The sequence below is a fragment of the Ptychodera flava genome, chromosome 3, assembly GCF_041260155.1.
Source record: "Ptychodera flava strain L36383 chromosome 3, AS_Pfla_20210202, whole genome shotgun sequence".
NCBI lineage: Eukaryota > Metazoa > Hemichordata > Enteropneusta > Ptychoderidae > Ptychodera > Ptychodera flava.
Genome location: NC_091930.1, coordinates 13,032,154 through 13,104,242, shown reverse-complemented (window position 1 = coordinate 13,104,242; position 72,089 = coordinate 13,032,154). Strand labels below are relative to the sequence as shown.

Below are 72,089 nucleotides of genomic sequence, written 5' to 3'. Positions count from 1 at the left end.
ATACGTATATTCAAGGTCAAAGGTCATCGAGGTCACGTGATATTTTGTCAAAAAAATTGTATTGCTAAGTTATCCCTATATACCAAAAATAAGACCTCTAGCTCTATTGGCTGGCTCAGAATTAGATATGCACATAATTAATGAGGTACAGGATGTGGTGTCATAAGGTCTCCCATCATACCAAATATGAAGGCTGTAGCACTTGTGGTTACTGAGTTATTGACATATACGTATATTCAAGGTCAAAGGTCATCGAGGTCATGTGACATTTTGTCAAAAAAATTGTATTGCTAAGTTATCCCTATATACCAAAAATCAGACCTCTAGCTCTTTTTGCTGGCTCAGAATTAGATATGCGCATAATTAATGAGGTACAGGATGTGGTGTCATAAGGTCTCCCATCCTACCAAATAGGAAGGGTGTAGCACTTGTGGTTACTGAGTTATGGACATATACGTATATTCAAGGTCAAAGGTCATCGAGGTCACGTGATATTTTGTCAAAAAAATTGTATTGCTAAGTTATCCCTATATACCAAAAATAGAACCTCTAGCTCTATTGGCTGGCTCAGAATTAGATATGCACATAATTAATGAGGTACAGGATGTGGTGTCATAAGGTCTCCCATCCTACCAAATATGAAGGGTGTAGCACTTGTGGTTATTGAGTTATGGACATATACTCATATTCAAGGTCAAATGTCATCGAGGTCACGTGATATTTTGTCAAAAAAATTGTATTGCTAAGTTATCCCTATATACCAAAAATCAGACCTCTAGCTCTATTGGCTGGCTCAGAATTAGATATGCACATAATTAATGAGGTACAGGATGTGGTGTCATAAGGTCTCCCATCATACCAAATATGAAGGGTGTAGCACTTGTGGTTACTGAGTTATGGACATATACGTATATTCAAGGTCAAAGGTCATCGAGGTCACGTGATATTTTGTCAAAAAAATTTTATTGCTAAGTTATGCCTATATACCAAAAATCAGACCTCTAGCTCTATTGGCTTGCCCAGAATTAGATATGCGCATAATTAATGAGGTACCGGATATGGCACCATAAGGTCTCCCATCCTACCAAATATGAAGGATGTAGCACTTGTGGTTCGTAAGTTATGGATGTATATGTATATTTGAGGTCAAAGGTCATCGAAGTCATGTGACATTTTGTTAAAAAAATTGTTTTTCGTAGTTATCCCTATATACCAAAAATCTGACCTCTCGCTCTATTAGATTGCCCAGAATTAGATATGACTCTTACATAGGCCGGAATAAGCCATTTGTATAGCTTAGCTGCAGAGGTATAGGGGAGGTCAAAGGTCATTGAAAAATCAGAAAAATAATACTTTAAAAATTTTCTTCTCAAAAGCTGCCAGTTCAATTTCCTTGAAATTTATTGTATAGCATCTAGTAGTATGGCCTATAAAGTTTGCGAAAAGATTTTGGTGTTAGTTCTGGAGAAGAAGTTTTTGAATGATTAAATTGCGATTTTTCGAAAATCCAATGTGGTGGCCAAATCATGTGACCGATCCAAATGTCTTTCGCAAACTTAAAAGAGATCACCCTAAGGATGATATGAGTAAAATTTCAGTTAAATCGGTGTGTTTGTTCTGGAAAAGAAGATTTTCAATGATTAAATTGCGATTTTCGTAAAATCCAAGATGGCGGCCAAATCATGTGACCAATCCCAATGATTTTCGCAAACTTAAAAGAGATCACTCTAAGGATGACATGAGTAAAATTTCAGTTAAATCGGTGTGTTTGTTCTGGAGAAGAAGATTTTTAATGATTAAATTGCGATTTTCGTAAAATCCAAGATGGCTGCCAAATCACGTGACCGATCCAAACGTCTTTCGCAAACTTGAAAGAGATCACTCTAAGGACGACATGAGCAAAATTTCAGTTAAATCGGCGTTTTGGTTCTGGAGAAGAAGATTTTTAATGATTAAATTGCGATTTTCGTAAAATCCAAGATGGCGGCCAAATCACGTGACCGATCCAAACGTCTTTCGCAAACTTGAAAGAGATCACTCTAAGGATGACATGAGTAAAATTTCAGTTAAATCGGTGTGTTTGTTCTGGAGAAGAAGATTTTTAATGATTAAATTGCGATTTTCGTAAAATCCAAGATGGCGGCCAAATCACGTGACCGATCCAAACGTCTTTCGCAAACTTAAAAGAGATCACTCTAAGGATGACATGAGTAAAATTTCAGCTAAATCTGTATGTTGGTTCTGGAGAAGAAGATTTTTAAAATTAAATCGGTATTTTTCGAAAATTCAAGATGGCCGCCAGGTCGCGCGACTATTGAAAATTTCTATACCCAGGTGCACGAGATCTCATAGGTACCTATTAGCCCTGCAAGTTTTAGAAGTTTGCGGTAAGCGGTGTTTGAGTTCTAGGTCGACAAAAAAAGAGCGGAAGAAGAAGAAGAAGAAGAAGTAGAAGAAGAAGAAGAAGATTAAAGCTGCAAGCAGCGTTGGCGGGGCCCAAGCGGATAACATGGTTGAAAGATCTTGCACTAATGATATTATGTGCAAAATTCGATCTTGGAAAAGTATGATTTTGACATCATCTCATAGTTACTGTACGTGTCAATGGGAATTCCATATTCTACGTAAAATCCAATATGGCGGCGAAATATGAAGGATGTAGCACTTGTGGTTACTGAGTTATGGACATATACTCATATTTAAGGGCAAAGGTCATCGAGGTCACGTGACATTTTGTCAAAAAAATTGTAAAGCTTAGTTATCCCTATATACCAAAAATCAGACCTCTAGCTCTATTGGCTAGCTCAGAATTAGATATGCGCATAATTAATGAGGTACAGGATGTGGTGTCATAAGGTCTCCCATCATACCAAATATGAAGGGTGTAGCACTTGTGGTTACTGAGTTATGGACATATACGTATTTTCAAGGTCAAAGGTCATCGAGGTCATGTGACATTTTGTCAAAAAAATTGTATTGCTAAGTTATGCCTATATACCAAAAATCAGACCTTTAGCTCTATTGGCTGGCTCAGAATTAGATATGCGCATAATTAATGAGGTACAGGATGTGGTGTCATAAGGTCTCCCATCATACCAAATATGAAGGGTGTAGCACTTGTGGTTACTGAGTTATGGACATATACGTATTTTCAAGGTCAAAGGTCATCGAGGTCATGTGACATTTTGTCAAAAAATTGTATTGCTAAGTTATCTATATACCAAAAATCAGACCTTAGCTCTATTGGCTGGCTCAGAATTAGATATGCGCATAATTAATGAGGTACAGGATGTGGTGTCATAAGGTCTCCCATCATACCAAATATGAAGGGTGTAGCACTTGTGGTTACTGAGTTATGGACATATACGTATTTTCAAGGTCAAAGGTCATCGAGGTCATGTGACATTTTGTCAAAAAAATTGTATTGCTAAGTTATCCCTATATACCAAAAATCAGACCTCTAGCTCTATTGGCTGGCTCAGAATTAGATATGCACATAATTAATGAGGTACAGGATGTGGTGTCTAAGGTCTCCCATCATACCAAATATGAAGGGTGTAGCACTTGTGGTTACTGAGTTATGGACATATACGTATATTCAAGGTCAAAGGTCATCGAGGTCACGTGACATTTTGTCAAAAAAATTGTATTGCTAAGTTATCCCTATATACCAAAAATCAGACCTCTAGCTCTATTGGCTGGCTCAGAATTAGATATGTGCATAATTAATGAGGTACAATATGTGGTGTCATAAGGTCTCCCATCATAAAAAATATGAAGGGTGTAGCACTTGTGGTTACTGAGTTATGGACATATACTCATATTTAAGGTCAAAGGTAATCGAGGTCACATGACATTTTGTCAAAAAAATTGTATTGCTAAGTTATCCCTATATACCAAAAATCAGACCTTTAGCTCTATTGGCTGGCTCAGAATTAGATATGCGCATAAAATCCAAGATGGCGGCCAAATCATGTGACCAATCCAAATGTCTTTCGCAAACTTAAAAGAGATCACTCTGAGGATGAGATGAGTAAAATTTCAGTTAAATCGGGTGTTTGTTCTGGAGAAGAAGATTTTTAATGATTAAATTGCGATTTTCATAAAATCCAAGATGGCGGCCAAATCACGTGACCGATCCAAACGTCTTTCGCAAACTTGAAAGAGATCACTCTAAGGATGACATGAGTAAATTTCAGCTAAATCTGTATGTTGGTTCTGGAGAAGAAGATTTTTAAATTAAGTCGGTATTTTCGCAAATCCAATATGGCCGCCAGGTCGCGCGACTATTCGAAATTTCTATACCCAGGTGCACGAGATCTCATAGGTACCTATTAGCCCTGCAAGTTTCAGAAGTTTGCGGTAAGTGGTGATTGAGTTCTAGGTCGACAAAAAAGAGCGGAAGAAGAAGAAGAAGAAGAAGAAGAAGAATATTGAACTCCTATAAAACCAATAGGGCCCAGCCGGTAGGCTTGGGCCCCTAATTAAAGCTGCAAGCAGCGTTGGCGGGGCCCAAGCGGTTAATCATGTGACCGATCCAAATGTCTTTTATAAACTTGAAAGACATAAGCCTAAGGATGACCTGAGTAACATTTCAACTGAACTGGTGTTTTACTTCTCAAGAAGAAGCTTTTTAAAGAGCTTTAAGAGTAAATTGGTATTTTTCGAAAATCCAATATGGCGGCCAAATCACGTGACCGATCAAAATGCCTTTCGCAAACTTGAAAGAGATCACACTTAAGATGTTACTTGTCAAATTTCAGTCCAATCGGTGCATTGGTTCTGGAGAAGAAGATTATTAAAGATTAAATCACGATTTTCGCAAATCCAATATGGCGGCCAAACCACGTGACCGATCAAACGCCTTTCGCAAACTTGAAAGAGATCACACTTAAGATGTAACATGTAAAATTTCAGTCGAGTAGGTGTGTTGGTTCTGGAGAAGAAGATTTTTAAAGATTAAATCACGATTTTTGCAAAATCCAATATGGCGGCCAGACCACGTGACCGATCAAAACGCCCTTTGCAAACTTGAAAGAGATCACACTTAAGATGTTACATGTCTAATTTCAGTGGAATCGGTGTGTTGGTTCTGGAGAAGAAGATTTTTAAAGATTAAATCACGATTTTCGCAAAATCCAATATGGCGGCCAAACCACGTGACCGATCAAAACGCCTTTCGCAAACTTGAAAGAGATCACACTTAAGATGTCACATGTAAATTTTCAGTTGAATCGGTGTGTTGGTTCTCGAGAAGAAGATTTTAAAGATTAAATCACGGTTTTCTTAAAATCCAATATGGCGGCCAAGGTCACGTGACCGCACGCGATTTTATTCGCCAATTTTTAAGACCTTAGGTCATGTTTGCTATGTAAAAAATTTCAAACTGACTAGACCCCTAGGTCAGCAGAAAAAGGCATTTTTAGGTTTTTGGAAAATCCAATATGGCCGCCAGGTCACGTGATCAATCACAATTTTAAGGATAACATGCACTAGTACCCATTAGTACCTATTAGCCCTGTAAGTTTGAGAACTTAACGTTAAGCGGTTCCTGAGATCAAGAGGGGCAAAAAAGCGGCGGAAGAAGAGGAAGAAGAAGAAGCGGAAGAAGAAGAAGAATATTGAACTCCTACGAAACCAATAGGGGCCCAGCCGGTAGGCTTGGGCCCCTAAAGAAAGTTGAACTCCTACAAAACCAATAGGGGCCCAGCCGGAAGGCTTGGGCCCCTAATATTGAACTCCTATAAAACCAATAGGGGCCCAGCCGGTAGGCTTGGGCCCTAATAAAATGAAGAGTGATTTTGTCTTTTTGTCGATTACTCGGTAAGTTTCTCAAAGGAACTGGAGTACTCAGTGTGACTTGGGAATCAAACGCTTTCCTTTCAAGAACAGATACCCTCTCGTGAGACAATGTCAGTTAAACAAGTTTCCTTCAACTTAATTTCAATAATGATCTACTACAGATTTAGATTACAATCGGAAATGGGAGTAAACTACTGTATTCAACAGGTAGGGACTAATGTTCCAATGAATGAATATATTTTTACAACATTTTCTTTGTTTCGTACTAATCATGCGTGTCATTTCACACACCATCAACCCTGGAGTTACTGGCCACAGAACATATGGAAAGAATGTATCGCGTTGCTGCCCTTTTTCGCCTGATGAAGCCATTTGGCAAACGAATCTTAATAAAATGGAGATTTTTGACCCCTGTTCTAGACTCTGTTTCAAATTTTGTTCCAAAAGTAGGAAATTTGGGGTATCACTTTTAGGAAATCTAGTAGTTTGAAAAAAATATTAACTCTCACCCCATCACCGTCAAATTGTACTGTTTGTGGGAGGGGTCGTTGAAATGTCCAGAGTGTAGGCAAGCCTTATTATAGTTTGCGCTTGGGCGAAATGCGTGCGAGAGGCGTGTCTCGGCGTGGGGTATGTAAAATTAATTCTTGCCAATTTGTGGAAAGAACAAACTGAGCAGGAAAGCAAAAGTAAGCCAGTTTCTAACGTCGGAGAGATTGAATGCATGGTACGGTGTCGAACGTTTCAATTTGGCAAGGGCATAAATGATTGGTGCCAGAAGCAATGTTAAACTCATGGAGCTGATGCACCTGTTGCTTAGGCCACGCTATCGCAGGCTTATCACCAATCAACTCGCATCGGCAAGCACGCCCTCTTACGGCCTACATTGCTTCTCTTTCGAAATCCATGGACAGTTGAGCAAGTGAGTGACTCTTGTATTGTCACAAGTGTTTATAAATAGGAAAAGTATAACACACATTAAAAATCTCTTTGACAGAAAAAAGACTGTCAAATCATGCTTCTCCAGTTGACAGTTAATATCAGAGTACAAGTCTAACCATGAAGGTTCCAGACAATTTTATAATCAATTTTTTTTATATTAACATGAAATAAAACTGTTGATAAGAGACTTTTTCCAGCAGTACATTTCGTATGCAAATAATGAGCATGGTATTTCATGAAAGTAAAACATTTACGAAATATCCTTTGTTATCTTTTCAAACAGCGGCTTTATTTAATTTGCATATTCAAAATGTTTTTGTATTATCCTCATCGCAAGAGAATACGCTATATTATACTTGTATGCAGACCTCCTACAAATGGCAACTTGTGAAGAAGGCTCACAAACAAATAAACTAAAAAGAGAAACAAAATAACAGGGATTGCCATCATGAAGTCTTTCTTTCTGTCTCTTTATAGGGTGATCACGTGATGGTGAGAAATGACGATTGAGGGCAGACAAGCCCAACCGCTGCTTGGCGATTTTTATTATGTTTCTTGCTCCACTGTATGCTGTCCTTCACCGTGAGCTCCTATTCCACACACTAACGGGAGTGGTGGAAATAAGGATCCATAGCAAGGCACAATCTTATTCCGATAAATGTTGTCCTTGTCACTAGTGAAAGCAAGTATGGTATAAGAATTTATTCTGACAACACAGGATGGTGTTCGTACATTGTTTTATTCACACTGTGTCATAACATGACATCTGATTGCCCTGTCAACACAAATCCTATGATTTTCTACATTTTATACAATGAAGTATCACATCACAAATAAAATACATCAATGTTATAATTGTTTTTTTTTAATCTCTATTATACAGTTCCTGTGAAATGCTGCAGACGAAGATGTTATTTACACTTGCAAAAACTTGACCTTTTTCCAGAGAAGGAAAAAAACTTAAAGTTTGAAAAAAGCTATGATGAAGGAAAATGTGATAAATAAATTTAGAATTCCAGTTGAAAACCTAGTGATGTTTAGAAAATGCAAAATTGTTCAATGTTTCTACAGATTACATCATATGAAATTATACTGCAATTCTCGGATTATCTCGCGAATAGTTGATTTGACTTGATGTCATATTGATACAGTATGGCTAGAAACAGGGACTTAATAATCATAGACGGTGTAATACTGCAGGAAGTATTAATTGTGCTGTCTTCAGGCAAAGACTTATCTATTCACCTTTCACGAATAATGCTAGGAATCTTATATACACAGACAGTGTTGGTTGCGCTCTTTAGACTAGGTCTGTATTCACTTTAATAATTTTGGCATTGGAGTGAGACTCTATGATACTAGACACATTACAGTCATAGTACTTGCTGTGATAGGTTCAGAAGTTGAAGGTATGGCTATCCAGACAGTTGCTGACAGCATTGCAAAGTCAAGCACCAAGTTCATGCAAGGTCACAGATCTTTCAAGGTCGAAAGACTTTCAAGGTCATAGTAGTTAAATGAGTAAAGTTGAACGATGACAGATATTATCATGAGATTTAGAAGGCACAAGACAGATCCTTGTACAAGGAGTCTAGTTGTAATCATACTCTGAATACAAATATTGAACAAACATTATTTAAAGAAAACAGCTTGTTTAATTATCCGACTTTTGGGAGGTACATGTATGTCTAAATTCATCATCGCAATACTGCTCAAATAATACTTGTACAAAATTTGTTTTTGGGAATCCAATTATACGAATGTTAGTAGCAGCGTCATTTACGTTCACCAATTGCCTCAAAGTTGACCCTTCAACAAACATTTTACAAATATGATTATTTCAACAATTTGACTTTTGTGTTCACAGAATATCATTTATCACAGTGAAATGCAAAATTATGCATTTTTTTGTCTCTTATGTTCAAGTTCTGCTGGAATATGTCTTGTGAAAATTTACAAATTTGCTGAAAAATTTGTTGAAATTTGTTGAAAAAAGTTTTACTACTCATTGCAACTTTCCGGCTGTAAATGTGAACTTTTTACCGTCATGCCAAAAAGTTTTTCAACTTTGTTTCCTGTTAAGCCATCTACAAGTTCCGCCAAGCTGCCGCAAACAAGAAATACTATCTGGTTCATTAAACAAACCCCACATCGTTACAAACTCTCACCAGTACATCTACTATGGTACCGATTACCAGCTGCAGTCGGGTAAGTTGAAGAGTCATGGGAAAGCCTTTCCGATTTGGATTTGATGAACATTTTTTCATAAGATAGGTAAAGGGACGAGTTACAACGAGGCAGAATAATCATCAACTCTCCATTATCAATGCTGACAAATCTGCGCCGTTAAACAAACGATCTGAGTTGCCTCAAAGTCAGTGGTAAAATGGTATGAATATATATATATATATATATATATATATATATATATATATATATATATATATATATATATATATATATATATATATATATATATATATATATATATATATATATATATATATATATATATATATATTCATATACTACAGACCATTTTACTACAGACTTTTTCTATTTCTTTTCTTTGATTAGTAAACCTTTGTGCTCTAATTTACCACCGTGACATCTGCATGCTTTGTTGTTTTTCATTCAGCACTTTTATCAGTAAAGGATGATGAAGTCTGGATATGTAACTTGATGACTATAGACAAAACAATAAAGCTAAAACTAGAAGCAATATGCATATGAATATTATAGATCGTAAAGAAAATTATACGAGAGCAAGTAGCAATACCAGACAGTCAATATATATATATACATCTATTGTCTGAAAGAAACCTACTTGACGCTTTTGCAGTTCGTGCATGGTTATACATTTATTACGTCATCAAAAAACACAATCTACGGATCCAATGATTAATCATTGTTCCAAACAATGCTACCGTTGGGAAAATGTGAATTACAATGAAGTGTTAAGAGTCTAATGTCTGTGTTACTTGTGAAAAAACTTGTGAAAAAATGGGGTTTTTTTCTCACTTAAATCACACGCAGACACTTCCACATGTCTTTTTGAGAAACTTTAGCTTTGACAAACTTCAACCCCGAGGAGGTTATCATAAATCACTTTACGGGATAGGACAACTATAATGATAAACAACATGATTAGAAAACATTTTATTGAAGTATTATTGTCTTAAAGTCGTTTGCACTCGTGTATGTATCTCATGACTTATCTTATTATAAATAGTCTTGTCGTTTTGAGACCAAATCATTCTTAACGTCGTGTGCACCTCGAAAGTGAAAGACTCAAACCTTTGCTCAAACTTTCCTCAATGAAATTTTCAGCCATACTCTTACCAAATGAATAATAAAAATCACAGGTCACCGTACAAAGTTTACTACTCGACAAACACATTACCTAACATTTACCGATATTCGAAATTCAAAATGGCTGACATCCATATGTTAACTCTACTGAGGAAAATAACATCTTCCAATTTCAAAAAAATTAAGACGGTGCATTTTTAACCCCAAAAGCTTTAAAATGAGCCCCTACGAGTGGTAGATCAGAAAAGAATTGTAAACATTTGAGAGTCCAAATATCTGTCCCCGAGGCGCATTCTACCTTAAATACTCTTACATGAATAAATCATTGATAAACTTTACACAATTTCAAATATATAATAAAAACATCCCGCATATAGCTTTGAGATTTTCATAATTATTCTCAAATCCTACTGGACACAGAAAATCGTGTATCGCGGATACACGATTAGATGGTTTTACTCCCTCTTAAACTTTACTATACAATGGCCCTTTTTCAATGATGTCCATCGCCTTTTACATATTAGGTATTGATTGCAAAATCATTGAAAACATATAAAACTGGATACAAATCTTTATTAATTGAGGTTTTAGAATCAAACGTAGCTTGTAGTTAATACAAAAAATTGTGGGAAAGGATAATTCATTGATATTAAAGTTTATTTACTTACTTGAATTGTTTATAAAAGTAAAAAGATATTATGTCGAACTTTCATGAACTTTGTAAACTTCTGCTTGACTGTAATTAAATAATTTGTCATGATTTCGTCTAAATCAGTGTTATTTATATAAATGTGATTGCGTCAATCAAACGCTTATGCTGTCATTAAAATAGCATTTCAAATATATTATACTAGGAAAGAACACACATGTAACTATATTTACATAAAATTCTTATACACACAAATTTACGTTATAAATGCTACAGTTTGCAGGAATTGTTAAATGTGGATAATTTTACAGTTTTTAGTCGTGAAAATTGATGAAGTTAACAATGCCACAGTAAATTCATAGGATTACTGTTTACCAAATCCTGTTGATATGGATCATACACTACAGTCTCACTCTTTGCTGTTGCTGCCTACGGACTTTTGTATCAACTTGCACGCAGTTAAAAATTTGTGTTGTCTGTGTAGTCCCTTGGAGAGAATGACGTCAAATGATTGCAGAGGCACACTGTAGAGGTCATGTTAGTCGCTGATGCTGACACCTTGCGGAGAAAAAGAGATACGAAATAATCTTGACAACATGAGAATTTTCCAAAGTTACCTTATAGCTGGAATCACCGTGGATACACCGTTCCTTCTTTGATATAGCAGGTTTTAAGGATGTCAATACCTATTGGTCAAATACCCTTCGATATGGCTTCTTAACAACTTGTAGCCATGTACCAAACTTAGAAAGTAGCATGAAATATAAGTCATCGTATCTATAGAGTAGACGTTTCTAATCCACATGGCCAACAAATTATTCATTGGAATTTAAATGTCAACACTGTGGTCTGATTTTACCTTGCATCCATCAGACTGCCAAGTGTCAGACACTTCATCCAGATAACCACAGATAATATGCTTAATGCTTGTAGATAACTTCACATCGTACCCTGTAAAACAATATAAAGAAGATACTTTAGGTAAGGTAACAATTATTCTAATTATGATAGTATGCGCCTCGAAAGTGAAACACTTAAACCTTTGCTCGAACTTTCCTCAATGAAACTTTCAACCATTCTCTCACCAAATCAAGAATAAAATCAGGGATCACCGTGCAAAATGTGGTACTAGATTTAACGATATTTGAAATTCAAAATGACCGCCCTCCCTGTGTTAACTCAATGGGGAAAAATAAAATGTACGATTTTGAAAAAACTAAGACAGCGAAAATCTTTCTTACTTCATCACCTAAAAAAATGAACTGCCACAAGTGGTAGATCGGAGAAGTATTGTAAAAAATATGAGAGTCCGAATATCTGTCCCCGAGGCGATGCTACCTGAAATCTAATGTCAATGCGGTATGAACTTTTATTTGTATGACCACGCTGATCTTGACTGCTACTACTATTGGTTTGGGTAGCACACTTCGATCAACTGTTTTGCATTAGCTTTGAGCTTTACGCTTCATTGTCCTTTCCATTTCTGCAAGTGCATCCGATGAAGGAGACTGTTGTTTTCGAAAGCTCACGCTACAACAAAACAGTTGATTAAAGTGTACTACATAAACCAATATTGGTACACGTCAATAATGACGTAATCGAGTGTTGTGTCCGTATTTTGACGAGCTGCGCAGCATCGAGTCAAAATGCGGACACATCACGAGAATACGACGCGGTATCGACCAAACTTCGTTTAATAATAACCCCTTTATCATACATGCATACTTTGGTTATAACTGTTTCTCTAGGGACGTTCCGAAATTCGCGACGAAATCGACAGAAATCGACCGTGCTTGTTCGTCGCTGTACTCATAGAATGTTAGTTTTTATGGAGTGATGATAATTGTATCACTTATTGATATCATTGCGTTGTTGGGCCATACCACTTCATCGGAGGTGTACACTTTCAGAACGAACAATTTAAATAATAAGATGTCGACACAGGTTTTCACAATGTGAAGGACGTCTACGTTTAAGTTTAATACGACGCTAGATGTGAAATGTAGACTGGAGTGTGGAGGGAGCAGCTCTACGGCATCTACGAATGCGATGTAGATATAGTAGTTGTACCAGTAAGTTATCTCGAAGAATCGTATATGTCCTTAGATGTTCCATATGCAAAATTTATCGTCTTAGAGAAGGACCTTGTGACCGGATTAGGGAAACTTGAAGTGAGTACAGCGTCGTAACTCTAAATGCACATTTTGTTGCAGTACAAATAAAATATTCCAAAGGTATTTACATCGCCTGATCGCGTATTTCCATTATTGACTTGCGTAAATGTAACTAAACTTGTTAAACGACCTATAGGAAAGTTTGATTCTCTAAGGAGTATCTTATATTTTGTGTCCGAAACTTACACGGAACAGTATCATGACCTCTCTCAATGACTGTTTGAATATTATGTACGAATCGTAAACATTGCTATGTGCACCTTCTCTGTCGCGTATTTTCAGTCAGTGGTGAAGTCAGACATGTGTCGCTCATTTACGGCTGTAGTCGATATAATTCACTGCATAGTTATTCAAAGTTATTCAAAATCGTCAACAAGAAACTGGTAGTATAGCTGTTCTGTCATGATGCAGTCGAACAGGACCGTACTCATCAGCAGAGTAGACGACGTGAAAACACCGGACGGGATCGTGAACGATGAAAGGTGTCGCGAGGTCGGTCGCTATGCATACAAATTTTCAATGCGTTCGTTTGTTTGTTTGTTTTTGATAAGACTGTTCATGTGCCCCGAAACTGAAATAAAACATTGAAATTTGACAACAATTTTTTATAAATGACATTTCGGAGTGTCATTAGTTCTGTTCGTTCAGCTGTTTTATACACATGAACATACCTACGCGTACGCGTAGCTGGAAGTAGTTCCGGTTACAGTGAAAATATGATTTATATTTTAACATGTTACAATACGGGTTGATATGAGTACTCTCAGAACAATAGAACAATATGGCAATACAGGCATGGCATGTATGATAAATTTGGTATACTAGTATTACATTGTATATGGTGCCACCGTAATTTTTTATATGGTGTCATCTTTTCATCAAAATGTACGGGTTGTAATGATTTATCCATGATATTGTAAAATTTCATCTGCAGGTCTGTTTTTGATATATGGAAAACCGACACGAAAATGAAACAACGTCAGTACATTATAAATTATTCTACGGAATAACAGCAAAGATGTTAACACCCCCCTCCCCAAATAAAATGACCTAAGATTACTTTTACTGCAGCCCAGTGATATCCTTAACATATAATATATTTCCCATTGACGGATATTGTGTATGCTGCATATCAAATGTTGGTATTGCTGTTTTGTAATTTAAGGCAGTAGACTATTTATATATGATAGTTTTCGTTAGTACCGGTATGCAGTAAATGTCCCCATATTCTCTCTCTCTCTCTCTCTCTCTCTCTCTCTCTCTCTCTCTCTCTCTCTCTCTCTCCCCCCCCCAAACACGCACACACACACACTCACAAGCAATCACATATCTTGGAAGCCGCACCAACTTACTCTCTGGAACTGTAAACGTCAAGTAATACTCGCCAGTCTTCAAAATAGAGTACTCAGGAATGAAGAGATGTGAATGTTTGCCTTCAAAGGTGACATCGATCGAAAATAAGTACCCTTGGTATTCACTGGAGTACTCGACAATATCATCAAAGATGTATGCCGTAGTATTTCCATAAATAGCATCGGAGATTTCGATGTCAATAAGAACTGCGTGGAACAACCTTGTAATCTGCATAAGGTAAATTGAAATGTATACTGTTAGCAGATATTTAACTCGATTTATCGAGCAATTTTACAGCACAAACATCTATTCACCGAAAGCAGACAAAAATGGATAAATATGCACCCGAGTTGGCCGAGTATATGTTGACAGATATATATATATATATATATATATATATATATATATATATATATATATATATATATATATATATATATATATATATATATATATATATATATATAACTTTGTACTTCAAACCATTTGTGTTATTATTTATAACGCTCTGCTTTTAGCATCGAACACAGTAATTTCCCACGAGAACATCCGTATACTTTAGGGTATACTTACGTTGATTTCTAAACCGAAATATGTTACATCGCCGTCTTCAAGGTATAAACCTTCGATCAACACGTGTTTCTCAGGTGCTGGAGGATCGCTGGCGATTATGACTTGGATATCTTCAGTCGTGTCATTCACTTAATAGGGAGAACACAACATATTAGCATTCCATGAAAATGTTATCAAAGGGCCGGTAACGTTTGATATTTTTTTCATTTATATTTTTTATTTTGAATATCAATAGCATGTTCTTATTCTTCATCCAAACAAATGATGAAACACACTATTTAGCTTGTCAACATAGTCCATGTATGTGTAAAATACACTGTTATTGTTTGCATTTGAATTCTAGTCCGGACAAGAAGTCATTTTTCAACAACGATATTGCAGTTTACACATGTACAGGGTGAGATGACAAGCTGAATACTGTCTATATCAAAATGCCTTGGTGAATAGAAAAAGAATAATTATGGTTGACATTAAAAACAAAAATAGTGAACTAATCATCAAAAGTTAGCACCACTTGCCCATCAAAGTGAAAATAGCTGAGACAGGTGACAAATTTTAGCTTTTTTAAAGTTTAGCTATTTGCAGAAAAATATGCTTGTTTGTCCTTTCGTACCAAATTTTTCCCAGTGACCCTGAGCTTTATTCTTGATTCAAAAAGGGAAATTTTAATCAAAAGCGTTTACTACCATAACAGCCGATAAATATATAGATTTTACCTTCAATTTCATTGCCTTCCCTGTCGGTGAAGAACAAACTCAGCACATCGTTTTCGTACACTGACAGTTTATTGCCATGTTGAAATGACCTTCCATCTAGTCGACTAACCTGTTGTGAATGAAAAGATATTGTCAGCAACCCGACTTCCGAATCACGAATGTATTTGTCATCTTACTCATGACTTATATATGAAGCAGTTTTCATTAAACCCTTTCACCACCATGGTTTGGACCAATCCCATTGTTTTCTATGGTAAAATTGGACCTCTGGAGAAGGAAATGGGGTGAAGGGTTAAACTTTATGCTTAAATTCCACAATTTAGAAACAACAGATACTAATTTTGAAGTGATTCATTCAGTCTGTGTCACTTCTCTTTTCAAATCATTTATTGTAATCGTGCATTAGTATCCCTAAGCGCGTTTCAGAGGATGATTCAGACAGTTTTTTTTTCGTTCACGAGAAAAAGTATGCAAGAGCGTGCACACAAAAAACAAACACGACGTGTGTGTGTTTTTCCAAGAAGGAATGATAACTAAGCGTTATACGTACAATTATGTTCACAGTGTACGGTGACGACAGGTTAGAGAACAGTTTCTCCGCCGGTGGTATCCTAAATCCGTTGCCCTCACCCATCATTACCGTTACATTTGTGAGTTTCTCCAAAGAGTCGCTCTCCAAGTGTAAACGAATGGACGGGGTTTCCAAAAGCACGGGACCACTGCCAGGCATGATGCTGCGTAGAACAAACTTGGCCAGGTTTTCTGTGGCGTTAAGCACAGATTTGAAAAGCAAATACCGATCTTGATCAGTCTTTTCATTCTTAGCTGTTGTGTTCCGGAACACTTCTATTCCTGTGTCCATTGACCGTAATATGTCTGCAATGCATACAAACGTCAATTTGTGAGGACAATGATGGTAATGGATTCGTAAAATGCATCGTAAAAGTACCACTTATCCAATTCAGAACACGAAAAAAAAAACCCGAAAAAAATCATTTCATCCGTAACAACTTCAATATTATGACAGATATTTTGATAAATACTAATGCTAATGAACACTGATATAGCAACGCTTGAACGTTTTTGATACACCGTTGTTTGGAACATTTTGTCTGAAATATTGAATGTTGTCTGCCTGGATTACTTAAGTAAGTCTCACGTGCTTCGACAGATCACATTCTGTTCTGGTTCAAAAGAGACTTTATTTTAACCAGCTCATAAATTCGCGATTTTGTCTTGACAAACCCGTATGTATAGAAGTGGTATAGACAACTACACTGTTAGGAGATACAGACAATAGGTTGTAATTCCTGTGTGTAAAAAATCACACTTTCTTCTTGTGAATATTTCTTCTGTTTAAAGTTGTATGCTCTTTTCAAAAAGTGAAAATATGGCATTATCAATGATGTATTTCGTAAAAGTTATAACGTGTGGCACGTGGCACGTGAATGTGATTGAGTTTCACAAATTAACCCAAACCCAAAACGATAAGAATGTTACAAATACTGCGATCAGAAATTGCAGAAGTGACTATAGATAAAAGAAAAATCACTTCCTCTGAAATATCACGCCATAAATATTGAGGCAATCTAAACAGTCTTTCCTTGCTTTTTGTTTTTTAAAACTTCCACCGTGTTAAGGTAGTATACGCCTCGAAAGTGAAAGACTTAAAACTTTTGCTCAAACTAAGATAAATGAAACTTGCAACCAATCTCTAACTAAATTAAAAATAAAAATCATAGGTTAAAAACGCAAAGATTGGCACTACATAAACAAATTACTAAACATTTCCCGATATTTGTCATTCAAACTGGCCGCTATCCTTGCGTCAACTCTATGAGGAAAAATAAAATGTTCGGGGAAAAAACTAAGACGGTGAAATTTTTTCTTACTCCAAATGCTTTGAAATATGTCCGTACAAGTGGTACACCAGAAAAGAATTGTACAGATTTTAGAGTCTTACTATCTGTCCACGAGGCACTTTCTACCTAAAGTTTCTATGCATGGTGGCACCCATACATCGCAGCAAACTTTAAATCCTTTTCCCATAATCCTTCTTGACAAATCCTATACTAGAATGATGTAGGCCTAATACTGTGGACAGTCAATTGAATCGTGTCACTTACCCTTGGCTAGATCCTTAGTCTCGTCTTCTGATATGTTTACTTTGGCAAGTCTGGAGATGACATCACTTAATTCACCAAACTGTGCAATAATCTTCGATACAAAAATGACAACAAAATGTCAGTATAAGGTTGTCTTTTTTGAATTTTACTGTTATTCTGGTAAATTTTCCAGGACGGAAATGAAGTAGTTAAATTTAGCAAAAGTCTTGACCTTTGCAGTGCTTACCTGGTACGTTGATATGTTCTCCCGCCTGTCTTCATTCCAATCATCAAACAATGGCATTGCAGAAACTGGATTGTTTGCAGATTGTGTAAAGTATAGAGACGGAAAAGTGTCACAAATTAAACTATTGTGAAACTTCATATCAAGTTAGTAAGAAGGTAGATGTTTAAGTTGATGTTTAAGTATACGAAGTTAATGAAAAAATCCTATAATCAAATACAGAAACACTCTTTGTAGATAAACTAGCACAGTGTTACATTGTAGAGAAAGACCAATGATTGTATCGGAAATCATAATATATGTTTTAGAGGCAACAGGAATGATGTTCGACTAAATTTGTAAATATAATGAACACACTGGTACATTTGTCAGTTTGATCGACTTGAAACACAAACTTGTTTTATCCGGGGATACCACACGGTCACACAACGCCTACAAATACTGTACTAGGTCTTCGGGTTACTCACCTTTTACTGTCACAGAAAAAGAACAGTAAGCCCGATTGCCAGAGGTATCCTCGGCTTCGTAAGACACTGTTGTCACACCGATGGTAAAGTTACTTCCGGGTTCATGGCTTCCATGAACTCGGACAGGGCCAGACTCGTCATATGCATTCGGAAGGCTCCATGCTACCTGGATCGTTGGTGTATCGATGGGTGTTGTTTCTACGATGTTAGATGGACAAATCACAACAGGCGGTCGTGTTTCGTCTGAAGATATATTATAAATATGACGTTGAAACAAATCCAATAATCCGAATCATACAAGGTAAAACAATTTTCAAAACATTCCATGAAAATATGCAAATTTTACAAAGCATTAGGAAGAGAGACAAAAGGCTAATTCGTATTTCTTTTATATTGAAAAGTTAATATTAATTTGAAACGGTACATTCATTACTGTTTGTGTATGAGTAAGTCTACACAAATAAACAAACATAAGATTAGAGTGTTCACAGTATGAATTTCGACTGGCATTATCTTCCAACAGACGGAAAATAGCATAAAATTTCTCTCGGACAGTAGCAAAACAAAAAAAAAAAACCTGGATAGTGTAATGAATGGTATGAATCGCTGTTTTTATTGAAGAAAACACACTGATTTTGATTAGACGATATGTGTGAGATTCGTGTCAGCAATAATTTGCAGTACAAAGTAGGTAAATCCTTCGGCATTTTTAGGTTATCTAGAAAATATATCATGATAGATGAAAATGGCCTTACAAGTATCAGTCGTCATTTCCAAGCTGTACGATTCTGTCATATTTTGGTAGGTTGTGGTAATCTCACGTTGCACGGTTCCTGATATAGCATCGAAGAGCAATATATTTCCACGGCACACCGTTCTTCAAGTAACACCGTTTGGTCGATTTCGCATAAGTAAATGAGGCACAGTCGGACAAGTCCACGCAGGCTTCACAACAATGCTCGTACGACGGTACACTGATTTGCATGCCAACTATGTCGTCTCCAAAACGACATGTGTGGTCTTCGATAGAACACAATGCCATCGCTGTGTCAAAGAAGAGAAATATTTGCCTGAATCAGGAAACGAAGAAACCTAACTTACATGTCATGATTTGCTATCGCAAGTTATCGTCTAGTAGTCATGTGAATAAGGTCTGAGACGTATGAACTGGCCATAGTGATCGGTATGTGAAGCCCTAAGTGCCACTCAAGGTGCACTTTGTATCGTCAGGACCTCTTAGGTATCATTACGATATGATGTGTACTTCACGGAACTTTTGCCACTCTTTCCCCTTTGTAAGCCTTGATCTGTAACATTCACTACCTTGTGATATGGTGTACTACGTACTTTGTGGAAATCAGGCTTTTGTATAGTTATCAATCATTTCAGAAAGCCTGTACTTGGTCGACAGAGACTTGGATTCAGGCAAATTTTCACCATCTCAGTTTTTCGAAAATCGAACATTATATTTTTCACTATAGATTTAACGCTCGGAAGGCCGCCAATTAGAATTAAAATATCGTTCAATGTTATTGGTGATTTTCACTAGTAGCAAAATTGCACGTTGACCCCCTAATTTTATTTTTGATTTAGTAGAATGGTTGAAATTTCATTGAAGAAAAAAATTAAGAAAATTTTTTTTTACAGAAACAATTCAAGTCTTTCACTTTTGAGGTACATATTACCTTAACCATTTTTGGATAAAATACAGACAAAAAAAAATATGGCACATAAAATATTGCACATGTAATTGCTTCCGCTTCAACACTGTATTCCAGAAACTTAATAAATCACGAACGTTATGAAAAGGATAGAACAGTGAGTTGAAAAATAAGCGAACACAGCTCAGACACGTAATCATGAAATTCGGGTAATGTTCATGACGACAGTCAGAAAATTAAGGTAGTATGTGCCCCGAAAATGGAAGACTAAAACTGTGGCTCAAACTTTCCTGGACTAAACTTTAAACCATTCGCTTAGCAAATTATAAGAACTTGGTACCAGAAAAAAACAAATAACTCAACATGGTCGCCATTTCAGCGTTAACTCTACGGGGTAAATAAATTCAAAAAGCCAAGACATTGAAAATATGTTTTACTATGATAACTCTGAAATGAGTGCCCGCAAGACCAAAAATGTATCGGAAAAATTGAGAGTCCAAATATCTCTCTCCGAATCGCATTGTACCTTTAATATACATTTACCAGCATGTGTTTAAGCAAATGCATATCTTTAATTCTTCCACAACGAATAGGTATAGTAAATTGTACATATCGCTAACCTAATACGTGTAATTTTCACTCATGTTTATTCAATTTTTGTATTGTTTGTCTTTTGTTGGATTATTTCTCATTGATCGAGTGGCTCCATTGGCTGAGGAATGCAATAACATTCAAATTTGTTATATTTCAGAGGTATATGACTTAATGTGCCGTTACCATCATTTTGAGTACAATGAAAAGAAGCCGACACAGCCACAACTATATTTCAAAATGTCTGTGATTGGATGATCTAATGCTTACCTTCATCCAAACTAGCCTGTACTTTGTACACAGTGAGACACATTACCAAATAAAACATACTGCCTGCGGAGAAATTCAATAAATTAGCCATCACTGTAAACATCGGGATCGTGGCATTGTCTATTGGAACGGATTCCCGAACTTTCTGAAAACTAACGTGGATTGTTCATTAATTAAACTACTTGTCAATTAAGATAAGTGATAATGATGAGCGTATGTTTTATTTGCCGAGCTATGGAGGGAAATTATAGCTAGCTCACCTTGATTACAAAGTGGCTAAACAATAGAGTAATCAATATATTGTAATTATTAATATTGTTACCATTTGTCGAGAGATAACTTATATGACTCTGTATTTTGACATTTCTAAAATATGAACTACACTTTTTCTGCAACCGATATTACCAGATAATACTCGTAATCATTTCAAACACGTCAAGTAAAGTCACAATTGTGTTGCCCACCTTCACTTTCTGGCAAGTACATTCCATTGAAAGTACAACTTTACCAAAATTGGAATTGTGTATTGGAACGGATTCCCGAACTTTCTGAAAATTAACGTGGACTGTTCATTAATTTAACTACTTATCAATTAAGATAAGTGATAATGATGTGCGTATGTTTTATTTTCCGAGCTATGGAGGGAAATTATAGCTAGCTCACCTTGATTACAAAGTGGCTAAACAATAGAATCTTAAATTTGCGATTCTTAGGAACGAAAACATTAATGACGTACTATGCATTGCCCTGACAGATAACAGGTGTTCTTATTCAGACACGGTCGGTACATATCAATGTACACTTGTAATGAAATTGCACCTCATACACCATCAATGAGCCACTCTAACGTCATCAGTAACTATGAACTAGGGGTCATTTTGCTTGTTCGTAAACAGAACTAAAAAATATCCGCTTGCCGCCTATGAAGCTGTAGCAAAACCGTGCGTGGAGCAATTTTATCTGCGGACTTATACACAAAACTCTAGCTAATCTTGAATATTGCAAAATATTTTTGTTCGAATTTAAATCGACTGAGTCGAATTACCACTATGATCTTGCAGATAGGCTAAAAGGAAAATCACAAATCCCTGTGGATAAAAGCAACTTTAGCAACATTTTCGAAAAGAAATAATCATAAATATGTTTAACTCCCAACACTAGCCTTAATCTTTTCACGTAATCCGCGATTTTTAGCTTTTCAAGGCTACAATTTCGCCTTGTTAAAGTTAAGTATAAGATGACAAATGTAAGAATGCAAAGTAAAAACGATCACCTACTTGCTCGTATTCTTCAGCCAAACAGACACGGTGAAAATGGTGTCTGATAGTTTTCACTTAGAGTTGGAGCAATATGATGAACAGCACATCCAATCGTCATAGTAACTATGACAGGTGATTGTTCGACTTTATCAGAATCTAATGACAGCATTCTCTTGTGATACCATGGTTACAACGCGCTTCATCTATGGATTGCCCCTGATTATATTTCCATTGGGACATTGTCACGTCGTTCGATGTTAAGGTTGAACGCGCCTGGGGGACAGATATCCGGGCTTTTCAAATTTTATTAGTTCTATTCTCATCTACCACTTGTGGGGGATCATTTAAAATCTCTTGGCGCAAGAACACTTTTAAGAGTGTTAGTTTTTCTAAAATCGATACTTTTCTTTCGTCCATAGAGTTAACACAGGATAGCGCCCATTTCGAAGTTCAAGTATCGGGAAATCTTAGTAATTTGTCTCTCTAGTACCACATTTTGCACCGCGACCCCTGATTTTTATTCTCGAATCGGGAAGAGAATCGAAAATTTCATTGAGGAAACTTTGTGCAAAAGTCTTTCTTTTTCGAGTCGCATACTACCTTAAAGTACTAGTTCACACTGTTGGCTTTATTATATGGAGTTTCTTATTAATCAGACATATATTATTTACACGATTGAAACTACTTTGGGAGAACACGATCTTTTAATTGTTCAAATTTATTAAAAGCATTAGCTGCGGTATAATACAAAGCTGCAAAATTGCAAATTACCCATAAAACAAAGAAATTGAAAAAACAGAAAAAAAGAAAAGTAGATGAGCCTTTGTAAAAGACGAGTAATTTGCTTTTACCATTCAAAAAATTAATTTCAAACCATGACCTTACTAGAGAAACGGAGGTTGGTGAATTTCACCCAAACAAAAAAGTCTGGATATCTGTTGAATGTCCGCAACAAGGCGTCTTAAAATTTGTTCTCATCAATTAATTATCCGCCAATTGCACATCACACCACAGAGAAAAGAAAGTTGGGGAATTTCGCGGAAACAAATTAAAGTGTGCAACAAGGTGTCTTTGTTCTCATCACCTAATAGTCGACTAAATGGCAAACCATTCTTCTGTCGGCGTTGAGTCTTTTATAAGCCGTTGAATCTTTCATAGCAATATTGAGATAAATGATAAATTGTGCAAATTTCGTTTCAATATAATTTCAGGCTTACTTCGAAATCTTTAAATTATATATGAGGATTCACCTCCAAAGAGAATAATTCGGATTATGATCTAAGCATTTATACTATTTACAAATCATCACTATGTTCTCGCGTAACTAAGTGATGACATCACCCGATCGAAAACATTTCCCTCTTAGTTTATAGCACGTTTTATCTGGTAACTGAATACTAAACGGATTTTACTATTGTGGTTCGCCTCGATTACATTGAGCTCTCTTCACTCGGTATTTACTGAAAACTGTCCGACACTGAGAAAATTGTGGACAGTGAACAATATGCAGTTTTCATCAACGTATGTTAACTAGTCGTTCGAGCATGCGATAATAAAGAACAGTGTCATAGACAGCTTTCAAGCCGCCTGGATGGAATTTCATTAACATGAAATGTTCATAAGTTTGAATATTTATACATACCTCTGGCATTGTGAAATGCATGCCTCTAATATGAGATATGAGAACTCAAACCATACATTAATAATGTACATACATGCATGCATCCGTCCGTAGATCCATCCATTCATCCATCCATCCATCCATCCATCCATCCATCCAGACAGACAGACAGACAGACAGACATACAGACAGACAGAATGACAGACAGACATGCAAGCATGCACGCATACATAAATGCATGCATGCATGCATGCAGGCAGGCAACCGAAAACAATAATTACTAATTGATGCCAATCCCACGACATATTACCAGTGCATTTATAGTGTGGGGAAAGACATTTTGGATATTTGTGTAGTCTTGCCAAATAAAAATTCAACTTTTTTACTTGATTCGTTTGCTGAATTGACAATGTCCAGGCGTCGTGACTTCAGAAAACCATACATGCAAGTAGAACCACACGCGATACGATTCGCACCTGTCTACACCGATTAGCCACATTATCTTGGTAAATGGAACTTGTGAGCACGGTGGCACAACTTACCAGTTAGAGAGACATTTGGATAGAAAATAATTCAGTTTTTGAGCTTTTATACCAGCAGACCTTTCATTCCCACATAGATACTTCAAAATAATGCTATTGTGATATACCAGTTTCTTATTAACACAGTCGTTGGACATGGGAATAGTCAAGTATTGTATGCAAGACTTAAAAACATCTAGCAATTACCAATTACATATGTCGTGACAATCTCACAATCATTCAATCAGCGACGTGACTCTACGTTTCAACACAGAGAAAATTTTATTATTGCTGTACCGTAATGACAATGCAATGAACTTTAAAGTCTGTCCAGCTTTGCTATGGCAACGTAGAAGTAAAAGAAGAAATAATACGACATGTAGTCTAAGACATTCTTCAATTATTAGAAAGATTAGTATATCCACCAGTGGCATGTTACATGCATAGCTGTCTTTAATAATCTTCATCCTAGGCTGCATTAAGAAAATAAAATACAGAAGAGAATATTTATGAACGGTATGTAAATCTAAATGAAAACAAATTGAAGAACGCATTGTTGGTTGAACACTCTTTCACTTCTTACAAGTTTGTAAATAATGGGTATACTTGATACTTGATATGTTGATCATCAACAATGCATTTAATGTATTTAATGTATATATGTATTTATTACTCTTTCCCCAATGCGTGTTGTCGTTTGACATGGAGGTGAGCTAGGTCTGTTAACTTGGCGTTGGTATTATGGTTAGAAGTATTGGCGATGTTAGCGCCGGTGCAGTGCTGCTGAAACACATGTTAAATTTTGTGGTTGAGCACAAAAAGACCAGAAGATGTAATTTTGGATGATTTTTTTCATTACATGTTTGTATGTCAATCGCTAGTTCTTGTTCTACTCCCCAAAACACGTCGTTGAAACATCTGCTTGTCAACACAGCTTCATTACACGAAAATACACTGTTATTGTTTACATTTTAATTCTTGGGCGGACCAGATCCCACTCGTCAGCAAATCAATACAGATTACTCAGTCACGTGCAGGATGAGCTGGCTTGCTTAATACTGCGGCACCCCAAAATACTTTAGGGAGTAGAACGGGTAACTGTAATTGCATTAAAATAAACGTGAAACAATATCATCAAAAGTTACTGCATTTTAATTTTCTTCAGATGATGTCATCGATCAAGAATACATAAATAAAAGAGCGAATATTAACTGTACTGGGGCAAAGAAATGTTGCTTTCTACAGTGTGCCTCCATGCTTACCGTTCTTTTCACAGACGTAACGTGAAATGGGATAATGATAGCTTAACGAACAGTAATTCCACTGGAAGTTGGACCAATCGCTACTTCTATATTCTATTTCACCCAACAGATTTCCATGGCATGAAGCTTTCATCCACGTTTTCTCGTTGACCGCCCACATTTCATTCTCGCTCTGTCAATCATGCCGACAAATAATTACTGTGTTTTCTAAATACCAGTAAGTTATAAAAGACGAATTTCATTTGAGTTGGTAGGTTTTAATGATGGCTTTGTCTCTTCATTAGAAGTTTTGTTCAAATAAAAATGTCCCCTTTAAGGTAGAATGCGCCTCGGGGACAGATATTTAGACTCTCAAAGTTTTACAATCCTGTATTGATCTACCACTTGTTGAGCTCATTTTGTAGCTCTTGAAGTAAAAAAGATTTTCAGTCATAGCTTTCCGAAAATTATAAATTTTCCCATACAAATAACGCAGGAATGGCGGCCATTTTGAATTTCGAATATCGGTCTTTTGTACCAGACTTTGCTCGGTGACCCCCGGTTTTTTAATTTGGTAAGACTATAAAGATTGAAAGTTTCATTGAGGAAAGTTTTAGCAAAGGTTTCAGTCTTTCACTTTCGAGGTGCATACTACCTTAGGATGTGGATCTGTGGCAGGTATTTTATAAGGTAAAATTATTTACATTTCACTGAAATTTTATTTCATTTGCGGTCATGTGCAACATGCTGCTGATTATGTCATCTTCAAATTGCGATTAGTTTCGTTTTAAACCTCAAGATTATGACTCTAGCCAAGTTAACATGACAGTTTCAAATCGCTACATTTGGGGCAACAGCTGTTCGGATTTTGAGTATACATATGCACAGGGACGAGCTTTGTCAGCCATTCTCGGTCTCCTCGCTTGCTGGGAAGGCGAGCTTGTTGTCATCATTGAAGAAAGTCATGGTAGTTAAATGCAAAGTATAGGAAGTAGGTTAAGGGATGAAGATTGATCTAGGGAATAAGAAGGATTAAAGGAAGAGGACTGAGGGAGAAAATGAAAGGCAATAGACATCATGATCTATTATATCCAAGGGCGGTCTAAATTTTCATCCCTAAACACTTGAAATCAGAACTTTGGTCATTTTTTTATTTTGTTTGTTTCTGAGTATCATCTGCAGTTTCTGGTGTGAATCCCTGAACCATAGAGAAATTCCTAATATTTAGCTCATAAATATACCTTATATGCGTATAATCTGCATTGTTATTGTTTAAATTTTGTATTCAGGTCCGTACTAGAATTCATTTATCAACAATAACAATGGTCATTTCACATATACAGGCTGTGTTGGCAAGCAAGACACTGGGCATTGGTCATGATGATCGGATTATAGTAACATTCTGTAGTTGATATATTGAAACAGAGTAGTGAAAAATTTTAGTCAACAGTTACAGCTAATGTCCCTTTAAATAAATACCTACTCAAAAATACCCACTGACAATTCTTTGTCCAACAGAGGAAGGCTATGAGTCAATACTGTAAAGGGAGACCATCTTTATATAGTTTATCTGATATCAATGAGTAAACTATCTCAAGATTGTTTATTCCTTAATGTGATCAAACATCAGTGAGTACATTTCAGCGTAGTCGCTGATTTATGCTCAAGCAAACGTTGTGAAGTTCGAGTTAAACCTGGTTGTGGGTAGAACACAAATATAACAATTTTTTCAACGTCTGAATATTAAGACTGTGTCAAGGAGTTCCTTTGGTTGTTTTTTAAATTTGGCTGTCCTGAAAAGTAATCAGTATCCCGACCACAGCTCTAGATTCTGCTCGTCCCGTTACATAACTTTTTGTGAAACATCGTACTTTTTCATTTTATAGGTTTATCAAGCTCTCCAGTCCAAAAATGAATAAGGTCATCGCTTTTGGTTGCGTCATCTGCTACGTCTCAGTGATTTTGTTCGGCGTTGATGGCGCTTTAGTGGACGTGGACGGACTAGTTATTTTATGCCGGGTAAGAAATTAAATTACGTTGCTGAAACACTCACACATACACACATAAGATGTCAGTCATTCAAACTTTTTACACAGGAGAACTCATGATTACATGAAACTTTGACTATGTGAAGTGTTTTTTCTTGGATTTTTGTAGCAGTATTTACTCTGTACCATTTTATTCCAGGCACGTATATGGTCACTGTGTTTAGATGTCACTCTGGCGTTTTTTTTATTATTTTCAAAGATGTGGAGGGTGTATGTCATTTTTACCAATGTAATCAAGAAAAATGGGTCAGGCATACCGTCGGTATTTTGGTAAAACTTTATTATTACGAAAACCGGACGGAAAATAAACAAACGGAAGGACAGCGATTGCTTTTTGTACCACACAGGGGAAATTAAATGACCACAAACAATACCAGTTAAATCTTGGAAAAGGGAAAAATATATAAATTGATTCATCATAATAAAGTGTCTTAATCTTAATGAAAGGTTAACACCTTTAAGCATAAAAACATTATCCAACTCATTATGTTTTACGTAGATTATAAAGGACTACCATCTTTTCATTACCATACTGATATTGCTCTCCAATGTTATAGTCATTTTGACGGTATAGATGGCCGTTGACCCCCCCCCCCACAGAGGGTCATCCGAAATTTGACCATAGAGGTGAAAGACACCATATTTTAAAGACAATGAACGACTCGGAGATGTTACTTGAAACTTCGGAGTTTCAATGACATTCCTCCGACCCCCCCCCCCCCGGCCGTGTATAATGATGGCTCCCTAACGGGATTAGTGATTTGCAAGCTGTTTGCGGTTAGCGGTAGTTTCACTCATTTCCGCCTGTTTGCAGGCTTTCACGAATGCAAGCGTAAGTAAATATTGAGGAGCGTGTGCCTATAATATATCTGTAATCGTGACAATTACACAAGGTTAGAAAATCCTGACACAAATCTGTCAAGAATGCACAAGTTTACTCGTGGAACTCAACATTTGTAACATGCCCCTGTATCGCTGCGGGAAACCAACTGTACGAGGGTTGGATGGAAAGTTTTGAGCCTAACTATAAAGTAGCGATGCTAGATCAATGAAGCTTGGTTTCCATTTATTTGAACTCTTCAGATGACTAACTGACTGGTTTATTTTCAGTTCGTTATTTATTTGACTGCCGATACAAGACTTGCTGGGGGCTATAAAAAATCGACGAGGAAATTTGAGAAAAAGTGTCCTGTTCCATCAGGACAATGCTCTACCCCTCAAGTCAGTAATTGCCATGGCAACATTGCGTGACTGCGGCTACAAACTCGTTCTAAACCCACCATACTCTCCTGACCTAGCACGCTTAGATTTTCATCTCTACCTTAACATGAAGAAACAGGTAGGTGGAAAGCATTTTGACGTTTAATAATGACGTCATATCCGCTGTTCAAGACATCTTTTGAAGACCAAGATGAAACCCTAACCGCAGGGATCCAAGCATTGCTGCGCTGCAGGCACTCAGACGTGTGAGGAACGCAAGGGGGACAATATTGAAATAATGACACATGAGAGCGAGGGCAATATCACGATTTATTGCCTGCCCAAGGGATGGTGGTCATGATCGAAATACTGATGATGCCCTTATTACACCGAACAAGCAAACATGCAAAGGAACAAAAACACAAAGACTTCTTCGAGTACAGTTCGCCTTCTGAGTCCGGACCTCAGCGTAAAATGTTGTCAGTGCCGAGTCTAGGGTTGCCGCTAAAGTTTGCCGATCTCCTCGGTGGCGTATCCAATTTGTTGCTTTCTTAGTCGCTGAACACAGAAATTGCATTCCTTGTTGCCATTTTCGTTCGTTTGCTGTTTACTTGCATCAAAATATCGTCTAACTGTGCCGGTGACAGCTCTGCATGACGTTTCGCAGCCGTAAGTTGCCAACTGCAAAGTACAACAAGCGAACGACAATTTGTTTTGCGCAGAAAGGATGCGCAGTAAGTAAAATGACGTCATCCATGTAATATCAAATGCAGAGGGCATCATCACATTCGCAGAGGGCATCATCACGTTCTTTTACATGTCACGTGAGTCGTGTTTAACCAATGGCAGTGCACGCTGAATGAGTGAGGTGTAATATTGAAAAATAAATAGCATAGAAACTCATTCGAGTAGGACTTCATGGTTAGGCTCAAAACTTTTCATCCAACCCTCGTACAGTGCTATCGCCATAGCATGTTATCTTTTCCGGTGAACATTGAAAGGGGAATACATTTGTCAATGACAGTTTTCATTAAAGCAGACAAGCTTTAGGTAAGCAAACATTCACGTTTATTGCAAATATCGAGGTAGTCCATGCCATAACATAGAGGCTGTGATGAAAGGATCGTATTCCCCCCCCCGGTATTATCACGTTAAATACTTGTTTATCCTGCGAGTGAGTTGTAACACAATGAGACAAATTTTCAAAAAATTAAGGAAATAATCACAAGACTGTACCAGCAAAAGGGTGTAGAATTCACCAGAAAAAGGTATTTGTTACATCATCAAATATTTACATACATGCACATTCCACTTAATCCAAAAGTGGTTACCTTAGATGACAACTAATTGTGTAACCATCTGACCATTAAACTATGACCTCCTAAGGTCAAATAGTGTACTCCTTATGTCGTTTAAACGTCATTAAAATACATCGATATCAGCTGGAATGTTGCCAGTCGGTCAACTACTGTCCATTTATTTTGTTGGGTTTGATTTGGTATTTGGTATTCGGTTAAATGTTACTTCTACTGTACGGAGCCAGACTAGCATGGGAAACGAGGTAAGATAACGCAACCACATGGGTTTTCTTGTGACCATAAAATGAATCATCACATAATTGATATTGTAGTAGCACAAGGATGATGTTTGTTTCAAAGATAGCAACAGTGGGGCAGAAATTTATAAATATAAATGTAGCAAATACATTTTCAATCAATTTGATTTGTTTTCTCTTTTATAACTTAACTCACGTTTTTCTTTTAACATCAATTTTAATAGCTGTTTGTGAATGTTTTACTTTGTCTTAAAAGTTACAATTCCAGACCTGAACGATAGCAAGTTTTTCGGTTTGTCTAGTTACAAAGTGACGACATTGTGTATCATCGGTGTGCCGATCAGCGCCGTGCTCGGCGAACAGGTGACGGTGGCATACAGCTTGGTGGCGTCCTTCATTTTGGTCTGCACGACAATCACGTGCTTCTTGTGTTTTTTTTCCGAAGGTGAGTATTGGGTGAGAGACCATGGTGTAGCCTTCAACATTTGTGGGACGGGACAAATTTCGAGTAAGCTGTTCTTTAGAATTTATTTATTGTATTAATACACAAGTCTGATCTCGCTTTGATTTTCCGAACGGCCACATTGCACTATTTAGGGATGCACACGTTCTGCAATGTTCACCCGGAGCATTGGGACCGTTAAAGCCCCACTAGCTATAACTCTTGAAATTTGTTGACCTCAAAATATTTTCCTATTCTCTCCTGGTTTTCTCTGAATTCTAGCCTCTGAAGGGGTATGGCTTTTACTACATTAGGAAACCATTCCTTTGTGAAACATTTTAAAAGTAAATTCAAATTTTAATGGTCATTTTGATTTCCCGCCATTTAAAAAATGATAATATTACAAAGAAAACAGAAAATACAATTTCAGAGTTGAAAACATTCACAACTATTCATTACATTGGACAACTCTGTGCAGTTTATGTGCAGATTTCAGTGCAGATATTCACAGTATCCACGGTTTTTGCTTGTTCGCATTGGGCTGCGATTTAATGTATGGCAAACATTTAATCGCAGTGTAATCTTTATCTTGTTCAAAATTGCATATGCAGTCCCTGGGGGTAGTTAATAATAAGTGTGTACACATGTACATTAGTACAAACTTATTTTAGTGTGGAAGTTGTTGGCATGATGGTAAACTCTTGCAGTGGTAAATCAGGGCAAGTATAATTCTAGAACTGAATCACATGCAAGCTGCATCTATGGTGTTTTTATCAAGTTATCGGAAATGCCAGAGAAAAAAGCACGTAAAAGCAAAATAATGATTTTTTTGAAATTTTAATGAGAAGCTATAACAGCCGAACATAAGAGTGTTTCCATCATAATGTCATCATGTGCTTGCAAAGGGTTTCTGAACAAGAAAGCCCTTTCTGTACAGCTACGGAGGTCATTCACTTTGACAAGTGACAAATATGCCAACTTTTCTATAAATACGTACCATGTCAAAAGGTGGAACACGTATTATCTGTCGCCACAAGTAGAAGTTATAAAAAGTACCAATCGATGACAATACTGCTGACATGGGAGATTCTAATCACGTATGATATCTACCTGTTTGTTTTTTGCAAATGACTATGTATTTTAGAGGTACATTTAAAAATACAGTGCAGAGAAAGGGAGGACTACTGACAATGTAACTTTAAGGTATGAAGGCAATAAACGGATGTTGCCTTTGAAATCTTCGTGCCAGTAGTGGTAACTGCATTTCGTATCTTCAAGGCCTAAGCTTATGTCTGGCGATCCCCTTTGGAAGACATGGTTGAGAATCCGGTAATTTTGTGCAAGCTATTTGTTGAAAAAGGTGACAATTGCAAGATCTTTTGACATGTTATACAATAATAGCAAAAAGTTTACATATTGGTCAAATGTCGAAGTAAATTACTTGTATAACTTTACTTTAAGTTGTGTCTTAAAGAGGAGTATTTGAAGCAAAGCATACACGACGTACGAGAACCGCAATGCGATGGCATCTCCTGAATGATGTTCACAAATATTAGAGAACCCGCCCCCGTAAACACAGTGGAATCGTTGAACATATAGAACAGCTGTATAACATGTTAGGGACCATCTCAGATTGTCGCATAAGTTCAAGAGCCGAAATTTCTTCGTTTAGATCAAAACCCCTTCCCCTCCACTAAACTAAAGTTCAAAAGTGCGAAATGTTGATGTCTGCCTGAGAGAACACTTTACTGAGAATTATGCGTCTTGTGAAGACTGCAGTATTCAGTGCTGTTTTGTCAACACAGTACGTGAGAGTGAAATGACCAGGTGTGGTTACAGCAGGCAGACACTTATGGCACATTAAAATGATACTTTTTGTCTTTATAATTTGATGAATGAAAGGTTTAGCATACACTGTTACTGTCGGTAAATTGTATTTTGGGCACGAACGGGAAACAGTTAATGTAAAATTTGTTGGCACGATTGTGCAGTTTTTTATTTTTACACACAAACAACTTGTGATCACAAAGTAAAAGTGCAAAAGTGAAGTTCACTAATTGAATGTAGGTCAAACCCCGTCCCCCCGTAAACGAATGAATTTAGCTTTTTGAACTTATGCGACAATCTGAGACGGTCCCGCAATACATGCCCGTCATGAAACTACAGTTCAGTTGAATTAAGTAGAGACTGTATCAATCAAATGACGTCAACACAAACACACCTTATCTCACGACCTCACAAGACCTGGGTCATTTACTCAATGGCACTGATAAGGTAGACGTATAAAAGCAGCCGTAGATTCCTCTCTCACTAAGATACAGGGTTAGCGTACGCTATAATTTGCATATAACCATTCATAGTCGAGATTTCCCACACTGAGCTGTTTAGCGGAGTTGTACGTGCAACATCTACTCCTGTATTTTTAGTTCTTGCTGAATCATCCCAGTAAAATTTTGATCTTCTTGATATAAATAATAAAGTCATCTTCTACTGCTACAGCAAAGGAAAGTCTATATTAAAGTTGAACATTATTTTAGAGTTTCTTTTAATCGAGCTTTAGTCAAAAATACTGTATATGTAATCTTGACGATGGAAACATTCTGCAAGGCTGTTCTTCGTCATTGGCAATAATCCAACTCTACTTACATAGCGATAAGCCTAGCTATGTTGTTTGTTGACTTTTCAGCACACAGCTAATCAGTTCATATTGTTTGAATGGCGGGTCTGTAGTTAGACCTGCAGATAAATTACAACTACTAAAGGACCACAAAGGCATGGTTGACTGGCGACTGTGTATAATTGCTTCTCCCAAGGTACCAAATGTCTGCAAAACCTGGTGATAGCAGTGTTATGAATTTTTCATATCTGTCCCACTTGTACTGTCAGAAGTGATGCGTGATTCTTAAACATCTGTTGCTTATCATCATGATCAAATTGATGTGAATTGTTTTCAGAACTGTCAAGATTTTGCAGAAGTATACCCACGTGATTAATCACGTTACTGGACATGATGGAATGAGCTGATTTCGCCCAGATTTCAGATTGCAGTCTCTTCAGTAGTCTAGACTTGCATATGCTAGAAAACACAAGCACAGTACGGCCTCGAGCAACTACTTCCGTTGAGTTTGGTTTTAGAACTGGTATCAGTCAAACAACAGTGCTCGGTACCATGCGGCAATGAAACTTGGTCTTGAGAGTAGTACAGTTAAGTAATGCCGTTTCCAAAGTTTAACACTTCCGTTTCATATATAAACAGCTGGGGAATCTCATCTTCATGTCTGTAAGTTTTTTTTTCTGGGGATTCTTCCCTTCGTTTTGTTACGCACCATCGGCTTTTTACGAGCCAGCCAGTAAACATCGCTACTTTTAGCCTGAGTACTTACTTGTCTTCCATTCTGTAAGTTCTTTTTTTTTGTTTTCACACACTTGTGTTTACATCTTCATTTCCTTTTATCGACCAACATTTTAGTATTTTGAATGTTTTTAAACGTTTTCACTCCATTGCTCATTTTCTTACTTACTACTCCATCTTTGCCGTAATTTTGTTGTTTTTAGATTCCTGACAAAGATCCCCTCTGTAGAATCGAAACGTCGAAGTTTTAGAAATAAACTATTTCGGAACAGTCTTGTTTTTTATCTACTTCCGTTAGTAAATTTGTCCGGGAGAGAATTTTATCTCTGTGCTTTGAAGGCAGCTTGAGTCATAACCATTTTATGCCTGGTTGTAAATTATCTTGTGCCTTTAAAGTCATAAATTTTATGTAAATATTAACCTTTGGATTGATTGTCACGAAAATATTCACCACCGCCACGGCCCAGAACACTGTACAACTGTATTCATCTGTGTGTAGCAGCACCCAAAACGTCTGTTAGAATTCATTGGTATGATGTTGAGTACACAAAATAATAGTAGAAGGGGAAGTGTTAGCAGTCAGAACGGTGAAAGCAACAACCAATACAGTGATCGTGATTGTCAACGAATTGCTGCCGAAACCGACGCCGCCATTGCGAGTGTTCACGCAATGGGTCCGTCTGCATTTGCTACGGGTCACCTGCCCGACGACAAGGAAAATGAACAAAAGCCAGATACCGACGAGGGAGGTGCAGCTGCCGCCATTTCTTCAAGTGCAAGGACCACTTGGAGAAATCCTAAGAAGGTTGGGAAGAAAGACAAGAAGCCAAAGTAAGTGTATAATTTTCATGTATATACTGAGGTGAATAAACTTTCACCCAGGTTTTAGCTCTTATCGTCAGATACAATATGGCTACCAAAGATTTTTGAATGCAGCTTGCACTCACCATGCATTACATGTCATAGGGGTGTTATCGACGCGTACGTGATCTGCTGGCAGATACATTGGAACTCTTTCACACGCTCTCTCACGATCGAGATCTCTCTCACGATATATTTCTATCTGCTTGCAATTCTCAATTCATATCAAGCACTCATACTCTGTCAACTTTACTGAATATAAGTTAACAGGAGATTATAGCAGAGGAATATAACGATATTAATTAGTATCATCCGTCAACATTAATTAATGATGAGGATATAACAACAACAACAAAATAATAATAATAGTTATTATTGTCGTTTTTGGTTGCCGTTGTTCAGATGATTATCACCTTGAGGGAAGATTTCGTCAAATATTTTCTGACAGAAAAACTGGATAGAAGCATAATTACAAGCAGAGCGGTGTGAAGAGAATGTTCAAAGGGGGCGGCTTGTACATTTCAAAGCACAATGAGCCTCAAATTTGTTTACTCAAAGCAAATTATACAGCTGTCATTCAGAATGTATTAGAAATCAGTTCGTTACTACACCTATTTTGGGGCTATCCAATTAAAATACTGTTTTTCAATGAATGACGATCACGCTATCTCTACATTTCTTACGAGTAATGTTTCGTCATTGTCAGCGGTTTGTGTTACGGAGTATTTACGATGACTTTTAAAGTGTGGCATGCGAAAAAGGGCAAGGTTGGCCTTTATAGGGGTACTTAAAGGTCACACAATGTGATGTGTACAAAGATGCTCAGACTAACTGAGCGATCTGAAAAATACAAATATTTATATTTTGATAATTTGTTTTAATAGTTTATACGGTATACTAACATGTATATTGTATTTATTATACTTATACAAGATGCTTCGCAGAACCCTGCTGAATGAAACAGTTCCCGATTATATTGTTTATGAGCTTTATGCGCTACCAAAATGATTGAGAAGTGGATATGTTTGAGCACACCCCCACCCCACCCAAAGGCACTTCTATTGAAGTTTTCACATCAGATTCTGCAATTTTGACACATGATTTAAGAAAAATGTTCACGTTTTCCTGTTTTTGTCGGCTTGATCTTTGACCCACATTAACACATTGCAAGCGGTTGCCTCGACTACAAAGTTACATATTCACAAAAAAATCATATAGGGAAAAATGTTTTACAGAATTTGATTTGAGACAATGACATGATAAGCTTTTTTTACAGTTATTTTGTTTTTGATATACAGCAAAAGTTGGGGATTTCAAAATGATCTCAATCCCTTCCACGGTGATCTTTAATTATTTAATTGTCCGACAATACAAAACAGGGTGTTAGATGTTCGTTGTCTGCTCGCAAAGTGATTCCTTTTGGAGTACCGAGTGCGGCGACAAAACGTTATGGGACGCCACACTGTTTGATTGACAATATTGTGAGACGAAAGTTGCAATTTGTGAACCACTCACAGACCTTGTTGTTGATGAACTTTCCCCCACGTGGTATAAAATTGAGACAATATTCGGAAAGGACCAATCATGGCACAAGTTTTAGAGAAGATAATCAACCCGAGGGATATGGGAGGGCTTTATTTTTAAAATATCATCCAATGATAGTTTGGATTTATTTTATAGACATCCTGAAGGAAAGTCATTCATTGATGCCAAGTCGCAACTTTGAACAAAGCGAGAGCCCGGGGATGTTTGAGTAAGATCACCCGGCCTCCAGCCTCACACTCTCATATTAGCCGTCGATCGACTTTTTAGCCAGGCTACACGGCGCTGCGAGCACCTCTGACGACTATGGGCCGGGTGGTCTATGCTGACTTCCTTCACCTCCAGTGAGGACAAACATGGCCATGATATAAGCACAGTGTGTGAACTAAATCAGGAAGCAAGTTTGATAGATTGTATTCTCGACTGCGGGTCATCCGGGTGCTTGCGGTTTTTTACGTCTTTTTGCGTCACAGCACCGTGAAGGGGTTCGGATTTTTCAACCACCAAAACAATATTCAAAGTTTCAATATACTTAAATGACATAATTTTTAGTTCTGCTTTCTTCCACACAATTTCTGTGTCATTCGCTCGTCTGTATCGTCTGATCTCTCATTCACCTCGCTCGTATGCGTTTCACCTACTGACGTCACTCCGCGGTCGAGAATATCAAAACTACAAAAAACGATATCGGCCGACCATTCTCAGGACTCATTTCATTGACAACAAAAGTTGTCCATCAAGTGTTATCGGGACCACAGGTACGCATGGGTGAAGCATTGCTTCAAGTTGGATAGTCGATCGAAGTTTGAGGCCGAACCTCGGGACCGGACTGCCTGGTGTAAAGCAGTACCGAGGGTCGGCCTTCGGCCTCACATTTTCGATCGACTATCCAAGCAACCGTGACGCTCTACGCACCACCTAGGTACCTTCACCTGTGATCGATATCAGTTCACTTCACTAGAAACGCGTACATCCTACGGTACAGTAGGCCTACACGGTAATTGAACGCGTAATGTACATGACCAGTCAGCAAGAGTTAGAAAATATTTTTGAAAAATGCAAAGATATAATCGTCATTGGATAATAATACATTTTGTGTCAGAATTTTAGAACTTCAGTAGTCGTATGAAAGCCGACACGCGTACAGCAGAACCGTATGTATCCCCGCCCATCGCGGCCGTAGCTCCGCTGCCCCGCTGAACATCTGACCTCAGCAGGTCACCGGGTCAGTAAACTTGTGATGTTTGGCGCGCAGAATACGAAAAGTTCCCGCTTAACGCGCTTGTCCGTCTGCAAATTTTATACATTTCCGCGCATAAACTCAGTTGAGAGTTCAATGACTCCTATGGTAATACCAGACCAGGGGGGCCCACATCGATACACCCGTAACATGTCGAGTTTTATACTTTTCGTCGTTAGGCGCAGGTAATTCTTCATTCAAACTGCGAAATATTGATAAACATACAAATTTGAAATATACCTTAGAGGTTAAATCAATCAAGATGTGCCAATTCTAAGCCATTTATTTGTTTTCCCTCTGCACCATAAAAGCACAGAACTGCATAAGGGTAAGCGACGGGGGTCACGTATGAATGGCGTTCGAAAATGGTGTCAGGCAGTAAATGGAAGAGCGTCACTAACGCGCTCGACCGACCGAGTAAAACATAGAGAAGAGAGCAATTTCTGCCGAAAATCGAAGAAATTAGCGCATAAAAATATTCTAAATTTAATGACATACAAATAAGGGGTTACCGACTCCAATTTTTTTTTGCAAAAATCGCTTTAATTAACCATTTACCACCGGAACCTCCAACGGGGGTGTCGACGACTGATGGAATAAATAAACTTTCAACTCTCTCGCGAGACTAAAACAGGAGTTTAAAGAATCACATTTTTAGTCAAATTTTGGGATTTTTATCACACAATTTGTATACCACCATATTCCTGAAATTGTAGAGAACCTGGAGCCCCAAATCACGCCGTTCTTCGACCTATAGCGCGAGAACGGGGCAAAATAAGAAACGAGATTACAATCGTGCATCGGGAAAAGATTTTACTATTAGTACATAACTATGGTCATGTCCATCCTGGTATCACAAATTGAAAATTTCGTTTATACAAATTATCAATAGCCAACTTTCTTCAGCTTTTGTCAAGATCTTCAAGCTTTATGTGCCAAATTGTGAAAGCACATTAACTATGCCATTTATATAATAATAGCTGACGAGAAAATGCAAGATCTCTTTCACTACAAGCATATAACTTGATCATCAATATACATAGCACTTTCTTTGACTTTAATCAAGTCCCTTGAATTATCACTAATTATGAAAATTTCATTAAAATTGTGCTTCATGTACCACGGAGTAACCGCAAAACCTATGGCAATCGTGCCTTCTCAGGCACTGCACCGCTCACCTGGAACAATGTGCAACAGTCATCCACTCTTGATACTTTCAAAAAAAAATCAAAACTTTTCTGTTTAGTAGAGCACACTTAACAACTTTGACTTCTAAAGCGCCATTGGACACAACTGCCTATAAGATTTGGCGCTCTACAAATCCATGGATTGATTGAATTACCTATCAGCCGACATAGCAATTTCATCTTCTTTGACATGTAAATGCACGAATCATTTCATTGATACAATATCGTCTCATCGATATAATTGATACATTTCATAAACTTTCGTAAAGATCTTCCAGTCTTATGTCTGTATATGAGTAACTAACTGATATACGAACGCTTAGGGACGTATTTTTTAATATTTATCAAAGTATCTTAAATGTGCTAAGCAAGTTTCGTCATCTTTGATCAAGTTTATTCAGAGGTATATATTTCTAATTAGGGAAATTCATGAAATATGCAAATCAGTCATTAGTTGAAGTAAAAATTCTAAAACGACACTCAATACTGTTATATCATAGTATTTTAAAAGTACATGAAAACAAGTATTGTCAACTTTGATCCAGTAAATTCAGATATATATCCCTTGTTAGGAAGTTTTCATATACTGTATGTAAATAAGTAATTGCCTGATCTTAACATGCTAGACAATTTTCATTATTATTACATCATAGTATTTTCAATATAAATAGAAAAATTCGTCAATTTGGTAAAGTAAATCAAGATATATATCCATGATAATGAAAGTTCACCAACTATGCAAATTAGCAATTAACTTTCATGGCTGATATATCTTAGTGTGATTACATTCGTAGCAAATCTCATCAAATTTTGTTCAGTCATTCTAAATGTATATTCGTTTTTCTAAAATAATTAATTATGCAATTGAGTTAAAATATGCATACCAGCCATTCTCACAAAAATCTAGTTCAGTTTTTGTCAATGCTCTTCTTATTATATCAATTAGCTAACGGTGAATGAATGCGTTCCTGTTCTTTTACTTTCTTGACCTACATAGGAAGCATATGGGAAACAAGGCATTGATAGTGAGCTATAATTGGGGAGGTCCAATCCAGGGAGGTGTGAGCGATTCAGTTCATTTATTAGTCCGTCTACTTCGCAAGTTCGGGATATCCGTTTACTGCACTACTCTGACAGCAACTGAAGAAGAAATAAAAGAGGCTAGAGAATATGGAGTTGAGCTTATAGCGCCCTCACCGATTCCAAAATTCAAGAAGAGGGATGGAACGCCCGACCCTGACTGGCTGTATCATCACAAAGATTACTTTCCGAATTTGAAAGAGTTGACCAATGTCAGATTTGTCTTCGGATTCGGAATGATAACCTCCGAGGCCGCCTTCGAAATTGAAAGAGATGTCTTCAAGAGGGCAGCATTTTACTTGATAAATCTGTATGACAGTGACTTTATTACCCCTGTCATTGCCAATTGTGTTGATGGAGAACTCGAGAATCGCCGAGAGTGCTTATCTAAAGAAGGCCAAGATTCGAGCTGTGTCTTTTCAAGTGAAGGCAGTATTTTCGAAGATTATGAAAAGATATACTGCGAATATCCCAACATAAAACATTCCAGGCTATCACCGATTGTAGATGAGAATTACTTCAAGATTCAATCTCCAAAACCAGTTAAAAATCGTGGAAAATTTCAGATACTGTCTCTGTTTCAAGAACATGAACTAGCTTCTTTGACAAGAGACAGTGCAATCATGAAGGCCGTGAACTCGGTGGCAGACTCCTTTCACAAAAGCAAGAAATCGCCTCTAAAATGGAAAATTCTTGGGGTACCAAAGCTCTGTGAATCCACTCTTCTAGAACGCATGAATCCACATTCAAAATTAAATGTTGTACTAGGCCGAATGCCATCAGCTGAACACTTGTACAAGGAGCTTGGACAATCAAATCTTGTCCTCCTTCATGACTTTTCCGTACATTATGTCAATCTGACACTAGCAGCCATGTGTGCTGCTGTTCCTATCATTATTCCTGACGGATCTCAAAGCCATGAACTGATCGAGGTGCATCTGCCTGAATATGAAGAAAGCCTTGTCGTTGATATGAGTGATACTGATAAGTTGCAGGACCGTATCAGTAAATTCCTGTGCTCATACAACACTACCCTGAAAAGGGCAAATGAAATCAGATCTAAAATAAAGAATAAGGTGAAGCCTGAGCTGGAGAATATTAACGACGATTTTTTCAGAGTGGTAAAGGATGACGCAGCGAATCAACATAAAATCACCTTAAAGAAAGAGAAGCATTCCACTTTGAAAAGACAAGGTATTGCCTTTAACATGGAATTGTCTTTGAATGATTGGAAACAAATATGTGTAGCAATTATATTATGCTGTATATTATCTCACATTTTCATTGATTTCTTATTTTGTTATCATTTCGTTTTACTTCACATGCCTACAGTGATTCTTGCCTTGTGGAAAATGTGATGAATAGATACAATTAATTATGAAATAATGTATCCTCGCTCCCAAGTTTTTCTGGGAGAAACACATCACGAATATATTAATTGATTAATTAATTATATAATTTATCCATTTATTATCTACTTATTCATTTATATTTATTGATTTATCAGTTGTCCAATATGTGATAGAGCCAATAAAGAGAACACAGACGGGGCTTCAAAATATTTCTAGAAAGAGGAAGATTCAGGAACGTAATCCAGGTATGTGTCATCTCCATCATTCTCACTAATGCCATATATTTCCGTGTTCATGCCACAAATCTTAATGCAGGATATTGTGTTCCTGTAGCTTTGGTTTCAGCAGGCAAAGAATCAATGTGTTTAGTTCTTCGAGTGCATTCACAAGTCACCAACTTCTTTTTTCGCATGTGTAGGTGACATGAAGGTGAAGGTCAGGGTGAGTGAAGTGGTTCCAGAGAAAGGAAGGACAGTTGAAGAAGTGGAGAGGGGTTTCTATGAAAGTGACGAGGTCAAGGAGAAAACGGAAGAAATTCGCCACGCACTTAATGGGCAACATGATGAGATTGAAGTTAGGGACGTTGGCCATGAAAGTATCTCCTACACAATGTCTTGTCAGTCATTAGATGCACTTGACTCTCTGCGATCAGAATATGAGAAGGGCAGATTACAAGATATGATGGAAGACACATTGCTATCTAAGAAACTCTTGGATAGAATTGGAGCATTTCACTTGGAAATCGACACAACCATTGACTACGACGAATATTTCTTGTGTAGAACGGAGCTGATCGAAAAATACGGTAAATCGAGTCATCAATCACGGTCATGACCACCGCGACATTATGGATCCCCTCACAAACGCTTTAATTCGCTTTGCTGAACTAGTTCCGACTTTAAATTGCCTAACCCTTCATAGTGAAGTTTGCGGTGTTGCCATGGGTAAAAGGATGAGACCTTCTTATTCTTGCTTATTCGTTGGTTTTGGCGGACAAACAGACTACGCATTAATATACCGGTCACATTTCCGAGCTCTTTAATTGGTATATTGATGACTGTTTTTAGGGCTGCATCTTGTTCTCGCACTGAATTGGACAATGTTATTGAATATGTTTCACATTTGCATAGTACTAATTTATTTCCACTGTTTCAGACATATCTGTTTCATTTCTCGACATATTAGTCTCGATCAATGGCGATTTGATGTCTTTCTCCATAAATTATAAACCTAAAGACTCATGGCTACGTTTTATTTGGTTCATCTCACCCCCACGCTGTAAGGATTCCTTTCCATTTTTGAGGAGTACCCTTTTTTAAATAATTTTTCTAACATCCATCACAAATTCTTTTCCGCACCCCCAAACCATGACATTTCGACGTTACTCCAACATCAACTCGTTCGTTCCAGTTTGCCAAATCGCGACCGCGTAACTTGAATGATTATCATGTTGCAGTCGAGATTGTAGCACCAGCCTGCCCCTACACTTTCACAACTAATTTTGTTCAGGGCCGCTGTGGAAGATTCTATATTGCCGGCGTATTTACTTGCAGCTCGGCCAATATTGTCTGTTGTATTAAATGCAAATGTTGCAGCACGCTATAAAATGGCGAAGCAAAACGTTGTCTGCGTGACAGGTATGTCGGAACATCTCCGCACCATGACCAAAAAAAACGTGCAGATCCGGTGGCCTTATATTTTGGCACACCACCCCACCGCGGCCAGTCTGATATGAAAGTTACAGCAATTATTTCAACAATGACTCTACCCGTCACAATCTAGAACATGCCAAAATTATGGCACTATACCATCAGCTGGAATGAACTTAAATTCAATGCACTTGATCTCTCCCTCACTTTATTGGTTGTTTTTTACACCTCCATTTCAACGTTTCCCCTATGTGTTTAAGTGCTGACGAACGGTTGAACCCGAAACGTTCGTGTTTTTATCCTCTGCATTTTTTACAAGTGTTTATATATCCCGCTGGTCGGTCACTATTTTATTGTGCCGTGATATATCTGTCACTCCTGGTTCTGATAATGTAAAATATTTACCATTGCGATTCGTTGTAACATACATGATTATAATTTAAATCGGCATTATGTTGCTAGTACATTATACTAACTTACTAAATAGCATGAGGGTTGTTTGCAGCTACTTAACCGTTTTGAGTGAAACTTGTGGACACTATGGAATAAAGAACAAGATACAGAAAAGTGCTGAATATCATGCACTTACTGAAAGTAATGGTAACTTCTCAAAAATGAAACTGACTGTGAAACATTGTTCAATGCGTCTATGCGTGTATGTACTTCTAATCATTATTCTCTGTCAACAAGAATACTATCAACTTTATGAACTTCGGTTCAGGTGTCTTCAACAGTCTTTTTTCTGTCCACGCATAAATGATGTAACATTTAAGTAGTTCCTATTTTACTTTATTAATGCATTCATATGCTTGTGTATCATTCCTATCATATAATTGTAGGGTTACCTATGCCGCAAACAGATACTGCCCGCATTCCACTTCCAGAAGAGGCAGGCACGACTGAAAGTACGTTCAAAAGAGTGAACAGAGCTAGGGAACTCCTGAAAGAATTTGAAAGCCAGGGTGATCAGGTGACTGAGACTCAGATAAATATGCTTGATCAGCTTTTGAGAGAAAAGCATGAAAAGAGACGGATAGAGCACCGACAATTCTTACAAGAATCTGACTATTGGATGTTTGAACGGCAAGGGAAAGCGGAACTTTGTGGAGGTATGATAAATTATATATATTGTTACGCGACAAAAAACGAACAAAAGGTGAACTCAGCAGTTTCCGTAGAAAACGAAAGTTAATACGAAAAATAAACCTAATTGCTAAGTCAGAGATAGAATACAAACTGTAAAAGTGTACAGGATACTTATCTCAGCTGGGACGGCAAAGCTTCAGTCTCGGAGTTTTAACAGTCAGTCGGATGAATGAACAGTCCTTTGGCATGCGGGCTTGAAGTTGCACAAAGTCCACAGCATAAATCCAGCGTGGCCGTGAAGGTCTTGAAAAGTCTTGAAATTAATACTGCTGGAGTTTCCAAAGACTAAAAGTAAAACGCAAGAGACACGATCCAAAATGTCTGACTGGAAGCTGTGCCGACCCCTATTTATACTCATGTGGTTATATAATCGCATGTAAGTACAATCTAGAACTTTTATTGATATGCAAATTACTGCTCTAAAATTATCTCTCTTACACAACTAATTACATTTCCAGAAAATTCCAAACATGACTAATTGAATTCAAGGTTGTGAGGCCGTGAAAGGCAGTGACCTTGAGAATGTTCTAGACTAATTACTCTCACGTCATGCATGAGTGTGGGGGAAAATGACCCACATAACAATATATATATATATATATATATATATATATATATATATATATATATATATATATATATATATCACATGAACTGGCCCGAATTCCCACCTGTGTGACGTAGAACAGGACGGATAAGAAATCCGAATTACCCCTGTTGTACGTCATCAACCGGAACTTTTTAATGCATAGTACATACCATTCGTCTCACCGCGGCCGGCTCCGAGGGCCGGCTGAGCTTGCGAAGTATTTACCTGACCAGCTTAGCGTGATTTCCGTAAACAATATTAAGAAAAAATAAAGTGATACTTGTTTGTGATAAGCTGTATTCAGAAAGGGCCTGAAAGTTTGACATGCTTGGTTAAATATCAAGGTGTTGAACTGTACTAAAAATACTATATCCTATAAACCTGACGGGCTGCAGACGGTAACTGCTGACGACTAACGATGGGGCCGGAAAATAGCGGGAACATTAGGACAAATTTTTTGTCGTCTGCGCCTTTCTCAGTATTTTGCCAGTCGGTAAGGTGCGTCTAACGTTCGCTGCTACGAAAACTCAGCAGAAAACACGGTAAAATGACCCAAGAACGTCCAGAAGATCTGGACGAAGAAATTCGCGAGCTATTCCGTCTAGCGGAGGAATTGGGAGCTACTGGAACAGACTTTTTTGGTATGGAGGAAAATACGCGGCCTGTTTCCTCTAACGTTCAGCCATCGCGATCGCGCTACGTCGAGTTCTCGGAGACCGACAAGCAAGAGCTGATCACTGAACAGAGGAAGAAAAATACGGTGCAGTCCATAAATTGTGCCGTAAACCAGTTCAAGAAGTGGATGCGTACTATGCGACCTTCAGAAACAAGACCGTTATCCAAAATTCCACCAGATGTCCTTGACTGCTATCTCGGCAGCTTTTACGCTGGCGTCCGTCAAAAAGATGGTTCTGAGTACGAACCAGGCTCGCTTACGACCTACCAGCGTGGGATAGATCGCTTCCTCGGTGAGAATGGTTACAAATTCTCGATCAGCCGCGATAAAGAATTTAGCAATTCGCAGTCAACTTTGAGAGCAAAACGTGCCCAATTGAAGACCCAGGGCAAAGGCAATAAACCAAATGCAGCCGAAGAAATAACAGAACGCGAGGAGGAGCTCCTTTTTGAAAATGGTGTGATCGGCACGCACAACCCCGAAGCGTTACATTTTCTCGTTTGGCTAAACAACCAGAAACATTTCGGGTTCAGAGGCTGTCAAGAGAGCAGACAGATGCTGTGGGGAGACATCGCCTTGAAGCATACCTCTGACAACGCCGAATTCTTAGAATTCAACGAGAGGGAAAATAAGACAAGATCTCTAGGGAAAGTGAACGAACAACCTAGGGCCTATCCACCGAAGGCTTTCGCTATTCCTGACGACCCCTCTCGCTGTCCCGTGTACGCGTATAAACAGCATGCGCTCCGTCGACCGCCGAGTCACCAAGCGAACGACGCGCCCTTCTATCTGGCGATAAATTACAAACCAGAAACATCTATTTGGTTCAAACGTCAACCGATGGGAGCGAACAAGCTAGATACCATCTTGAGTACGATCTGTAAAAAAAGCCGGTATCGATGGTAAAAAAACCAACCACAGCGTGAGACGAACAACCATCAGACGTCTGCATGACAGCGGAGTTCCCCCAACAAAACTCATGCAGCTCTCCGGTCACCGAAACGTGCAAAGCGTGAACCATTACGCGGTGAATTGGCTCGACGATCAGAAGCGGATGTTGGAGATTCTCTCGCGATCATCACGTTTAAAACCAACCTGCACTGCGTCAGAAATAACACCAACTGACAGACCGGAAGACGCCATCAACCCAGAACCGCGACCGGTTATTTCTGGGGCAACGTTAACATCGAACGTCAGCAGCAACGTCGTCTCCTCCGCGACTGCGTTTCGACATCCTGCGGCAACAGCGGCAGTCGGTGGAATATTTGGTACTGCAACTTATAATAATTGCACGATCAAAGTTGCAGTAAATATCGGAGGAGCAACATCACCTCAGTCTCCGAAACGCAAACGTCGTCGTATAGCAGTGATATACGACAGCAGTGAGGACAGCCAAAGTCAGTAAGCCGGTCGGCCATCTATGATCTAACCCAAACCATAGACGGCCCTTTTGAGGGTCACCAAATTTTCCAAAAAGAGAACTACCGTTTAATACTTTGTCATGATGTTCAATAATCAAAATTACCTTTTAAAAATGTAAAGTTTTTATTGTTCTAACAACAATTTCTAGCGATAAGGTGCCGAATAAAAAAAAATATTCACGCGATAATCGTACAGACCAAAACAAACAGAGACTGTCGAAGCTGTCATCAAATTGCAAATCGACCGGCCCACCCCGGCAGTAAAGTGATTGACAGACGTTTCCTTTGCTCTGTATCAACATTTGAGGCCACGTGACTTACACCGGCTCCCTGATTGGTAGCCTTCAAACCTGACTCACATTTATGAATGAAAGTAATCTGCATATCACCAGGAGTAACCGACCATTCACAGCTATATGCGCAAACTGGAAAGAAAGTAATCCGGCCCACAAAAATTCAAATCGATGGAATATCTCTGCTATCCTACGAAATAATTTTGTAACATTTTAACTAACGTAGAGTTCGGAGACTGTTCATGTGATAAATATATAATCCCATGAAATTTTTCTTTGTTTGACGTCATCGTACACTCATGTTTTATATATATATATTTAAATAAGAGTGTTTAGTTCTTTCTGAAGATTGCAGGATGTATGAAACTTACGAACACCCACGTAAAGATGCATATGTTCTTTCACAAAACTACTGTACTCGATGCCGAGGCAGAACATTAAAAACATAAAAAATACTCTATGTAGGCCTATTAATTTATAGTATCTGATAATTAATCTTCATACATCTTGCAATCTTCAGACTGATTGTTCTTTTACTCATGTCTTTCCCCTTGTTCATGTGGTTGGGATGCACCATGATAGAGTAGAGCATAATATAATGGTAAGTTCCAATCATATAAATGGGAGAAAAGACTCAAGGAAATTCATATCGTTATGAAGATTGCAAAATGCATGAAACTTGAGTGAAAGATTGTGTGCTACACTTCGACAGCTCTAATTCGGCATAGAATCTTAGCATCATTGAGGATCTGATCAAATTTGGTATTTATACTGATATACTTTAATGATGTAAATAGTAGTGTTTATCAAAAATGTTCATATTCATAAATTTATGAATATCATTAACTACTGTAATCATTATTTTACACGAAGATTTCACTACTTTCATGTTTGAGACACTTCACCAGGATTTGGGTTCACTTTTTTGGCCGTTATAACAACAGATTCTGTTGTTATTTAACCTTTTCACAGGGATTCAATTAAGCGGATTTTATGTTTCCGCGAAAAATATTGAAATTATAACCCAGTTAACAATTAATACTTTTACAGTACTTACATTTTCACTATGACTTATCCCTTCTAGCTCTGTGATTCGAGACAGATTTTCACAATGTTTGTTGAAACATGCAAGCTTCTGTGAGCGGTAAAATAATTCAAATTCATTTTTTTCTAACAATCCGATAAAGATTCTTTTTGGCTCACATTTGGTATATGGATAAAACAAAGAGAGCTTATATAGTAGGTCAGAGGCGCCTGTCTCTAACTTTCTGTCTGGCTATCTGTCTGTCTGTCTGTCTGTCTGCCTGTCTGTCTGCATGCATGCATGCATGCACGCACGCACGCACGCACGCACGCACGTACGTACGTACGTACGTATGTATGTATGTATGTATGTATGTATGTATGTACTTTCATATTGGTATTTTTGGGAGAGGTTTTCCCTTTTTTGGTGAAAAAAACTATTTTTACCCAAAGTTCTAGTTAGATTGTTTTGGAACTTGACACTCTTGATCCTTGGGTTGACTTCTGTCGATTTGTTAAAATTGCGGTGAAATTTTCCTATTTGTATTTTTGGGGCAATTTTTTCCATTTGGTCAAAAAATCATTTTCTCTGAATTCACAACTCTGATTGCTCTGAAACTTGGTATGCATGTACCTAGAGGCAACCTTAGGTGAGAGTCTTCAAATTATGGTGATTTTTTTATATTTGTATTTTTGGGGCAATGTTTCCAATTTTTGGTCAAAAAATCATTTTCTCTAAAAACGCTTGTCCGATTGCTTTGAAATTTGGTATGGATGTTCCCAAGGGTAAACATAGTTAAGTATACTCACTCTGGCCCGCCACATCGAACCAAATGCGAGCCAAGTGTCATTGACGCTATGTTTTGCAGATCCTGCGATGCGTTCTCAGTTCAACCGATTGCCAGTTGACTCTGCCTTTAGAGACATGACTGATGTACATCTACTGTCAGATGAAGAGATACAAGAGAAGAATGAAGTCCTCGAGGCCATGGTCAAGGAACTTACGATAAGTAAAGGGATAAAAATATCACAGAATAGAGACAGGGGTCAAGGAAGAGGAATTTTACAATCGATGGTGGCAGAGGGAGACAGAGTAGAGGAACGTAAATTAAATACTATATTCAGTGAGTTTGTAGATGTGAAATCGGAGACAAGAGACTTAATGACAAACCATCCTGAATTGGTGATGAATGCTGAGAAACTATTATCGTATGCAGATGATATTGTCCGTGAATCAGAACTCCCTGAAAAAACAAAAGAAGTGTACCTGGATGTGAGACTAGTTGAGAAAGGTTGGTTTAATTTTTGTTTACATTGTAAATACGGTCGTTTGTGTATTTGGTTTGGTGTAGGGACCAAAACACTCGGCAGCCTGGGCCCCTATTGTATTTCCTCCAGATCTTTCCTCTTCTTTAAGCCCACAGAGACTTGGGCCCCTATCGTATTTACTGGACCTCAACTTTCTTCTTCCTCTTCTTTTTCTCTGTCTTGTTTCCAATTCCTGAAAACAATACACAAAAATCATGTACAACGTAACAATGCACACAACAACGCAATCGTACATACTTCAGGGGCGCAGATAGTCTTAGATTTATTTCTGGAGCTTGCTTAGCTTTTTAAAAACATCACTGCACATCGCATCTGCATGACTTTCTCACACCAGAATTTGTTTACTTTGAACTAACATTAACAACCCGTCCCTTCACGAACTCATGGAGAGAGACGCAACGGTGCTTCGTAATACGATAGAGGTGTACCTCGATTGTAATATTAAAACTTCTGTCGTATCTCGTCATCTTTCCCCGGTCGGATAAAGTCGCCTTACGGCAGCACGATCATACACCTGCCTCAATTTGCCGAAGCCCAGAATTGTAATTTACACTGCGGCGTCTTGCGTAGCAGCATCGAAATACCGGTAGACAAAAGCTATACTTCTGAGCGTGGCAGCCATGTTTGCTTCTGAATGCCCGATCTGACAGGTTGCGCAGTTGATGACGGTATCAATACTTCCGCGATTATTTGCTCATTTTCGGAACTGGATTTTCAACATAATGTCATGTCAGATGTGATATTCAATTATTTAGTTTTTTTGATCCACACAGAGAATGGACTTCCAGCGTTTTAGTGACCAGTTTATTCCCACTGTGTACTACTTCTCTGAACACAGTGCATGCGTGAGCGCTCAGATAATTTTGAAAACGGACACTGGACAGACAAACTTGGCCTTTGCGCCTCCGTAAGATATTGCGCCAATGTGGCTACCTCGGAAACAATAAATCAGATCTTTTCTCACTGACAAATAAAATGGAATTATAAGCAAAATCAGTTAGCCAATGAAATCACTTGCATTTTTCGACAACATATTACCGTTGACTAGCTTGTACGGACTCATATAACCACAGTCCCTCCATATGTGATATAACGTAACAAACTAGCGTACCATCACGTTAAACTATAGACATAGGAGCAAAGTCGTACGTGAAAAAAGTAAAGGACAAAATGCAAGTTGTAGGTTTTCAAACGAATTTTATTGACATGTAAGCTCTCATTTCCTTGTCGCTAGCGCTCCTGTTTAAGACCTGAGTAGAAAGGACACGTGGTTTAAAACGTAATAAATTGATGGGGCAACATTCTCTTGAATTTATTTGGTGCTCACTGTTTATTTTTGTACCCAAATTCGTAATTTTTCTAACAGAACATAAAACCAATAGAGAGCACAGTGTCTGTTACTGGTGGATTTATTTGTTTTTTAATTTTACTTCATTGGATCTGCGAGGTATAATTATCTCAGAAACGGTTTAGTTTTACCCGGGAAGACAACTTTTTCAAGTTACCTGCCCTGGTGGCTGGTTGCAATGTCCACGAATTTCGAAGACTGGCTTTTTTAAGTTTTCAAAGGTAGTAAAACATCCGTGACAGACTCGAAGAGGATGACTCCTTGTGAACGTCCTTAAACCCATGACCGCGACCGTCGTTTTTTTTAATGCGTTCTCTAATTTAGTATAATGATCGGTACACGTACATATAGCGTCTTCATAACAACATATAGCCCGTACATCGAAATGATAAAAATCAAGCAAGCCCTGACAGAAAACTGGAGTGAACTTGCAAAAGACGAAACACTAAAAACACTGTTCCAAAATCAACCAATAATCGCATATAGAAGGAACAGAAGTATAGGCGATACACTTATAAGCGCCAGACTTCACAAAAGCGACGACAGCTCGAACTCAGGTTCACACGAACCTGCACAAACACAATAAGACCAAACAGTAGACATTCTGGCTTCCCTACTTGAACAACAAACGTGAATGGAACAACATACTACCAAATAAAAACAATCAACCATTCAACACGTCTCACCAATCAAGAATAAATTTTAAGTGACTGATAAAGAAAACTCTGTTTTCGAAACGTAGCGCCAAGGATCGCAGTGTCACACTAGTCTCTCCACTCCAGTGCGGAGTAACATCAAGACACGTAGATTACGGTCACGTCTCGCCATGGCTAAGCAACACTTTACTTAAAACAGCCAAACATGACATACACTTATATTATACAAAATTTCACACACAAAACGCAAACAACCCAAATATGAACGATGTGTGGAGTTGATTTCCCTTTACTAACTAACCTCGGAAATTGTGAAAATCCACATGAGCAACATGTTACGGACGAAGAATGTAACAGTGATTATTTTTAATACATGTATAAATATGCAAATTATAGGACTTATGATCACTTGCCTATAATCTAGATATGGTACGTGGATTTCTAAACCACTAAAACATGGTGGTAGACACAGACATCACTAGTCTAGGTTTAATATTTAAGTAGTTATGGCCACTTTAAGTATATGGCGGCCATCTTGGACGCCATCTTGAAACTGACAAGTTTCCGGTGGTCAGATTTTGGTAGACTTTTAGTATGTTATTAAGCACATTTGACTCTATAAAAAACCGTTTAGAAACCTTTTGTAGCAATTTTTAGGGTTAAACCATATTTTCAGCCAACTAAAATTACTATTTGATTTTAATCTCGAAGAAAGACTAACAATCCAAAGGATTTAACGTCAAGCGTATATGAACAAATTCAACTTATGTTGGTTTATTACAAGGAGATATGGGTCATGTATACACTGTTATTCGGCGGAAAGTAACACTAACTTTTTCAATTCTGGCGCCAGATTTTTCACCTGTAAAGAATATATTTTGTCTGAAAGACCGTTTCTCAAACTTCCAGTTAGACTGGCTCCAAGTCTGTGGGCATATCAAAACATATAGTAAATTGAAGGATTAAATATCAGTAGACCGTCGCGCTGAGCGGTACGGCTGTTGGGAAAGATCTCGGGATGATCGCCTGGCTTGGCCAGCCATGCAGTTACCATAACTTTTTGGAACTTAGCCGCCGAGAAAAGCCAGGCGACTGGCAGCCAGTTTAACTTCCGGTAAAAAGCCTCGAAGTGAAGATACATCTTGCAGCTTGACGAGCGTGAGCAAGGTCTGATAATTTATGCAAATCTCGTAAAGTTGACGCTTTGAAGGCTCATTGTGCGAAAACAAAAGCGAATTTTAAAATCCAAGACTTTTCTTTTTTTGGGTAAGTATGCACCCAGCTCTCAATTGCCGTTAACGGAACACCAAGGTCTATATTGCATACAGGTAAAAGTCGCCATTTATTCACATTAAATTTATAGAGTAAAATTGCCAAAATATCTAGTTCAAATAGTGACCAAGATGGTCTTGATACCGTAAGCTGCGAAACCTGTCCACTCGGGCATTTCCAAGCGCGAACATGGATTACTGCCTATGCCACAACGCACATCGTTGTTGTGTAGACTACAATTCTTTTTATCCTAGGTTGCGGGCATTTATATTACCGTAGGGGCGGCTTTGTCCGACCTGGAAACAAGGAGATACGGCAGTTCTAAATATTACTTTGGCGGTATACTTCTATTGTATTAGACCACCGTCTCTCCATAGATTGTTAAGTGACAGTGACAAAAGTTAGTACAAACGATTTAAAATAGGAAAGTCATGTTGATGAGGTGTGCACTACACTGATGACCAGTTGTTTTTACAGACTCCCTGTTAGTTTCACGATCGATCAAGCAGATTACGCAGCGCATGGGTGCCTGTGGTTTCACCCGTCCGAAGAAAAATAAATGCGTCTGTAGAATTATTGTTCGCAATTTACTGTCATTGAAGACTTTACACCACTAATCCTAGATTATCTCCATACACTTTGACGCCGTCACAAGGGGAGTACATGGTCATTTTTCACCTCCTCGCATAATATAAACATGAAGCTATGGAAAGGGTGTCATGATCGGTTGACGATAATTTATAAACGAAAACGAGGAAAGCTTTGAAGATGCAACAGAAATTCTGCATTTTTAGTCGTGGATCGTAATTATGGAAATTTTAAAACTGTATTTGAGCTAATACCAACCACTGGAGTTGAAATGACTGGTACGGATCAGTGATCAGTTCCGAGTTCACCGGACCGTGACTTACCTGATGGTCACAATTTCTCTTCCACATCACGTCTCTCTCCGATCAGTGATGCCATCTTTATTTAAGAAATTTATTAAATTATTGATCGGATTCAAACTCACAACATACCTCACCGGGCCCACCCAGCCAGAGAAACATTTTTCAGTGATAGGCTATTTATTGTATTGTATACCGAACAGAAAGACATGATTAATATTTCCCTCTACGATTTTGGCGATTTTGTGCTCAATTACTGTGAATAGCATGCTAAGTTGACTCCCACTTACCCTTACTGTCTTGCTGAGTAGGCCTACAGTTGACCGTACCGTGAAGTTCAAAATTAGCATTTATATTTGGTTTGTAGTACAGTCGCAATTTCTTTAGCTTTGGTTTTGAAGCTGTCAATCATTCAGTTGTCGCACAAGTTTCAACATTTAGAACAATAGAATGCGATCACAACGAGGTGTTACCGCAGCATTTGAGTTGTCAGTGTGTTCCCGCACTGCTGTTGCCGCATGTTTTGAGGCGTCAGTGAGTTCCCGCAAACGTGTTGCCATAGTGTTTGCGGCAATAAAACAATGGGGAACGGGCATGAGACAATAGATACCGCAGACCTTGTGGCAGAGAACAATGCTACCGCACAGTTAACGCAAGGTTTGTCGCATACCGCAAAATGCGGTTACAAATTATGTGATTCTGATACTGTATATGCGGATGGTATACCGTCGCTGGGTGTGATGTATTGCAATTATATCATAACAGTTTATTGAAATTCTTGCACGGAACATCAAAAACGGATTTTTGCTCAAGCTGAGAGCTCGCGCGTATGCCAGCCGTGGTATATCGCAAATATACCATGGTTCTTTTAGCGTCTCGACCAATCAGATCGCTGTATTTGTGCCATCAATATACTGGTATGATATAATGACATTTATCTGACACTACTGGACGCATGAAATAATACAGTATGACATGAATTACTTCATACGTTTTGACTGTTATGAAGTTGTGTAAAACAATTGTACCTTTGACCTGTCTCATTTTAAGTGACAAAACAATTAGCAAGGAGATGTTACGCAACATTTGCAGACCTCAGGATTATCACTAACCAAATACAAGAACAGAGACAGACGTATATTCTGACAGCAGTTCAATTGAGCACACGACGCGGAGTGGAAGACAGACTACTGATAAGACTAGACGTGTATACTGTCTACTGCGAGAGTAACTATCTCTGTCGAGGATTTATTGTATCGTAGACCCTCGAGGGTCTATGATTATGTTTTTCAAAATTCCTGTCAACAAACCCAATTCATACCAATATAATTGACACCCGTGTGAGGCGTGTAATAAGAACAATCAGATATCTGTTTCATCAACTTTTGCACAGTACTCTTGGAGTTAAATCACTAATTACAAAACTTTATTTAAAATGTAAATAAGGTAATTATTAATTTGACATGCCCAATGCTTCTCAGAACAATCAAATATTTATTAGATCAATATCTGTAGCAATATCTGTTGCAAGTAGCATATGATACCTGTGTACCAAATCTGACTTGAATCTGTTCAGGCGTTTTTGAGTTATTGTGTAAACAGACAGACAGACAGACAGACACTGCCAGACAGACACACTCACACGGACAGACACACACACGGACAGACATACAGACATAGCTATGAAATTAGCCCACGTGTGAACATGTCAGCTAAAAATGACGGGCGCGACCAGGAAATTGTAATTAAATTTCAACAAATCTTACAGTGTGCGTTAATTCCAACGGCCGTCATATTGTTTTCTGAACTCCCTACTAAGTGTGAGCGCAAAGACTTTTCTGCAGCCCCTTTTGTCACAGAAGTCGACATGTCAGATCTTCGACTTCTACCTGTTGCTCCTGTTTTGGTGCTATTACAAACTCTTTGTGCCGATTTATTGTCCTTGGTACATCTCGAGTGCCCCGCACTCAAGCTCAAAACTTCTTTGGCATTAGCCATGATGACAGTTCAGACACGTAACGCAACTGAAACGCTGTCTGCGTGTCCGTGAGTGGAAGATTTCACATTTGTGACTGAGACCTGGGCCAAATTAATTTGGCACTCTCTCAGATCATTCCCTGTGATGTTCCTCATAGAAATGGTTAATTTTCAAGCGAATCCCAAAGTTTTTAGGGAGCTTGAAGATTTGCATCGCACGCCTTCTGGTAAGAAATGCGCACTGACTTCTGGGAGATTTGTGCAATCTCACGCATTCACTGAATGACGTCATTGTGAGGTAGAATAGTGTTTTGGTATGTGTTGATCTGATAGAACAATTGCAAAATGTAAAAATAATAAATAATTCAGAATGGCCAACATGACAAAGAAAGAGAAAAATCCTAAATAAGCAATGAAAATTATCATGTTAACAAATGATAACAAACCAATACTTTACACAAAAAAGCTTGAAATATTGAACAATTAAAATTTCAGCATGGCCTACGCAAAACAACAAAATTACAAAATATAAATATTGTTTTAGAAAGATATCATTATGATTTGTGGACGTAGACCAGCACGAGGATATATTGCACAGGTACAGAGAAAAGAGTCTTGAATTTCAAACAAAAGAGTTTGCGTGTGGCCTTGACAATAAACCATTTATACAAAAGGTTTAATAATTGTCAAAAGTTAAGGAAATATAATAGAACTGGGTCATAGTTTAACAGTACGGGAATAAAAATTGAGAATGTAAACAAAATGTTATTTTAGTATGGCCTCCATAATCAACAAACGTAAAACTGTTTATGAGCATATCATCAATAAATTAGTAAACTTATTCCGGAATTGAAGGTGAACAATGCATATGAATATTGTGAACATAAAAACTGCAAGACACAGAACATATAACAATAATAAATTTCAGTATAGCCAACTCAAACAACAAAAAAACCAAAGCAGCATAGATTGTTAAATTAGGGCCATGGATTATTGGAATAATAAAAAGCAAATACCAAAGAATAAAATTTGCAAACAAACATGACAAATATATACATACATCATATGAACATATGGAAAAGTTAATGAAAATTTGGAAAAAAACTTAAACAAGCGACCTAGTGGCCGATATAGCTCCGCTGTGTTTATGTAGAGAATAACTATTTTTGACACATGTTGATGAATAAGGTGGAAATCTTTGAAAGCTCAATGCAGTTTCCAGAAATAGGTGGCTAAACTAGCTGCAAAAATACACAATTGAAGATTTCATCATACTTTGAATATATCACATCGGATCATCACTCGAGAACATGTCAACCAAAGTTATCTGATGAGTAGTTTTTTGAGAATAAAATTTTCTGACCAGAAATGGCAATAATTGCCCCCCCCCCCCCGAAAAAAAAAATTCAAAATTCAGAAAGACCAAGTTTAGTTCATCTATAGAAACCTGTATACCAAATTTCAAAGCTATTAGACCAGTACTTTTTGAGAAACACATTTTTTGATCAAATATGGAAAAAATTGCCCCAAAAATTCAAAATTGCAGATTTCATCACAATTTCAATAAATATCATTTAGTTTATCTATAGAAACCTGTATACCAAATTTCCAAGCTATGAGTAGTTTTTGAAATACGCATTTTTTGACCAAAAATGGCAAAAATTGCCCCAAAATACAAAATTACAGATTTCATCAGAAATTCAATACATATTACTAAGCTCATCTGTAGAAACCTGCATACCAAATTTCAAAGCTATCAGACCAGTACTTTTTGAGAAACACATTTTTTGACCAAAAATGGCAAGAAATGCCCCAAAATTAAAAGAATTCAGATTTCATCATAATTTCAATAAATATCATTAAGGTGATCTGTAGGAACCTGTATACCAAATTGCAAAGCTATCAGATGAGTAGTTGTGGAAATACACATTTTTTGACCAAAAATGGAAAAAATTGCCCCAAAAATACAAAATTGCAGATGTCATCATAATTTCAGTAAATATCATTTAGTTCATCTGTAGAAACCTGTATACCAAATTTCAAAGCTATCAGATCTGTAGTTTTGGAAATACGCACTTTTTGACAAAAATGGCAAAAATTGCCCAAAAATACAAAATTACAGATTTCATCAGAAATTCAATATATATTACTGAGTTCATCTATAGAAACCTGTATACCAAATTTCAAAACTATCTGACCAATATCTGAGAAATACATTTTTTGACCAAACATGGTCAAAGTTGCCTTTAAAATGCAAATTTGCATATTTCTGCACAATTTGAACAAATCTGAAAAAGATCATCCCTAGAGACATATGTACCAAATATCAAAGCTGTCTGACTGGTAGTTTAGAAGAAGAAGATTTTTAAAGATTTTTTTACCGAAAATGACAAAAATTGCCTTAAAATACAAATATGCAAATTTCACTACGATTTGAACAAATCTGACTGAACTTACCCTAAGTAAACTGCATATCACATTTCAAAGCAATCGGACAAGCGGTTTCAGAGAAAAAGATTTTTTTACCAAAAACACCAAAAAATGCCCCCAAAATACAAATATGCAAATTTCACCACGATTTGAACAAACTTAAGTGAGGTCACCTCAAGTGAACTGCATATAAAATTTCAAAGCATTTGAACTGGCAGATTCAGAGGAGAAGGCAAATGTTGACAGACGACGGATGACGGACGACGAACAACGATGACGACGACGACGGACGGATAATGGAAAATCAACCCAATTGATAAGCTCCGCGTCGCTGACAGCTGAGCTAAAAATTAAACAGTCGTTGACAGTACAATAAAACAAATCAGTAAAGGTATGCATTTCAAACCAGATGTGAAATGAATGTGCTTCCGTGTTTTACAACAGGTTCATTAATAGTAGTACGCTTCACAGAACAATCAGATATCTGTTATATCACTATATGTAACAGGTTTTATCAACTTTGCACGGCGCTCTCATGGTTTAATCACTAATTACAAAACTTTATTTAATATGCAAATGAGGTGTTAATTAACTTGACACTGCTCAATGCTTCATGGGACAATTAGATATCCATCAGATCAACATATTTAGCTCGTTTTATTAAAGTTAATGCTGTAATTTTAGAGCAATATCACTAATTACAAAGTCCATAAAATATGCAAATGAGCCCTTAACTTGACACTTTTCAATGTTTCATAGCACAATTAAATATTTATCAGACCAATATCTGTGGCAGGTTTCACCGAATTAAGTGCCCTAATTTCAGAGTTCTATACCTAATTACAAAGTTTATTAAAGATGCAAATGAACCCTTAATTAACTTCACACTATGCTTTACCACAACACAGTCAGATATCTGTCGGATCAGTATATCCAGCAATTTTTTAACACATTTGATGCAGTTATTTCGGAGTTATATGACTAATTATAAAACTTCATAAAATATGCAAATGAGCTATTTATTAACTTGACACTGCCAAATCCTTCTCAGTACAATTAGACTTTTTTAATATCAATATCTATACCAGATTTCACTAAATAGGGTGCCGTAATTTCAGAGGTATATTCCTAAGACCAAAGTAATTAAATTCTTTGTGTTGCGTCTACTCAAAATTGAAAAAGGTACGCATCTAGCGGCTGAAAAACACACACAAGAAAATTAACACAATTTAATTTGACTGCAGCAAATAAAAAATTGTATAAAAATTTTAGTTCAGAACAGCTAAGCGGTGGAAAATTTCCTATTCAAATGCACTGTATGTGTTTTTCATGAAAACCTTAAAAACCTAAGCGGGTGGGGATGCAAAACAAAGAATTTAAATACCTTGGCCTAATTACAAAGTTCATTAATTATTCAAATGAACCCTTGATTAACTTTACACTACTAAATACTTTACACAACAGTTAGATATCAGTCGGATCAGTATCTGTAGCAGATTTCCTCACAATTAGTGCAGTTATATCGGAGTTATATGACTAATTACAAAACTTCATAAAATATGCAAATGAGCTATTTATTAACTTGACAACTCTGCCGAATGCTTCTAAGTATAATTAGATAAATATAAGATCAATATTTGTTGCACTATCATCAAGTTTGGTGCAGGAATTTCGGAGTTATGTCACTAATAACAAAAGTTCATTTAATATGCAAGTTAGCAGATAATTGACATGACCATCACAGTATCATCACAATGTTCTGAGATTGTCTGTCATCTGTGAAAAGTTTCATGAAATTTTGTGCTGTATTTCTTGATATATGTCTACATTGTCATTACCGTCTCAATAGGATAACCATTCTACGGAAAAAAATGATATTGCATAATTCATTAATATGCAAGCCACACTAATCAAAATCTTATCAGTTCTTGCAAGTAGCATATGGTACATGTGTACCAAATCTGTCTTGAATCTGTTTAGGCGTTTTTGAGTTATCTTGTAAACAGACAGACAGACAGACAGACAGACAGATAGACAGACAGACAGACAGACACACGGACAGACAGACAGACATCGCTATGACACAACCCCTTGTATGTGAACATGGGACAGACTTATTAGAGACAAGGGTATTTGCAGGACGGAAAATTTGGATGGGAGACTTTTCATAAAACAAAATAATTTGAAATTAAAAATACCTTGATAAAAATTTAGGGAGACAAATTGAAAAATAAAACCCATTGGTATTGGTAACAGTAACAATGAAAAAAATAATTAAAAAAACACAAGTATTTGATTGCAAGTCTTTGGAGAGGATAAAATCGTGTTCATTAATTCGGTCTGTGATTGAGAATGAGTTAAATGGTTGTGAAAACATTAAAACAATGTGGGCTTCCACCCTAATTACAAAAGGCCATTAAATACCGGTGAGTCAAACAGTAACCAGATATGAACTGAATATGCTCACGTGTTTTACAACAGGTTCACTAATAGTAGTACGCTTCACAGAACAATCCGATATCTGTCATAACACTATATGTAGCAGGTTTTATTAACTTCGCACAGTACTCTCAGAGTTTAATCACTAATTGCAAAACTTTATTTAATATGCAAATGAGCTATTAATCAACTTGACACTACTAAATGCTTCATTGGACAATTAGATACCCATCAGATCAACATTTGTAACAAGTTTCATTAAATTTAATGCTGTAATTTTAGAGTAATATCACTAATTATACAGCTCTTTAAATATGCAAATGAGGCCTAAATTAACATGACACTGTTCAATATTTCATAGCACAAATAAATAGTTATCAGATCAATGTCTGTAGCACATTTCACCAAATTTGGTGCCGTATACCTAATTACAAAGTTTATTAAATATGCAAATGAACCTTTAATTAACTTCACACTACTTAATGCTAATGCAACACATAAGATATCTGTCGGATCAGTATATGCAGCAGTTTTCGTCACATTTGACGAAGTTATTTCAGAGTTATATGACCAATTATAAAACTTCATGAAATATGCAAATAAGCTATTTATTAAGTTGACACTACTCAATGCTTCTCAGTACAATTGGATATTTATTAGATCAACATATGTTGCAACTTTCATCAAATTTAATGCTGTAATTTTGAAGTAATATCACTAATTACAAAGTTTATTAAATATGCAAATGAACCTTCAATTAACTCCAAACAACTAAATGCTTTATATCACGATTAGATATCTGTAGGATCAGTATGTGCAGCAGATTTTATCACGCTTGGTGTAGTTATTATGGAGTTATATGACTAATTACAAAACTTCATAAAATATGCAAATGAGCTATTTATCAACTTGACACTGTAAAATGCTTCTCAGTACAATTAGATATTCATCAGATCAATATCTGTACCCGATTTTACTGACTTGGATGCCGTAATTTCAGAGTTATATACCTAATTACAACGTTCATGAAATATGCAAATGAACCCTTAATTAACTTCACACTACTAAATGCTTTACACTACAGTTAGATATCAGATGGATCAGTATCTGCAGCAGATTTCATCACATTTGGTACAGTTATATCGGACTTATATGACTAATTACAAAACTTCATAAAATATGCAAATGAGCTATTTATTAACTTGACACTGCCCAATGCTTCAAAGAATAATTAGATATATATCAGATGAATATTTGTTGCAAGTATCATCAAGTTTGGTGCATGAATTTCAGAGTTATGTCACTAATAACAAAAGTTCATTAAATATGCAAATGTGCAGACAATTGACATGACGCTCACATAATCATCATAACGTTGTAAGATTGTCATCTATGAAAAGTTTCATGAAATGTCGTGCAGTGTTTCTTGATATATGTCTACAGTGTCATTACCGTCTCCATAGGGAAACCATTGTACGGAAAAAATTGATATTGCATAACTTCATTAATAAGCAGGCCACACTAACCAAAATCTAACCAGTTCTTGCAAGTAGCATATGGTACCTGACTACCAAATCTGTCTTGATTCCGTTCAGGCGTTATCGAGTTATCGTTAAACAGACAGACAGACAGACAGACAGACAGACAGACAGACAGACACACGGACAGACAGACAGACATCTCTATGACATTAGCCCACGTGTTCACACACGTGAGCTAATAAATCAACTGTATGTTGCAAAAACACTTTTGTATTCTATCATGACACTGAAAGATAAACACGTGTACCACCACATTTCATAAACAATACAGCAAAGTGACAATGAATTGTATTACAGCACTGTAAGATCAATATCTGTACAAAGTTTCATCAAATTTGAAGAGGTGTTTCTGGACATATCACTCTACCGAGGAAAGTTCAGTTACCATGATACTGCACAGCGTTGTTCAATGTTCAAGCAATGTGAGCTCAACATCTGTACCAAGTTTTATGACATTTGATGAACCCTTTCTAGACATATCAGCCTAATTACAAAAATTCATTTTGACCCAACTGCTTGGGGTTAGATAGGGGCGCCCTCTATGTTGAGTATTTTTCCGCCTTTACTCATGTCACTTGTGATGTGTCAGCCATCTTGTTTATAGCAGTCGACTTTTAGTGAGCTGCTCAAAAATTCACTCTCACTAGTATTTGATGTGAAAGCCTTTCATACATTATATCGGTTCAAGAAAACACGCCAGAACAGTCCCCAGAAGGTTTCGATGTGGAAAATCCACCACAATCTGAACACCGTGCACCGATTTGTTCAGGCTGTAAGCAAGCAGTAAAAGGGCATTGTGCTTTGCGATTGCAACCTGGCCCAAACTGCACTGGTCTTGTTACAACTCAACATGTGACAGAGAAAGGTACGGCAAGTAAAGCCTCTTCAATTTCTAGTGACCAAACAACAACTTTTTCGGAGTTCGACCGCTTAAAGGAAGAGGAACAAGAACTTTTGATAGAAAGAACTTTTTTACTGCAAAAATGCGCACAGCATGAACTGGAACAACGCATTAAATATTTTGAGCGGGAAGTTCATTCTCTCCGTATCGAGGACGACACCACAAGTCACGCACAACGACCTCTCGTATCCTCACCTCTTACGTCTGACTCATCAGCCAGTTTAAGTACCAGTCATCAACAGAGCACTACAAAGCCGTTATGTCACAAGACTAGTAATGTTTCACATCTGATCCCCACTCCACCTCTTACTTATACTTCTGCTAACTCGCGCGCACCCGCAACAATCAGTGCTGGGGACAGCGGTCAGAAGACCACCATAGAAACTTTACGTCATGATACAACTGCTAACCATGCAACCCAACTAGCTCAGGTGCTCGATTCAGCATTTGGCGTATCTCTCTCAGGCCTGCCGCTGGACAGGACACACTCATCAGTCCTAATCATCATTTTGTTTATCCATCATCAACACAAGGTAAAACAGGCAAATCCCCTAGAGACATTCAGGCACCTGGTACAGTCGACGAGTCTAGAGTTCGTTTGCCTCACTTACGCCTACCTCGAGAAAAAGGAGGAAACATACCAAAGTTTGACAGTCTGACAGTGGCGCAAGTAGTCAGAGGTGAACTGGAAATCATCAACTCTGCATATCTACCTATGTTACATAGAGAACGCAGCCACAGATTATTACATCTTCAAAACTTAATGCGGCTTGCACACAAACACGATTGGTTGGATGATCTGAATTTCTATGCTACTGTTTTAGAGAACATACATTGTGGAGGACTGGAGTGGAAACATTCTTTCGATCAGTATGAGAAAGAAATACTCTCCCCAGACACCCTAAAATCAGTCAAACAAGTAAACGACAACACGGTAAAGAAGAACACTGACAAGAAAAGTGACATTTGCTACAAATTCAATTTCCAGACCTGTGAGTGGGAAGATAAATGCTTTAGACGTCACATTTGTTACAGATGTCACAAATTTAAGAATACCGCAGAGCCATATAGTGGAAAAGATTGTGACTGACCGGAATACAAACCCACTCCATCTGTTCACTCTTCATCACTTGCAAGCATAAGTGATTTTTGTCCAACAATTTCTAGTCTCGGTCTCCCGTCAGTACAACCACTTTCAGATTTTCAATCAGTGTCTACAGTTTCTCAATTTGTCTATTCGCAGGCTCATTCGATTTCTGATACTCAGGACACCTGGTCCCTTACCCCAGGTTTGAATCTTATCTGCACCTCTCACTGTGCTCAGATCACCAACAGCGATTGATCCAAAGCCATGCCAACACACGGGTCAACTGCTGGGTCATCTTCATGTCAGACTAACTCAGAAGACCCTAACTTTACACAGACAGTACTTCATGAAGAAAGTACAGATTTTACTTCAGTCTCAGGTTTGATGACGCCAAGACTTGAATACTTTTGTATGACACATAAACAGGTGCATCTGTCAGGATCACCCAATTATCACATTTGTTGTTATCCTGTTCCTACAAAACTGAATGTGCCACTTTGGCGATCATTACTTCAAAACTACCATGACTTTATTATTTGTGATTATCACCAGTTTGGTTGGCCAGTTGGTTATACCAGAGACACTGTACCGATCTTCGAAATTCGCAATCATGCTTCGGCGTACCAGTTTGCAGAGGACATTGAACATTTCATCACAACAGAAGTAGCGGCTAGTGCCACTGCAGGACCTTTCACAATTAACCCACTACTTTCCAACCACTTGGTTTTGTCACCGCTTCAGACCGTTCCCAAGAAGGATTCGGTTCACCGTAGGGTGGTTATGGATTTGAGTTTCCCGCCAAACTTTGCAGTTAATGACGGGATTTCGTCAGACTTCTATGATGGATATTACATAAAACTAACTTACCCATCGATTGATCAATTCACAGACCTCATTAAGCAGAAAGGACCTGGTTATTTGTTATTCAAACGAGACTTGCGCATAGTATATCGTCAAATATAGGCCTACATTGATCCTAAGGATTACAATCTATTAGGCTATTGCTGGAATAATCTTTTTTATTTTGACGTTATTTTTCCCTTTGCTTTGGACACAGATCAGCTGCTTTAGCTTGTCAACACACCACTAATGCCGTTATATATCTATTTAGACAAACTGGTTATGTTGGAATTAATTACTTGGATGATTTGGAGGGGTGGAGGTGGCCGAAAAAGCACAGGCAGCCTTTACTTCTCTGGGTAGACTTCTTTCACCACTTGGGTTGGAGGAGGCACATGACAAAGCTGTACCTGGTGACCTTCAACATGTATGTTATTTTTAGGCACAGAATTTAATACCATAACAATGACTATGTCTATCTCAGCACAGAAATTAAGGAAAATTAGAAAATTAGGAAAAATTAGGAAAATTACACGCAGTGTCAGCCTGTGTGTGTGCTCAGGCAGGGTGTTTTTATCACGTATGCTTCAAATATTTCGAGCTCAATACAACTCGCCACGTACCTACTTAGACACTCAGTTCTTTGCAGATTTAGTTTGGTGGCGTACATTCTTACCACTGTACTCTGGTGTCTCAGTTATTCAACATCATAGATGGAGCTCCCCTGATGCTGTTTTCTCAACAGATGCCTGCACCACAGGTTGCAGGGTTTTTTACAAGGGCTTGTATTTTCATTCCATTTTCCCTTCAGGTACACTGCATCAAAATATACACATTAATGCACTTGAACTTTAACAGTACTTGTAGCATGCAGCTTATGGGGTCATTTATGGCAAGGCGTCCGCATTCAATTATATTGTGATAACATGTCCACTGTTAATATAATCAATTCAGGGCGTTCTAGAGATGCTCACATGCTACAGTACCTGAGAGAGCTGTGGCTTGTCATGTCACTTAACAGTTTCGAACTTCAAGCAGTGCATCTTTCAGGTCAAGACAATCGCATTGCCGATCATTTAAGCAGATGGCACATCTCGGTGTCTCACGCAGATGCATTCCACCAGTTGACAGGTGTTTCTACCATGTGGGTGGATGCTCCAGTGTCACTGTTCACAGATTTGCATTTTTCTTTATAACTTTTTAGTCCATTGGAAGTTTTCATAGTGTTGTAATTTGTTTTTCCACCTATATTCTCATTACAGGATGGTCTGTTCTTCAGCATGAAACTTCAGCACTTCAAGCATCTGCTTTTGCTGCAGGAACAATACAAAATTTAAAAACCCAGTGGAGAACTTTTCTCTTATTTTGCAACCATTTTGGGCTGACGCCAGTCCCAGCCACACCGCATGTAATTTCCGCATACCTTACATTTTGGTCCCGTTCTATTACATCAGTACAGTCGATCAAGAACTATTTAAACGGTGTCAGTAAACTACATCTGTTTTAAGCCTCTAGTGCAGTGCATTTGAGAGCTTCCAGATTAAATTAACTCTCAAAGGACTTCAGAGAGTTCACACTAAGTCATGTGTACAAAAATTACCTATTTCACCTGCAATTTTGTTAGCTATACATAAGTATTTAGATTTTTCTCAAGCATTTAACCATGTACTCTGGGCTGCCTTACTTCTAGGGTTTTTTCACTTTTCTCAGAAAATCCAATCTGGTAGTCCAGTCTCAATCTGTATTTGACCCAAGTAAACACCTTTGCCGTGAGGATATCAGATTTACCGATTTTGGTCTTGAAGTTACTATCAGATGGTCAAAAACTAATCAGTTACACAACAGAGTTTGTTCTATCCCAGAAGCAAGTCTACCGGGTTCAATTTTATGCCCTGTGACAGAGTTCGCTCATATGTGCAAGCTCATTTCAGCTCCTCCGGGTGCACCTGCCTTTGTTTACTTTTCCAAGGGAGTCCTTGTCTCACTCACACATAGGGTTTTTGTCTCTTCGCTGCGTTCACTTTTGGCTGCAGCAGGTTTTAACCCTTCACTATTTTTGGGGCATAGTTTTCGCCGTGGGGGTGCTTCCTTCGCCTTCGAGGCAGGTGTCCTTGGGGAGCTAATCAAGCTTAACGGGGATTGGAAATCATCAGCGTATTAACAATATTTAACCATCAATCCAGCTCAGTGTTGTTCTGTCACGTTGTTAATGAGAGAGCACTTGCTCAGTCATTACTAGTTTTACGCTGCATCACACTGTTCAATAGTGATGTCCTGTTATACATGTTGTTAATGAGAGAGTATTAGCTCAGCATGCACCATCAGTTTTATATTTGAATCAGCAGCTTTATATATTAATACAGTACTGTTCATACCTCAGCAGTTTTCAAAAACAGTTTTGTTTTACTAGTTTTTGTAGCATCAGGAGACCAATGTTCTGTTATTTGTTGAAATGTCACTTACAGTTTTTATCCAAATGGGGCAATACCTCTCGCTTTCATCCCCTGGCTTGGCGGCTTATAGCTGGTTTTGTAAAAAAACTCTTTGCTCAGGATTAAAGATTTTGCCAAGTTTCGCCAATGCCAGTGTGTGGTTGCCTTCCTTTTGTATTTGCCCCATTCGTTTCAGCGTTCTAGAGGGAAGCTACTAATTAAATATGCAAATCAGCAGTTGATTGACATGATATTACTACATATCCTTGCATGCCATATTACTGGAAGATCAACATCTGTACCAAGTTTCATCAAATTTGATACAGTATTCTAGACATATCATACTAAATAATGAGAGTTGATCAAATATGCAAATTAGCAATAATTTGACATGATACTGGTTAATGTCTTCTAACAGTATTACAGTACTGAAAGATCACAATCTGTACCAAGTTTCACTAAAATTGATGCAGTCTTTCTGGACATAGCCCACTAATTAGGAAATTTCATTAAATATGCAAATTGGCAATTAATTTGAATGGCACTGATAAATGTTTTCTTTCAAATGTTAAAGAAATGTGAGCTCAACATCTGTACCAAGTTTCATGAAATTTGAATAACCTCTTCTTGACATATCATCCTAATTACGAAAATTCATTAAATTTGCAAATCAGCAGTAAATTGACACGACACTTCTACATATCTATGCAGGGCTCGAAATTAACTTTTTTTACTGGTAGTCCACTTAGGCTACCATTTTCTGAAATTGGTAGCCCAGTGACAATGGCTGGTAGCCTATGCATATTAGGGATTTTTTCATTAACAAGAGAAGAAAAAGCTATTTTTCAAGATTCTGCCCATTCAGTGAATTTGTTACTAAAGACATTTGATGTGAATACTTGCACACCTTTATTACCCAAAGGAAACTGGCATTGACACTAAAAAGTTTGGTGACCTATCATTGTATTGACAACCCGTTCCATTCTCAGAGTTGCATGCCAATTTTGATAGTCGTCATGGCAATGACAACCACCTTCTCAGCAGGGCTAAAACAGACCATGGGCTTTCTGTAGTAGGGACGAGTTTGTAATTGATACCTTTTGATCAAAATGCAATGAGAATACGTTTTCATTGGCTATCATTTTCTGTGTCTGTCATCCAAGTACGTCGGTTGAAATATTGAAAATTTCTTGAAAAGTTCCATTTGCAAGGTCATCTTTGTAATTTGCAAAACAAAGTCATAGTGTGGCCTTACTGTGTCCAGCTTGGTTTGACTGCATTTAGCTCGTCCAAAAGTGAAAGACCGGACATGGCACGCCAAGGACTGACTGAATTCATGTCTTAGGCTTTGGTAGTCCATGTGGGCTACCATTTCTTAGACTTTGGTAGCCCCAGGGAAAAGTTGGTAGTCTGTGGACGCGGGACTACCGCTAATTTCGAGCCCTGCTATGCATACTATTACATCACCAAAAGATCAAAATCTATGCCACCTTTCATCAAATTTGATACAGTATTTCTAAACATATACTAATTATGAAAGTTCATCAAATAAGCAAATTAGCAATCATTTGACATGATACTACTTAATGACTTCACACAGTATGACAGTACTGTGAGATCAATATCTGTACCATGTTTCATCATATTTGATGGAGTGGTTCTGGAGATAGCCAACTAATTTTCATTAAATATGCAAATTGGCAATTATGTTACATGACACTGCCGAATGTCTTTGTACACTATTATGAGTCAGTGTACTAAAGATCTGTACCAAGTTTCATTAAATTTTCTGCAGTATTTCTGGACATATCCTAATTACAAAAAATCATCAAATATGCAAATTAGCAATTAACTGATGCAATACCGACATATCGCATATTGTTTACCATCAGAGATCTGTGCAACAAACATCTTTACAAAATTAAATGAAATTTAGTGCAGTTGCTCTACCTATAGAGCTCTTTTTCAAAAAGTCACTGTGAATGACATAGTCCCCGTTTGTTTAATAAAATGGCCGTCAAACTGCTATTATGGATCGGATCACAAAAGAAATCTCCTTACATACGTATGACATAAGGAGTAGTTCTTGTACAAAAATAATCGCAATCATACCAATCCATAATCCAATAACACTAGGTCAGAATTTGAAAGACAATAGTTGTAAACATTGCTACGTGCAGAGAAAACGAACAAAAGGGTGAACTCAGCAGTTAACGTTTAAACAAAATTTATTACGAAAATAAATCTAATTGCTAAGTCAGGGATAGAGTACAAGCTTTAAAAGTGTACAGACTACTTATCTCAGCTGGGACGGCAAAGCTCCAGTCTCAGAGTTGTAACAGTCAGTCGGATGAATGAATAGTCCTTTTGCTTGCAGGCTTGAAGCTGCACACAGTCCACAGTATAAATCCAGCGTTGGCAGTGAAGGTCTTGAAAAGTCTTGAGAATGACTACTGCTGGAGTTTAGTAACACACAAGAGACACGATCCCAAAAGTCTGACTGGAAGCTGTGCACGTCCCTTTTATACCCATGTGCTTACATAAAGGCATATAAGAACAATCTAGAACTTTTATTGACATGCTAATTACTGTTCTAAAATTACCTCTCTTACACAACTAATTAAATTTCTAAAAAAATTCCGAACATGACTAATTGAATTCAAGGTTGTGAGGTCATTAAGGGCAGTGACCTTGAAAATGTTTTAGACTAATTGAACTCAGGTCATGATGAGTGTGGGGGGAAATGACCTACATAACAAAATAGACACAAAACAGCACAGAACAGACAGTAAATAGACGGTACACAAATAAAGTCAAATTCATGAAAGAAAGATATATGGACCTCTGGCCAAAAGACCAAGAAGTGATGTCAGGTGTTTCGAAAATAGTAAGCGCATGAATGAAATTGCTCCAGGCATCTCTGAGATATCTGCGTGAATGGACGGATGTACGGACACATGCATGCACGGACATGACCAAACCTAAAATTCCGCCCGGAGACTAGAATTTACAACCAGGCAACTCTATCTGTAAAACCTGAGCTAATCAGCAATACAATTACTTACCTTATGGACTGAAAATCACATTTCCATCAATAAAATGCAAATATGTTGCTATGGAAACATGCGTTACATCAATATGTATATACGATGACATTAAAACACATTTAAACAATTTAAAACCTAGCAGCTTTCTGTAATAAATGAGCTAATCAGCAATACAATTACTTATGGATCAAATATCACATTTTCACTTATTGAAACATGTGAGCAATGAAACATGTGAGCAACATCAACATGTATCTATGATTGACATCAAAGCACAACAAAACAATTTACAACTTGGCAACTCACTGTAAACATTAGGTAATCAGCAATACAATGACTTGCCTTATGGACTGAAAATCACAATTCTATCAATAAAATGCAAATATGTTGCCATAGAAACATGAGTTACATAACAATGTTAGGAAATTGTTCCTTTAAATGTTCCATGTGTTTGTGTCAACAAAGGAAGTTTGCATTCAGTCAAAATTTGTGAGATCAGAAAATGTCTGAGAGTTGACTTTTAACGTTCGTTTTTTTATTTGTTTTCGAAGGCTATCCAGTCAAGGGGAGTGTCCTGGAAGTGTTTAAATTTGGATCAATGCCGGGACAATTTAATGGAGCCAGAGGAATATACATCAAGAACAATGGTCAATGGGTTATATGTGATAGAGGGAATCATAGAGTTCAGGCTATTGATCCAATCAAACTCTGCTGTGATCTCATCTTACGATTCCATGCTTTCCCAAAGTCATTTGATCCAAGGAATGTCACAGTGGATGAAGACAATGACAAATACTTTATGAGTGATATCGGGAATGGCCAAGTTGTGGCGGGTTCTGGACAAAGTAAGATTTTAAACTGTTTTGGACGCAAAGAAAGAATTGATCCAAGAGGTATCTGCTTTAGTCCTGATGGTTTTATATTCATTGGTGACAGGAATGGATATGTGAGAAAATATACAAAATCTGGTGAACACATTGCAAGAACTGAAAAAGGACAAGTCAGTCGGCCCTGGGATCTGATTGTGAATAAGAAATGTATTTTTGTATCAGATGATGACAGGAAATGTGTTCATGTTTTGAATCACCAGATGCAAAGTATAAGAGACATTGGCAAGGGGTACTTACAGTGGCCAATGGGTTTGTGTTTTGATCGCCAACAAGATGGCATATATGTTTGTGATTACCTTGCGAATAGAGTGGTTCACTTCAATGGTGAAGGTGAATTTCTCAGCTATATAGGTCATGGTCAGTTACAGGAACCCTATTACATTGCACTGTGTAAGGATTATCCTTACAGATTAGTTGTAACACAGCATTTCAATGTTCAACTACTGTACATATGAGCAGACATGACACCACATCATGTCAACTCTGCAGGGATATCGCTAGTGAAAATTTACAAATTTTCTGAAAAAAATTACACAACTCATTGCAACTCGCAAGCTGTAAATTTGTCTTTTTTGCTGTTATTTCAGTAATTTGCATATTTAATCGTAATTTTGGATCAAACATCAACGTATCAATTCAACGAACTGGTTTATCAGACTGTTTGTTTTGTAAAATACTGTCAATTATAATTTTTGTACATTTTCTGACAGCAGCCTGTTGCAATATTTTGTGAAATATATGTCAGAATAATGACTTGCACAGATGTGTGCATGAGTGTACAGAAACACATATAGCTGCAGACATGACAATATAACATTTTCCAGACTAGTTTTACAAAACACGATGCTACGGAGGG

The 72,089-nt window shown here is 37.5% G+C and overlaps 1 protein-coding gene across 1 annotated transcript; it reads left to right on the top strand.

Annotated features, from left to right (window-relative positions):
• The first annotated feature begins 34,543 nt into the window (after positions 1-34,543).
• Positions 34,544-71,818, top strand: LOC139129582 (uncharacterized). Its single transcript, XM_070695225.1, has 7 exons — positions 34,544-34,929; positions 39,926-41,202; positions 41,516-41,605; positions 41,779-42,165; positions 43,849-44,118; positions 49,027-49,449; positions 70,895-71,818. The coding sequence occupies exons 1-7, from the start codon at positions 34,631-34,633 to the stop codon at positions 71,686-71,688; spliced, it is 3,540 nt and encodes a 1,179-aa protein (XP_070551326.1). The 5' UTR covers positions 34,544-34,630; the 3' UTR covers positions 71,689-71,818.
• The last annotated feature ends 271 nt before the right edge of the window (positions 71,819-72,089 follow it).

Coding starts and splice junctions, on each gene's coding strand:
- LOC139129582 (XM_070695225.1), top strand. CDS start 34,631: ATGATGTTGAGTACACAAAATAATAGTAGAAGGGGAAGTGTTAGCAGT. Junction 34,930..39,925: donor AAGAAAGACAAGAAGCCAAA/GTAAGTGTATAA, acceptor TGACCTACATAG/GAAGCATATGGGAAACAAGG. Junction 41,606..41,778: donor GATTCAGGAACGTAATCCAG/GTATGTGTCATC, acceptor TCGCATGTGTAG/GTGACATGAAGGTGAAGGTC.